The following is a 72,089-nucleotide window of genomic DNA, read 5'->3' on the forward strand; positions in this document are numbered from 1 at the left end:
GCAAATTACCTGGCAAGCAGTATAGTTCCCTATGACCTTTCCTCTGTGCAAAAGAAAAAGTTTTATCTTGACTGCCGCATGTATTACTAGGATGAACCGTATCTATTTAGAATATGTGTTGACAATATGATTCGGAGGTGTGTCCCCGAGATAGAACAATCTTTTGTTTTGCAGGCATGTCACGCATCAGCATATGGCGAACATTTGGAGGAGTCAGGACGGCAACAAAAGTTCTAGAAGCTGGGTTCTACTGGACAACAGTGTTTAAGGATGCACATCAATTGGTGAAGGGCTATGATGAATGTCAGCGAACCGGGAACATTTCCCGTCGCCATGAGATGCCCAAGAACCCAATTCAAGAGGTTGAAGTGTTCGATGTATGGGGGATAGACTTCATGGGCCCCTTCGTCAGCTCCTTTGGCAATAAGTACATACTTGTTGCTGTAGATTACGTGTCCAAATGGGTGGAAGCTGCAGCACTCCCCACCAATGATGCAAGAGTGGTGGTGGGGTTTTTGAAGAAGAATATATTCACCTATTTCGGGACCCCAAGAGCCATTATCAGTGACGGAGGAACTCACTTCTACAATCGAGCCTTCGAGAAATTGCTAGCAAAGTACGATGTGCACCACAAGGTGGCAACCCCATATCATCCTCAGAACACTGGACAGGTCGAAGTGCGAATAGAGAGATAAAGAGTGTGCTGACCAAGACTGTGAACGCCACAAGAACTAATTGGGCAAAAAATCTAGATGATGCACTCTGGGCCTACATAACCGCTTTCAAAACACCAATTGGTATGTCGCTATATAAGTTGGTGTTCAGGAAAGCGTGTCACTTGCCAGTGGAACTAGAACATAGAGCTTGGTGGGCAATGAAACGGCTAAATCTGGACATTGAGGCTGCGGGAACAAATAGAGTCACAGAATTGCATGAGCTAGACGAGTTCCGATTTCTTGCTTTCGAGAGCACGAGGTTATACAAGGAAAGAATGAAGAGGTTGCACGACAAGAACATTGTTGAGTGAAATTTCACTTCCGGAGACATGGTGTTGCTTTATAACTCACGACTAAGGCTATTTCCGGGTAAACTCAAGTCACGATGGTCTAGACCATATCGAGTGGTCGAAGTGCTCCCTTCAGGTGCCATAGAGATTGCCTCAGAGAAAGACTCTCATACATTTAGATTCAATGGGCAAAGATTGAAACAATATGTGGGCATTGATGAACCCAAGGAAGTGTCAGTGATCCATCTGACTGAACCTTAGAGGTCGAGCGAGCCTTAAATGCGCTCATCTGCGTCGTGCCGCGACGTTAAATCAGGCGCTGGTTGGGAGGCAACCCATGCGTAGTGACTTTAGTAAATTTAGTATTTGTTATTTTTGATTTTGCTAAGTATTAACCAATGCAGGTGAGCTTGGGCGAGTATAATTCCATCAGGCGCGGAAGGATCAGGTAAAAAAAGTGGAAAACTTTTGAGGCCCAGTAGCGTGCCCGCACTAGTGGCCGCGCATATGGCCAAACATTCTGCCTCAACTTTACGCGCATGAAGCGCGCCCGCGCTAGTGGCTGCGCATATGGCCAAACATTCTATCTTATTAGCGCGGCCGCGCTCGAACCGTGCTACGACCGCGCTAGTACCGTCCGTCTGCCACTTTGTTTAACTTAATATTTTTTTATTTTCTTATTTTGTATGTAATTATTTTAGTTGTGTATTCCCCCCCTACCCACCCACCCTAACTGTTCCCCTTCTCTCCTCCCAAATACACAACGCCTAAAAAAAACCCCAGCCTTAACTCCCATCTTCTCCTAATTTCCTTCTTCTCCAAATTCCCCTCTTTTCCATTCCCAAATTCCCCAAGGTTCAAGCCAAAACATCCACTGCTCTTCTTCACTTCTCACCATCTTCTCTCACTGCAGGTAAGGTTTTCTTTTTTTTTTTTATTTCAAGTTTTGTAGATTTTTGTTTGATTTCTTAATTGTGTAGTACTTTATCTTCTCTTTCCTTAGAAGTAATCTGTAGTGTATGTGTAGTGCGTGTGGGTGGTGATGTTTGTGGAGTTGTATCTCTTAACTTAGTGGGTGAATTTGGGAAATTGTGGTGGTCATGGGGTTACAACATGTTTAATTGGGGGTTTCGGTATATGGTGCCCACAAAGTGTTTGTTTAAATGCCACAGTGAGTGTAAATGGGTAATTGTGACCAATTGTGCGGGTGAGCCTGAGTAACTGTAGTTGAGTCACACCTTTTGTGCTGTGCTAATGCTATTCTTATTCCAGGTACTATGGCTCCCTCCAGGAAATGCCGAACCACCGGTGCTTCATCCAGTGATCAAGATGGATCTTCCAGGGTGCGCGGGTCAACTCCTACTCATCCTTTTGATAGCATCAGGTTCGTCTCCGCCAAGGCTCAGGACCGCTTTGCGGATAAGGCCCCTAAGAAACCAATACCGGAGAGGGGCATAGATATAGGGTCGCTCCAGCTGGGCTGCCCTAATTCGTATAATGAGCTAGTTAGGCGGGGGCTACAAATCTTCTTTGAAGATCCGGACGAGGGGAATTTGATGGTTGTCCGTGAATTCTACGCCAACGTAAAAGAACATGTGAGTAAATGTGCGCAGGAAGGTTGTGGATGCCTCTGTTAAGGCTATTCGGAGGATATACCAGCTGCCCGAACCTGTGGGGGAGTACGACGACTATTATGAAATGTATGGGAGGAAATACACTCAGTGGGAGATGTTCTTTGAAACCATTTGTGTACCCGGTAAGGAAATTGTATGGATGAAGTATGGGAAGAAGTTTTATTCCGCGACGCTCACTTTTGAAGGGAAGTGTTGGTTGTATGTCATCAACAACCGCCTGATCCCGTCTTCCAATACCACGGAGGTGAAGGCTCCTCGAGCTGCTTTAATTTGATGCTTTGTAAATGGTCACAACTTTGACGTGGCCAATCTCATTCACGAGGAGATGTTTACCCGTTGTCCGGTGAAAAGGTATGGGTTCTTCTTCCCTTCCTTAGTCACTAGGCTTTGCCGGGCAGCTCGGGTATCGGAAAATTTGAATGTGGATGGGATAGTGCCAAGAGACTCCAAGTTCCAAGCTGATAAGGTGACTACTGGGAAGGAGCCTGTGGCAGCTGGTGGTGATGATAGTGCTGAATCCGATGATTCTGAGGAAGGGGAGGATGAGCAAGAGGAAGTAAGGGCCGAGTCGTTGGCCCATGAGCGGATTGCAGAGGCTGCAAAACCATCTGGGGCTACTCGGGTTACCCGGTTCACAACTTTAGAGCGGGAGGTGGCAGGGTTGCGTACCTCGGTCGCCAACTTAGGTACACGTATTGATGCGATGTCCACCCAGCAGGTTAAATCGGAGAAGAAAATATTGGGCTGGCTGCAAGCTCTGGGTCGGGCATGCAATCTGAACCCGGACACGGTCTCCGATCAAGAGTGATCAATCAGGTAAGTTCCTTTACCTCACTATTCTTTATTTTGTATGCCATGAGGACATGTCTTCCTTTTAAGTGTGGGGTGGGGATACTTCAATGTATGTGTATATATGTAAGAACTTGACTGTTTTATGTTTTCGTTGTTTTTCTTGATTGTTTTTGTGGTTTTGAGTAGCAGTCAAATTAGGTAAGTCGACTTGTCTCAATGACGGATGTCTTTCGACGGGGTTCTTGAGGGTCTAAGTCGACGTGAAAATCTGAAGAAAAAAAATAGAAATATGTTGGACTCTTCCTGATGACGGATCTTCTAGACAATTTTCTTGAGGGAAGTAAGTCTAAAGAAAATACCAAAAAGATTTTGTTTGTTTTAGGTAGTGTAGTAACTCCCCCTTGGTTTCTCTTTGGGCCACGGTTCTTTTCCAACGGTTTTGCTTGAACCAGTGTAGTTAGTTTTTGTTTATTTTGTTTCTAGTTTTTAGTTGGTACTTATGGGCGATGAGCTGAAATAGGAAGAGAATCCCTTAGCGTTGATACACCTGAACACAGTAGGTACTAGAGTGTGACACTTAGTCTCAGTGGTTGGTTCTTGTTAGAGTGCCTTAAATTGTATGTTTGTAACTGACTTGAGTACTCAAACGAGAGTGTCTTGATAAGCCAATTTGGAGTGAGTCATATGACATGTGTGTGAGAGTTGTATTGTATTCTATGCTGTGCATTTGATGCCTAGAACTTGCCCAGTGTGTTTGCAAAGTAAAATAGTAGCTTTATTCAGTCTTAGAAGTGATATAGGCATTTCTTTGTTAAGCCAGATATATAAAGTAGACCCACATAAATGCGATACATCGTAGTTAACCCCGTTGAGCCCATAAGCCTGTTTCTTTGGCAACCACATTACAAACCTTACCCAATTGTTTGAACGGCCCATCTGTTTGAACCCATTTACCTCCCATGAGAACTTGAATGGTTATGAAATATGCAAAAGTTAAAGTGTGGGGTGGTGGTTTGGTTTTTGAGTGGAACCAATGAAATAGAGAAAAAGGTGCAGTATTTTGAAAAAATAAAAGAATAAGCGCCACTTAGAAAAAAAAGAGAATAAGTAAATATAGTACTTGATAAGTGGTGACTTGATACAATTGCACCTAATGGAGTTTGGGGTATTATAAATAGAAGTGTGGTAGAATGTCTGGTCTGACATAAGTATGGTTTCGAATGCGAATGTGATTGTATTAAAGTGCTTAGGGAGGTTAGTCACTATATCCAAATATAACCTACCCGTCCCTTAGCCTACATTACAACCAAATGAAGTCCTAATTAATCTTAGACTGAATGGGCTCGATTAGTAGAGTAGTACACTAAGGGCAAACCTATGGTGCATCTGTGTGGCATATGAATTTTCTTTCTGAGAGTAAGCGAATTTTATCTATCTAAGTTCCTAATTGTTCTTAATACTATTATTTGTGGAACTAATCTCTTGTGTGATGTGAGGGCATTTGATTCACGAAGGAAAGGTAAGTCTTGACCTCCGTATAGAGTAATTTGAGTAAGTATGAATATTGCACGGCACGTAAGAGTCGACTCTTGAGGCAAAGATGTTACACTACTAGACGCTACTTTGGTGATATGTTCTTGGTGTGATACGTTAGGGAAAAGCTTACTGAAGGAACCTTTATAGAGTATGGTGGATTGCTCGGGGACTAGCAATGATTTAAGTGTGGGGTGTTGATAATAGACTAGATTCATGTAGTTTGGCGACTGTTTATGCCCCAAGTTGACGATGCTTCACCGTTCTAGGAAGGTTAAATGACGATAAAATGGCTCTAATTTCATGTTTTGCAGGAGCAAGTTGTGCTTATGAGTACCTAGGACAGCGTTTGGAGCTAAATTAAAGCAAGGGAAGCCTCGCGGAGCTGAGTACGTGAGAAAGAAGGAAGAAAAGAAGAGAGAAAATGTTGACCCACTCTAGCACGGGCCAAGCGCGGCCTTAGTGCGACTGCGCTAGAGCAGGAAAATGGGACAATACACTATGCGATATGCGCGCCACTAGCGCGGTTTGAGCGCGGCCGCGCTAGTCAGGCTGGAGCGCAGAAATTTCAGGGGCAAATTTGGAAGTCCGAGGGTAATTCTACTTAACCTAGAAGAGGTCCAGCTCGCCCAAAAAGACATTATCAAGGGTTCTATAGATTTTGTGAAGGCAAGAAGAGGCAAGAGGCAAGGAGGATAATTCGACATCGAGTTCTACCTTTCTTCCTTTTGTATTTATCATTTATGATGAATTTTGCTGTTGTTAGTATGAATACGATTATGAGTAGCTAAGTATTTAGTCTAGGATTTTGATGGAACCTATTGAGGATGAACTTCTTGTTGTGTTAATATAGTTTACCCAGTTTAATCTCTATTTGTTCAACTACGTTCTTGTTGTAGTTAATTGATAGGATCGTCAATTAGCTGTGCCTATTTAGTATGTATTACTCGGGAGAGAGTGCATATTTAGGTAGTTGTTGAACAACACCACTCCCAAAGTATATAAGGAATCAATAATCCAGGGTTTAAAGGTGGGATTAGGGATAACGAAACCTTGGGTGTGATCTAAAGTGAGCTGTAATAAAAGTCAGCTAGCGTAACATGGGAGAGTGCGTCCAGTAAATTGTCGTAGTTACTCGGAGAGATTTACGATAGTAAGAGTGCTCATGATCGATAGAGACGATTAGGCAAATCTATGCGAAACATAACAGGAAGGGATTCCATCAATAGGGAAAATCACAACCTTAGATCCTTCTCTTAATTGTTTACAACTCAGTCATAGTTAGCTTTTAGTTTACTTAACTTTATTCAGTTATAGTTAGTAAGAATATCACCAATTGTTATTCAAAATATTTGGGAAGTTGATTACGAAGAATTCAGTGAGTCTGACAAAAGTAATTGGTAGGTTAATTCCCTGTGGAATTTGACTCTGGGCTAAATACTCAAATTATATTTGCAACGACCACTTGTCCTGTTTATAAGGCATAGTTGGGCGTGATCAGTCCCACATCAGAAAAGGTTGCAATCGAAAGTCAATCTTCATATTCTGATAAGCACATGAAAAAAAGGAAGCATAGATGTGAAACTCATCTTTCTACAAATTCATAAGAGTGTGGAGACCCTAATCACCACATTGCTCGCAAATAAGTCATCACAGCAAACCCAAGAATGCATCAGCGGAGAAACTTTCTAGTGCAAAGATACGTGTAGACAATAAATTGCGTCGAGAAAATAAAATCAGGACCGAAAATATCGCAACAATCATAGTATTTTATTTCGAATATTTGAGTGTTACAATCTCTATGATTCCTCTGATTCTTCTTTTCTAATATAAATTCAAGGGCCTTTGAGCTTGATCTTGAATCTATATTTGTTTCCACAAACGATGATCTTGTTCTTGAGCTTTAGCTTGATTGCTTGAACTTGACCTTGATTCGTTCTTCGTTCTTGAGCTTGAACTTGATTTGTTCTTCATTCTTGATCTTGAACTTGATTGTTTGAAGATTAACACTTGATTGCTTGAAGCTTGAAACTTATGGAGGAATTTGCAGTGTTTGATCCACGAGCTCTTTCCCGCTTCTTGTTAGAACTTCAGGTGTCTTTTCTGAGTTATGAAGACCCCTATTTATAGTTGTGGAAGGGAGGAGTTGTGATAAGAACAAACTCTTTCCGACCAATCAAATTGAAGTGTGACATGACCGCATTTGATTGGCCAGAACATGTCACTTGCACACGTGGCGCGTTTCATTGGCCTTTTAGTGTGACTTGGCATGCCTTGTCATTTTGACACGTGGCATGGTCCTATTGCCTCTTCCGCTTGACTTGGCGCGCCACGTCATTTGACACATGGCACCAAACTGTGCTTCTAGGAAGGTTACATCTTGGGCTTAATAAAGTGGGCTCATCACTTTAGCCCAATTAAATGGGCTAGCCCAATGGATTAACACTTATTTATTTAATTCTTATATGTTGGACTTATATAAATAATCCAATTATATTAGCCCAATAAATTTATTTGAACTAATATATCTTGAATTTAAAATATAGTCCAAATTATTTTACGGATTTAATTTCAATAAATTTCAAATGCCTACAAATGCCCCCTACTTCAAGACTACTTGTGTGAATTTAAAAGACTAGACTTGAAGTAAAAAGAACTTCGTATGTACATATGGTTATGAAAAACATCCCACGCAGAATGTCCATATTCAATGTATTTGACTTGATTAGTGGAATTAGGCTAAATCCACGTAGATGTCATTATTATATTCTTAAAATATTCATTCCCTAGTTCACTAGAAATAGAACTAATATTGTCCTCTTTTCAATTTGCATATATGCAAGCAAATTCCACCGCCGTAACCTTTCCTTCTAGTTGAATTAGGATATCAAATCCTTGTTGGACTCTAATGCTGTATGGTGGTCCGGGCCCGAGCCTAAATGGGCTAAACGGGCCTGGGCTTAGCGGTCCTGGGCTTCACGGTCCCGGGCTTCGTGGGCTCAATGGATGGAACCAGCACACGACGGGCCTAAGCCCATATGGTCCTGGGCTAAATGGGCCGGGCTCGCGGGCTTAGCGGGCCTAACGGGCTTTTTTATTTTCCGGCTTTTTTTTAAAAAATTTTTTGTTTAAGAAAATTTCTTGTAAACCATATATGTATGTATATATATAAATTGCTCTTATACATGGCTATATAAATATATGTAATATATATAATATAGAAATCTAATTATTAAAGTGCTTGACGAAAAAGTAAAATAACAAAACAAGTAAAACTAAATTGGCATGCATAATAAATTAATAACAAAGTACAACATGAAGCATAAATACGTCTAATAATTTTAAAATAACACAAATTGTTGTAAAATCTTAAAGACGAATTTGCGGATAAATACCCTCAACACAATACTTTATATGCCTCCTTAAAATGCCTGTGGTACACCCTGAACGAAAATTTAAGACTCTTCCACAGTTCTTGCACTTTAATATTTGGCCTTCTTCATTTTCTTCAAGCACATCATAGTATTGCGAAACAAATAAGCGCACTCTTTCCGAACGAGGCATGATTTAACTTGAAAATTGAGATTGAGACTTGAAGTCTTGAAAATTGGAGATTGAGAGATTGAGAGAAATTTAGATTGAGAAATGAGTATTGAGTATTGAAATGAAGAAGAGGGAGGGGGTATTTATAGTGTTAGAAAAGGTTAGTTTTGTAAATTAAAAAAAAAATGGCTATTTGTGCAATATGACCGTTGGTGGTCATTGGGGGTGGGGCCCTTGTCACGACCCATTTTCCATAATAGGTCATGATGGCGCCTAACACCGTTGTCAGGCCAGCCTATGCGGAATGTGATTAAGTACTCATTTTACTTTAGCCAAAGACAGTGATAGTAGATTATCGGATTTAAAGATAAGACCAGTAAAGTTCATAAAGTGCTAAAATAGCGATACAACCCCAAAATAAATGTCTACTACTGTGTGTCCCAGAACCTGGTGTCACAAGCTACGGGCGACTAGTAGAATATACACAAAAGAATAATACACTATCCTACTGTCTGAATCAGGATAGACAGAAACAAAAAAGTACAAGAAAGGACTTCTTCGGATGCGGATCGGCATGAGAGAGAAGCAGCTCACCGTAGAAGTTCCCAAGCGTGCTCACTGATGCGCACCAGGATGATGTCCAGATCCACCTGCCTCAAATCCTGTACATTTAAGTACAGAAGCGTAGTATGAGTACATAAACCACATGTACTCAGTAAGTATCCCGTCTAATCTCGAAGAAGTAGAGACGAGAGGTCGACTTGATACTTACTAAGGTCAAGATAATATAATAATAAAGTGAGATATACAGCATGAAGAATTTCTAATAACACAAGTTTAAGAGAAGAGTCATATTCATGTTCTTGACATAACTAAACTACCAGTTTTCCCTTTTCCATATTAAACAAGTGATCACGTCATATCTAAATGTAAGCATATAAATCATGCACAATCATGCCGAGGTCGACGGCCCGCTCCAACAGAAAATAAATTATGCACTGTCGAGGGTCGAGCGGCACGAACCATAGATGCATCTATTATCACCGAGGCGATCGGCCCGATCCATAATCATCAAGAAAATATCAGGAAAAGCACATAAGGCTCAATCACATACAAGGGAATTTCTACCAAGGCTCAACAAACTCATACGTCCACCTTTCATTTCCTCAAGTCTCTAGCAAATCAAAATGATCATATTGGCAATTTAAAATAAGAGATATTCCCCAATTAGACATGACGTGGGTCCTAAACTACCCAAACAATTATCATATAGTAGCTACACACGGACTCTCGTCACCTAGTACGTACGTAGCCCCCGCATTTAGCAACAATTACTCATTTAAAATTCTATGGGGACAATTCCCTCTTACAAGGTTAGAAAGGAGACTCACCTCGCTCCAAAGTGCACTTCCAATGTCCAAGAACGAGCCCAAGTCCTTAATTTGAAGCCGAACAAGCCCAAACTAATCAAACAAAGTAAGAACTAGTAAATAAAGGCTTACAAGGTCGAATTCTAGCTATTTAAGCAATTTCCTAACCATTAACACAAGTTTCCTAAATTCCGACCCCGGGCCCACGTGCCCGGATTCCGAGATTTTTCGAAGGAAGTTGTTCTCTATCACCTAAGGATCACAAATATATGATTTCTAGTTCACTACATGGCAAATTATGTGATAAAACCTTAGTTTTCATTAAACCCTAGGTCTAGCTCAAATCCCTTGATTTTACCTAATTATTAGTGTTAAATCTACCTAATGTTTATGTATTTGAACTAAAAATGAGTGGGGATTACTTACCTTGCAATGTTATGTTGAAACCTCCTCTTTGGAATCACCAAAATCGCCTAAGTGTTGAGAGTAATGTGGAAGAAATGAGTTTGGGTTCGTATTAATGAACCCTTCTGCCCCCAGTTATTTTCGCATCTGCGGAAGTATTTCCGTTTTTGCGGAATCCGCTTCTGCGGAATTTGGCCGCTTCTGCGGCTTTTCCAAATTCTAACTTCACTCGAGCCTCGCTCGTTTGACGCTCGGGGCTCCCGTGCCCCGTCCGAACATACCGACAAGTCTGAAATCACGAGGCGGACCTACTCGAACCCTCGAAACACTCAAAACAACGCTAAATCGAGGAATCAACCCCAAAACCAAATGAATCAAATCGTTGAACTTCAAGTTCTTAATTCTCCTCCAACGGGTCAAAACGCCCTTAAACTACTCGGATTGACACCAAATTTTAGGGTAAGTCTTAACTGATATTTCGGACTTGTACCAAGTTTCGGAATCGAAATCCGAACCCGATACCTAGGAAAACAATGATTTCTTAGTTTATTTAAACCTTTGAAACTTTAACTTAACAATTTCACATAAAAATTCATTACTCGGGCTAGGGACCTCGGAATTCGATTCCGGGCATACGCCCAGGTCCCATATTTTCCCACAGACCCTGAGGAATTGTCAAATCACGATTCTGGGTCCGTTTCCCCAAAATATTGATCGAAGTCAAACTTGGCCTTTTTAAAGAACCTTACAGAAGCAACTAGACTTATTCTTGCTCAAAACTCTTCTAAATTCCGAACCACCCGTCCCCGCAAGTCATAAATTAGCTAAAGCAAGTGCGGGAAGTCTTATTTAAGGGAACGGGGTTCAAAAATGCAAAACGACCGGTCGGGTCGTTACATTCTCCACCTCTTAAACAAACGTTCGTCCTCGAACGGACATAGAAAAGTACTTGGACTGCTGAATAAGTGGGGATATCTGCTCCGCATGTCCTCCTCGGACTCCCAGGTCGCCTCCTCGACCGGTTGGCCCCTCCACTGGACTCTTACCGCAGAAATCCTCTTGGACCTCAACTGGCGATCCTGTCTATCAACAATGGTGACTGGCTCCTCCTCGTAGCCTAAGCTCTCATCAAACTGAATGGTACTGAAATCCAACACGTGTGAATGGTCGGCATGATACTTCCGAAGCCGATACATGGAAGACTGGATGAACTCCCGATAAACATGGAGGTAAAGCAAGCTCATAGGCAACCTCTCCAACTCGCCTCAACACCTCAAAGGGGCCAATAAACCTTGGGCTTAGCTTGCCCTTCTTCCCAAACCTCATAATGCCCTTCATTGGCGAGACTTTCAAGAGAACCTTCTCGCCAATCGTGAATGATACATCACGTGCCTTCTCATCCGCGTAACTCTTCTGCCTGGACTGAGCTGTGCGGAGCCTCTCCTGAATCAACTTTACCTTATCTAAGGCATCCTGTACTAAATCTGTGCCAAGTAACTTAGCCTCACCGGGCTCAAACCACCCAATAGGAGAACGACAACGCCGACCATACAATGCCTCATAAGGGGCCATCCCTATGCTGGACTAATAGCTATTATTGTATGCAAACTCCGCCAAGGGCAAGAACTGATCCCACTGCCCTCCAAAGTCGATCACACATGCTCTAAGCATATCGTCTAAAATCTGAACAGTCCGCTCCGACTGCCCGTCGGTCTGAGGATGGAATGCCGTGCTGAGCTCTACGCGAGTCCCCAAATCACTCTGAACAACTCTCCAGAAATGGGAAGTGAACTGAGGGCCTCTGTTCGATATGATGGAAACCGGCACACCGTGCAACCTGACTATCTCCCGAACGTAAATCTGAGCATATCTCTCCGCCGTATAAGTAGTCGCCACCGGAATGAAGTGGGCCGACTTGGTCAACCTATCCACAATAACCCACACTGAATCAACCTTCCGCTGAGGCCGCGGCAACCCGACCACGAAATCCATGGTAATGCGCTGGCCTCTGGTGCTCATATTTGACCTGCTGGCAATTCAAACATCTAGCAACATACTCCACTATGTCCTTCTTCATCCTCCGACACCAGTAGTGCTGTCTCAAGTCACGATACATCTTCGTGGCACCCGGATGAATGGAATACCTCGAACTGTGGGCCTCCTCTAGAATCCTCTCTCTCAAGTCATCAACATTAGGAACACATACACGGCCCTGTAGCCGTAACACACCATCCTCGCCAATAGAAATCTCCTTGGCACCTCCCTGAAGTACCGTCTCTCTGAGAACTGCCAAATGTGGATCATCGAGCTGTCGGGCCTTAATCTCCCCCAACAACGAAGACTGAGCAACCACACATGCTAGGACCCGGTTGGGCTCTGAAATATCCAATCTCACAAGTCTTTTAGCTAAAGACTGAACGTCCAAAGCTAATGGTCTCATCTCAGCAGGAATGAATGCCAAGCTATCCATACTCTCTACCTTCCTACTCAAGGCATCCGCAACCACATTTGCTTTGCCTTGATGATAAAGAATGGTAATGTCATAATCCTTTAGTAGCTCAAGCCACCTGCGCTGCCTCAAATTAAGATCCCTCTGCTTTGAACAAATGCTGCAAGCTGCGATGGTCTGTGTAAACCTCACATGACACACCATACAAATAATGCCTCCATATCTTGAGAGCATGGACAATCGCCGCCAACTCTAGATCGTGCACCGGGTAATTCTTCTCATGAACCTTCAGCTAACATGAAGCATATGAAATAACTCGCCCCTCCTGCATCAATACACATCCCAAGCCAACGCGAGAAGCGTCACAATACACTGTATACATCCCTGAACCGGAAGGCAATACAAGAACTGGTGCCGTAGTCAAAGCCGTCTTGAGCTTCTGGAAGCTCTCCTCACAATCGTCGGACCAACAGAATGGAGCACCCTTTTGGGTCAATCTGGTCAGAGGTGATGCAATAGATGAGAAGCCCTGCACAAATCGCCGGTAATAACCTGCTAACCCCAAGAAACTCCTGATCTCGGTCACTGAAGTAGGACGTGGCCAACTCTGAACTGCCTCAATCTTCTTGGGGTCCACTTTAATACCCTCTCCTGACACTACATGCCCCAAGAATGCTACTGACTCTAGCCAAAACTCGCACTTGGAGAACTTAGCATAAAGCTTCTGCTCTCGCAAGGTCTGAAGCACTACTCTCAAATGCTGCTCGTGCTCCCCCAGGCTATGCGAGTATATCAAGATGTCGTCAATGAAGACGATAACAAAGGAATCAATATAGGGCCTGAACACCCTGTTCATCAAGTCCATAAATGCCGCTGGAGCATTAGTCAAGCCAAATGACATCACCAGGAACTCATAGTAGCCATATCTAGTCCTGAATGCGGTCTTCGGGACATCTGAATCCCGAATCTTCAGCTGATGATACCCTAACCTCAGGTCAATTTTAGAGAACACCCTAGCACCCTGCAGCTGGTCAAACAAATCGTTAATACGGGGCAATGGATACTTGTTCTTGATGGTGACTTTGTTCAACTGGCGGTAATCAATGCACATCCGCATAGTCCCATCCTTCTTCTTTACAAATAGCACTGGTGCACCCCAAGGCAATACACTGGGACTAACAAACCCCTTTGCTAGAAACTCCTCCAACTGCTCCTTCAGCTCCCTAGGAGCCATACGGTACGGCGGGATAGATATAGGCTGAGTGCCTGGAGCCAAATCAATACAGAAATCAATATCACGATCCGGAGGCATGCCAGGAAGATCAGAAGGAAAAACATCGGCGAACTCTCGGACTACTGGCACTGAATCAATCGTCGGAGACTCTGCGGTGGTGTCTCGAACATAAGCTAAGTAGGCCAAACACCCCTTCTCAACCATGCGTTGAGCCTTCAGGAAGGAAATGACCCTGCTAGGTGTATCCACAGTGGAACCCCTCCACTCCAATCTCGGCAACCCTGGCATCGCTAGAGAAACAGTCTTGGCATGGCAATCTAGAACGGCGTGATATGGAGATAACCAATCCATGCCCAGAATAACCTCGAAATCGATCATATCGAGCGACAAGAGATCTGCTCTAGTCTCAAGACCATAGGAAGTAACCACACAAGATTGGTAGACCCGGTTCACAACCACAGAATCGCCCACAGGAGTGGACACATGAACAGGAACACCCAAAGGCTCAGGAGAAATAGCCAGGAAACGAGCAAACAGAGATGATACATATGAATAAGTAGACCCTGGATCAAATAATACCGATGCATCTCTACCGCTCACGGAAATAATACCTGTGATGACGACATCCGAGGCCAATGCATCTGGCCTGGCTAGGAGGACATAAAATCTAGCTGGAGCACCGGCTGCCTGGCCTCCAACTGACTGAGTAGTAGCTGGCTGACCTCTCCCTGTCTGGCCTCTACCCCTGGAACGACCTCTACCAGTCTGCTCTCCACCTCTAGGAGGCTGGACCGCTGGTGCTGGAGTCATGGGCTGCTGCCCCTACTGTACTGCCTTGCCCCTAAGCATGGGGCAGTATCTCCTTATGTGGCCTGCGACCCCGCACTCAAAACAACGTGGTGCGACGGCCTGCTGTCCGGATGGCTGACCCTGAATACCAGAAGGCCCACTAGAAGAAGCCTGAGTAGCCGGCGGGTGGTAAGAACTCTCCGGCATAGCACTGAAATAAGGACCGAAAGACTCCGGAGGACCTGAATACCCACTGGATGAACCCTGAATAGCCGGCGGGCGATAAGAACTCTCTGGCATGGCGCTGAAATAGGAGCGCGCTGGAGCACCTCGAGCCGGTGGTGGTGCTGGAGCTGAGGACCTGCTGGGCTGACCCGTCCCAAAGTGACCTCTGCCTCTGGCTGGGGCACCTCTGAACTCTCCTGAGAATCTGGCCCTCTTGTCCTGCTACATCTGCTCTCTAACCCTCAAAAGGTAGCCCTCAATCCGGCGGGAAATCTCAAGTACTAGTTGATATCCAGTGCCCATCTCTACCTCACGAGCCATACCCGACCGGATAGTGGGATGTAACCCCGCAACAAACCTCCGTACCCTCTCTGCCTCTGTGGGTAGTATCATGAGTGCATGGCGAGACAACTCAGAGAACCTCGCCTCATAGTCGGTCACTGACATATGACCCTGCTCCAGATACTCAAACTGATGACGTAGCTCTTCCCTCTTAGAGGGTGGAATGTACCGATCAAGGAACAACTGAGTGAACTGACCCCAAGTGAGGGGAGGAGCGCCTGCTGGCCTGCTAAGAAAGTAAGACTGCCACCATCTACGGGCCCTGCCCTCCAGCTGAAAAGTAGTGAAGTCGACTCCATGTGACTCCAAGATCCTCATGTTGTGCAGTCTATCCCTGCACCTGTCAATGAAATCCTGGGCATCCTCATGACGCTCGCCCCCGAAGACTGGAGGGTGCAACCTGGTCCATCTGTCTAATAACATCTGCGGATCGCCGTCCACAGCTGTCCTGGGCTGGGGTCCCGCTGCAGCAACTGGCTGGACCCCCTCTGCGGGTAGTGTACCCGGAATACCATAAACTGCGACTGCATGACCTGGAGCCTGTGCGGTAGGGGTCTGTGCTCCCCCTCCTGCCTGTGAGGTAGCTGGATCTGCTGGAAATAAACCAGCCTGAGTCATGGTGTCCATGAACCGAAGCATACGGCCTATGACCTCCTGAAATCCCGGCGCAGTCATGAAATCCACCGGAGTAGGCACAGCTGCGGGCGCCTCGCCCTGCTCCTCAATAATGGGATCCCTCGCAGGATCTGCTGGTGGTGCATCTAGAATATCTCTGGGACGCCCTCGTCCCCTACCACGGGCCGGTGCCCTCCCCCGGCCTCTACCTCGGCGTCTAGCAACAGAGGGAGCAACTCCTCCCGGGTTGGGAACGTCGGCGGTACGAGTCCTCACCATCTGTGAGAGAATAGAAGAGGAAACTTAGTACACTGACCACTGCACGATGGAGAATGAATAAAGAGTAGTCTTTCCTAACACCCTATAGCCCCTCGAAGATAAATATAGACGTCTCCGTACCGATCTACAAGACTCTATCAGGTTTGCCCGTAACTTGTGAGACCTACGTGAACCTAGTGCTCTGATACCATGTTGTCACGACCCATTTTTTCCCATAATAGGTCATGATGGCGCCCAACACCATGGTCAGGCCAGCCGAATGCGGATGTGTGATTAAGTTCTCATTTTACTTTAGCCAAAGACAGTTATACTAGATTTTCGAATTTAAAGACAAGACCAGTAAAGATCATGAAGTGTAAAAATAGCGATACAACCCCAAAATAAATGTCTACTACTGTGTGTGCCAGAACCTGGTGTCACAAGCTACGGGCGACTAGTAGAATATACACAAAAGAATAATACACTATCCTACTGTCTGAATCAGAATAGACAGAAACAACAAAAAAAGTACAAGAAAGGACTTCTTCGGCTGCGGGTCGGCATGAAAGAGAAGCAACTCACCGTAGAAGTCCCCAAGCGTGCTCACTGATGCGCACCAGGATGATGTCCAGATCCACCCGCCTCAAATCCTGTACATTTAAGTACAGAAGCGTAGTATGAGTACATAAACCACATGTACTCAGTAAGTATCCCGTCTAATCTCGAAGAAGTAGAGACGAGAGGTCGACTTGATACTTACTAAGGTCAAGATAATATAATATAATAAAGTGAGATATACAGCATGAAGGATCTCCAATAACACACGTTTAATAGAAGAGTCATATTCATGTTCTTGTCATAATTAAATTACCAGTTTTCCCTTTTTCATATCAAATGAGTGATCATGTCATAACTAAATGTAAGCATATAAATCATGCACCAACATGCCGAGGTCGACGGCCCGCTCCAACAGAAAATAAATTGTGCACTGCCGAGGGTCGAGCGGCACGAACCATAGATGCATCTATTATCACCGAGGCGATCGGCCCGATCCATAATCATCAAGAAAATATCAAGAAAAGCACATAAGGCTCAATTACATACAAGGGAATTCCTACCAAGGCTCAACAAACTCATACGTTCACCTTTCATTTCCTCAAGTCTCTAGCAAATCAAGATGATCATATTGGCAATTTAAAATAAGAGATATTCCCCAATTAGACATGACGTGGGTCCTAAACTACCCGAACAATTATCATATAATGGCTACGCACGGACTCTCGTCACCTATTACGTACGTAGCCCCCGCATTTAGCAACAATTACTCATTTAAAATTCTATGGGGACAATTCCCTCTTACAAGGTTAGAAAGGAGACTCACCTCGCTCCAAAGTGCACTTCCAATGTCCAAGAACGAGCCCAAGTCTTTAATTCGAAGCCGAACAATCCCAAACTAATCAAACAAAGTAAGAACTAGTAAATAAAGGCTTACAAGGTCGAACTCTAACTATTTAGGCAATTTTCTAACCATTAACACAAGTTTCCTAAATTCCGACCCCGGGCCCACGTGCCCGGATTCCGAGATTTTTCGAAGGAAGTTATTCTCTATCACCTAAGGATCACAAATATATGATTTCTAGTTCACTACATGGCAAATTATGTGATAAAACCTTAGTTTTCATTAAACCCTAGGCTTAGCTCAAATCCCTTGATTTTACCTAATTTTTAGTGTTAAATCTACCTAATGTTTATGTATTTGAACTAAAAATGAGTGGGGATTACTTACCTTGCAATGTTATGTTGAAACCTCCTCTTTGGAATCACCAAAATCGCCTAAGTGTTGAGAGTAATGTGGAAGAAATGAGTTTGGGTTCGTATTAATGAACCCTTCTGCCCCAGTGATTTCCGCTTCTGCGGAAGAAATCCCGCTTCTGCGGACATGAGACGCTTTTGCGGAAATGGGCAAGGGGGCGTGGGCCGCTTCTGCGGTCATAACCTTGCTTCTGCGAGGCCGCTTAAGCGAAAAGCCCACCGCTTCTGCGGTTCTGGGCCTGGGCGGATGGACCGCTTCTGTGGTCAGGGGTCCGCTCCTGCGGTTTCCCCTGGGCCTGGCCCCTTCCGCTTCTGCGATAAAACGACTGCTTCTACGGTCTCGCTTCTGCGGTCCAAGAGCCGCAGAAGCGGTTATGGCAGAAGCAGCAGATAAGGTTTTTCCTAAGTTTTCAACTTCACTCGAACCTCGACCATTTGACGCTTGGGGCTCCCGAGCCCCGCCCGAACATACCGACAAGTCTAAAATCACGAGGCGGACCTACCCGAACCCTCGAAACACTCAAAAGGACGCTAAATCGAGGAATCAACCCCAAAACCAAATGAATCAAATCATTGAACTTCAAGTTCTCAATTCTCCTCCAACGGGTCAAAACGCCCTTAAACTACTCGGATTGACACCAAATTTTACGGGTAAGTCTTAACTGATATTTCGAACTTGTACCAAGTTTCGGAATCGAAATCCGAACCCGATACCTAGGAAAACAATGATTTCTTAGTTTATTTAAACCTTTGAAACTTTAACTTAACAATTTCACATAAAAATTCATTACTCGGGCTAGGGACCTCGGAATTCGATTCCGGGCATACGCCCAGGTCCCATATTTTCCCGCGGACCCTCAGAAATTGTCAAATTACGATTCCGGGTCCGTTTCCCCAAAATGTTGACCGAAGTCAAACTTGGGCTTTTTAAAGAAACTTAAAGAAGCAACTAGACTTATTCTTGCTCAAAAACTCTTCTAAATTCCGAACCACCCGTCCCCGCAAGTCATAAATTAGCTAAAGCAAGTGCGGGAAGTCTTATTTAAGGGAACGGGGTTCAAAAATGCAAAAACGACCGGTCGGGTCGTTACAATTTTTTTTAGTGTCAAGTTTTGTGTTGTTTTTGTTTTGCAGAGTAGGGGAAGTCTGAGTACCCAAAGTTGAAGCTGAGGAGCATGTTTGAGCTTAAGTGTGGGGTCGTCCCGACCCTTAGTATTGAGGATCATGTCCGAGCTAGGCCCGAGAAGGTCTCAGGGAGTATTTCTCACCCTTGTTTTAATATTTCTCTATGATCATGCATCGAGGACTATGCATAATATAAGTGTGGGGTGGGGAAACTACTTTCTGAAGTGTAATTGTATAAAACTATTTTTTTAGTTTTTCTTTTAGAACTCGTAGTAGACATAGTCTAGGTTTAAAAATAAAATAAAAAAAACAAAGATTGAAGAAAAAAATGTGAAAAAGTTCAGACTTTTCCCGACGATGGATCTTTTGGACAATTTTCTTGAGCGATAAAGTCCGATTAAAAACACCAAAAAGATTTTTGTTTTTATTTTATTTTATTTTTTTAGAATAGCTAGGTAGTATTCCTTGGTTTTTCTTTAGGCACCGGTTCTTTTCCAAGGATGTAGCTCGAACCGGGCACCTTATTTTTTTTAGGAGTAGTTTAGGAAGAAACTGAGTCGCTCCGAGATACTCATTGACATGGTTGATGCTGGCACATTAGGATATGACATACATTCTGTTTTCCCGTATATTTGGTGATTGTGAAGCCTAAGTAAACTAAATAGCCTATTTTGTGATGCTCTTTCTCAGTTGTTTGACTCGTATGCCACATAGTGCAATATTGCTTAAATTTCTCAATTATGTGTGCTTGCTTGACTTGAGAGTTGAACAGAACCGTCTTGATTGAGTCATGTGCAACATGTGTGTGAGGAATTGTTATTTTCTATGCTATCCTGTGTAGTCTAGAACTTGCCCCGTGTGTATTGAGCGATATTGTAAGTGTGCTAATCTAGGAGATGATGTAGGCATTTTTCTCGCTTGATCATGGATGTGCTTGTCACATAAAAATAAAATTTTCCGTTGCTAGCCCCTTTGAGCCTATAGACCTTTCTTTTGGCACCCATATTACAAGCCATACCCCTATTTTGTTCTTAATTTGATATTGATTGAACCTTTACCTCCTAAGGCACTTAGGCGCTAAAAGAAGTAAGGTGAGATATTGGGGAGTAGTTTTCGAGTGGAACCATGGAAGGGCCCGTTGGTGCACTAAAGTTGAAATTAAAGGTCACTACCCGATGAACTTTATTGTATGGAGTGTGTGAAAAAGAAAAAAAAAAGAGAAAGAAAATTTTTTTAAAAAAATGATAGGGAAAGTATGTAGAAACATAAAACACCTCCAATTCTTATTGATTTGTGCTAGTGAAAAGTAGAGAAGTGCTTAATTGAAAAGAGTGCTATGTTGTATGTGGCAAGTGAATTGGTTAAGAAAATATGTGCTTGAATTGTGAATGTAGTGTATTAAAGTGCTTAGGAGGGTTAATCACTATTTCTAAATGTATCATACCCGTCCCTTGGCCCACATTACAACCTAAAAGTCCTAATTGATCCTAGATTTGGCTAGCTTAAATTAGTAGAGATATACACTACGGGCAAGCTTATGGTACGACCACGGGATGCATATGAACTCTTTGTGAGAGTGAGCGAATTTTGTTCAAATTGTGAGATGTCCTTAATCTATATTCAAAAGTATATTTGAATGTGTGGACTATCTATATTCACTCTTTTGTTTGTTGGTAAGAGTACATGATCTCATGAATGATTGATGATGTTGTAAACTTTCTTGTTGGGTAAGTGCATGAGTTGAGGGTGCTTAGTGGTTGCAAGTCGGCTCTTGAGGTTGGGTGGTGACAAATAGGTTGTCGGAATTGATTGAATTGAAGGGTTATACTTGGGCTTGCTTAAACGGGAAGAATGTGAATTTTTGTGTGTTCATGCTTCTGTGCCGGTATTGATCGTAGTCAAGGGTATATTATGTGGTTAAAAGTTAAGGTGCTCCTCTATGATTGAACCTTGTACGTAGTTGGGGGTCTATTAGATAGTCCCATTGCTCGAGGACGAGCAAGAGTCTAAGTGTGGGGTGTTGATGTTTAGCTTAAAGTATATATATTTCTATGTATATCGCCTCATATTTTACTTTTGTTTCGTGAATTTGGGATGTTAAATGTGTTGATTTATGTTAATTTGATGTGTTTTTATGTGTAGGAATGATTCGGGAGCAATTGGGGGCGAAACGCGCGAGATTTGAGCCAAAACGAACGAAACCGGGCAATGTGCGAATTTGGGCGCCACAGGCAGCGCCTGGCGCCACCTGTGGCGCTGAAAACAGTGTGCACAAATAATGAGGCGCCGTGGAGGGCGCCTGGCGCCGGACTGGGCGCCGGTGACGTGAAATGTGTCATATTTCGCCCGGGACAAGGTTATTTCGGCCCTAGACCTACCCAACACGTATAAAAGCAAGACTAAACCTATTTTTGAAAGAGGAGATGCCACTTTGGAGTAAAAACACACACGGGATCGTGAGGAAGCGGAGAATTCTCAGTTTTCTTCATCTTTTTCTAGTATTTCCAATTGATTCAACACTTATGCAATTGTTTGATTACATCATGAGTGGCTAAACACCCATTGTTCTGGGGTTGTGATTTAGCCATGAATATTGTTGTTTGATATTAACTTAACCTTGATTATAATTCACCAACATATGGTTGTTTCTTCAATTCTGTGTTTAATTGCTTAATTGTCTGGCCAGCAGTTAGGTTCTATTTACTATCTATGCTATGCTTGGGAAAGCCGTGTTTAGATTAGAGAAGAATTGAAGAGAGCATGATCTTAACCCTTAGGGGGAGCCAATTTGTGGTTAGGATAGGAATATACCTAGTCACCGTGCTTAATTAAATATCGTGATCTTAATGCGTTCTTAATAGATTGATTTCATAGGAATATAGGCGTTAATCTATTGAGAATAGGTGAGTAGTACTTCGGGAGAAGGCTATGAGAGCATTTATCGATTAATTAGCAACCATGAGTGAATTATATGAAGGGGAGGGTTAATAAGAACACAATACGAATGGTGAATCGATCACAATCCTGGAATACTTGTCTCTACTGAATACACAACAATCAATTCGTTACTTGATAATTTAGTTATTATTTAGAATTGTAGTATAATATAATCATCTTATTGGACTTTGATTTTAGCTGGATTGAATAACAATTTTAGTGATTTAGTGAGTAGTTTATACAAGTCTCTGTGGGTTCGACACTCAACTTATCATTATATTACTTGTCGACCACGTATACTTGCGTGTGCGTTTGGGAGCAACAGTGCACCTGTGTATGAACTTCCAACATATTATGCTGGAACTCCAACATATAATTTTAAGCATATTATGTTGGACCGGTATATTATGTTGGAAGTCCAGTATATTATACTAGAGTTCCAGTATTTTATACTGGAATTCCAGTATATTATGCTGGAGTATTTTCTGGATTTTGAATGATGTTTTCGTTCATATTTATCTTTATATGAAAAGTGGATAAATCTTGATTATTTTTGAAACTGTGGCTATTTTTGAATGATCACGTGTAAATCTGGCTTTTTTTGAATTTTTCCCTTTAAGAAATAGGGAAAATATCAGATAGCCTAATTTACAACTGGCAATTGGAAAATAGCCACAGTTTCAAAAGTAATCGAAATTTAGCTACATTAAAATCTGAACTAAAGCACCTTAAAAATCCGGAAAAATTTCAGCATAATATTCTAGAGTTCGAATTCTTTACATATGAGATTCCAAAATAATGTGCTGGAATTTCATAATGTGCTGGAGTTCCAACACAATGTGTTAGAAGTTTATACGCAAGAGCTCCATAATGTATCATATTATGCTAGACTTTTCGTGTTTCAGGCACGGTATATTTGTCCATAATTTATCTCCTAATAAAATAGTGGCTATTTTTAAATGACTTTGCAAACGTTAGCTATTTTCGATTATCAGTTCAAAAATTGGCTAGCCCATGCTATTTTCACTAAGAAATAAGATCTTATACAAATATCTAGCCGGATTCACTATTTACTTTTTTTAGTCGGTATACATATATTATGCATTTTTCATACAAGATTATACATGTATTATACATCCTTCGAGTATTTTTTTTAGTCTAAGAGATTGAGTAAAAAGTTATTTAGGTTAATTCTTCTAAAAAATTGATTGGAATTTGCAAACTTGGCCTGGTACTTGTGTGAGTATGATATAATTATAGGGTAAATTTCACATATAGTCATAACTTTACTTTTTTTCTCCAAAGTCATATAACTTTGTTTTCTCACTCAAAAATCATATAACTATGATTATTTTTTTCACCAAAGTCGTATAACTTTGTTTTAAGACTCTCTTATTGTCTCAAGGCTTGTCACCTCTTGTATTTTCCTTCACTTGACTATGGACTCTGTCATCTTGTCATATTTTGATTTACCTTTATCACCTATTTATCGTACCTTACTCGTAATGCTTCATTTACGCTCTTCTTATTTTTGCTGCTAATATTGATGTCTATCATATTATTCTAAAAACTTCAATAAAACCTTGTTTCACTTTAGCTCCCTTGGCTCGTTCCACCATTTTGGGTTACTCTAACACCACCCGAATCCTGATATCCCATCATTCTCTTAAATAATATTTGTTAGCTCCCACGGGGCATTGATAGTAGCATATATTATATAATTTAGACGCGATTTACACTCTAATTTAACCGCACTTTATTGATGTTTGAATGTTAAAATATAACAAAATGCTCTAATTGAGAAATTTATGTTTTGCAGGAGCCACTACGAGCTAGGAGGGATATAAAGAGCGTTTTGGAGTCATTTATGAATGTACAAGGCCAATCAAGGTTAGCCCGGGCAAAACGGAGCGAGGAAATCAAGAAAAAATGCAAAAGGCAGGTCCGCGACCGCGGACCTAGGCGCGAACCACTCGCGGAGTGAAGGCAGTGCAGAGGCTAAAGTCCGGATCCGCGGTTGAATCCGCGGCCGCGGACGGTTTTTAAACGCGAAAGAACGCATGGGCTTTTGTGTAATTTCTTGGGCAACTGGCCTAAACCTATAAGAGCCCAAACTCGCCCAGAAGTCAGATTAGGCTTGTTTTAGACAATATTGGAGGCAAGAACTTGGGAGAGAAGATTAAGCAATTCTTTAGAGTTTCTATCTTATTCTTACTTCTGATTATGAATTATGAATCATATTAGTGCTATGTTTTGCATTAGTATGAGTAGCTAAACTTCTAATCTAGGGTTTTGATGGAACCTATTGAAGGATGAATTTCTTGTTATTTTAATATAATTTTGCCAGAGTTTTATCTCTATTTGTTCAACTATATGCTTGTTTTTGTTGATTTAAGGGCCCTTAATTAGCTGTTCCTTTTTAGTGTGTATTACCCGGGAGAGAGTGCATATTTAGGTAGTTGTTGGACAACATCACTCCTAACGTATAAGAGGGATCAATACGAAGGGTTTAAACGTGGAATTAGGGATAACGAAACATTGGGTGCAATCTAAGTAAGCTGTAATTAAATCTAGCTAGCGTAATTCGGGAGAATATGTCTAGTATATTGTTGTAATTACTCGGCAGAGAGTTACGACAGTCAGAGTGATCATGATCGATAGAGAAGACTTAGGTAAATTTATAACAAACATAGCGGAAAGGATTCTGACAATAGGAGAAATCATAACCATAGATCATTCTCATTATTGTTTACAACCCGTTCTTATTTAGTTCTTATTTACTGCATTCTCATTAAGTAATAGTTAGTTAGAAAACAACCATTCTGTTATCTAAATATCTTGGGGAGTTGATTACGTGTAATTGTGTGGGTCTGATAGGTGTAATTAATAGGTTAATTCCCTGTGGGACTCGACTCCGGACTTGTTAATCGAAATATAATTGCAGCGACCGCTTTGTCCTTTTTATAAGGAATAGTTGGGCGTGATCAAATTTTGGCGCCGTTACCAGGGAATTAACGGTGTTATCAATTGCAGTTAAAATAAGTGCAAAAATTCTTAGAGTGATCAATTTTTCTTTAACTCAAACTGAATACATTGAAATTCTAACGTTTGTAGTCTTGGGTGTTACATGTGCATGCCTAGAAACTCCTCGAGAACTGGTGAAGTGTTCGAAGCATTATCAGATCCTGAGAAAGTTTTCAAGGCATTGAATCGTGCAAACAGGAAAAGCAAACAACAACAAAACTTGACTGAACAAATTGAACCAGACATGGCGGACCAAGTAAACAACATGGACAATGGGGATAACGTGAATGACCCGGATGAGCAGGTGGTGGTGCCTCTTGTGCCAGAGGCTGCTTCGTATGATTGGGCACAACCCACAACGGACAACTTAGCAACCACAATTGTAGTCCTGCAGATACAAGCTGACTCATTCCAGATTACAAATAACATGTTGCATTTGTTGCAAAACAAGGGACTATTCTCAAGGTCATACATCTAAGATCCTCAACATCATCTAAAGAACTTCCTGTCAATCTGTGCCACACAAAGACAGCATAATGTGACACCGGAAGCAATAAGGGTATTGTTGTTTCCATTCTCTATGACGGAAGCAGCACAAACTTGGCTTAATTCACTCCCCATAAATTCCATCACTACTTGGAAGGAATTAGTCAAGCAATTTGTGAACAAATTTCAACCACCCAACAAGACTGCTCAGCAAATTAATGAGATCTTGAGCTTCAGGTAGAAACAAACAGAAACATTGCAAGAGACTTGGGAAAGGTTCAAAAGGCTGCTGGTTTTATGTCCACACCATGGGATTCCGGAGCAGATGTTGGGGCAAAGGTTCTACATGAGTCTGGTAGATAGCTTGAAAGCTAATGTTGATGCTTCAGCAGGTGGAACATTCTTGAGTAAAACATTCAGGGAGAGCAAAATCTTACTTGACAAGATGGCACAAAACTTGGGATGGACGACCAAGAACGCTCTAATCACTCATGTGGTTCACTCGGTGGCCTTAGAGCCAGCTAACTCCCTAGCTGAAAATATGGCCACGCTAATGACACAAATGAGCATCCTCACCAAAAAGGTTGATGAATTAGGCCAGAAACAGCAGGTACTCATTGTTGATGCAACTAATGGGGGTTTATGTACATCTTGCATTAATCAGCCATATGGTTCCTCGTGGAGTGCGGATGGTGATCACCAACAATATCAGGAAAATATGAATTATGTGTCCAACTATGGGGGACAGAGACCATGTGGTCAGAACTGGGGTCAGCAGAATCAACAATACAGGCCAGCCCCGTAGCAGCACAACAATAGCAACAATATTGGGGCCATGCGACCTCAAGGTCAAGTGGCGCCTTACCAAAGGCAACAGGCTACAACCATCAGAATCAGCAGTAGGCTTATCATCCACCTCAACAACAACACACTGGGAGACACGAAGATGGGTTTTCTAGACTCGAGGGAATGATGCAACAATTGATTGGGTCCATTAGGAAAGTAACTGAGAGAGTAGACTCACATAAGTCAGCTATAAAGAATATTGAGATCCAATTGGGTCAGATTTCGATGGCTTTGAATAATTGTCCTCAGGGGACGTTACCTGCAGACACACAGATTAATCCAACGGAGCAGGGCCTAAAACAACTAATGGAAGTGAGTCTACAAAATGGTAGAGACCTAGAGCAAGAGATTGCTCGCGAAAGCAGACCTACCGAGACACTTGTGCTTGTGCCCATTGAGGTAGATGATTCAGCAGGGGTTGACTGAGGTGACGGTAAAACATGCTCAAGAAGATTCTAACAAAGAAAAAAAGGTTGTGAAAGAGACTGAGGGAGCACAGGAACCGATAGTGGAGGCAGTACTTGAACAAGAAAATATTTAGATCACAGGGAAGAAACGACCTCCAGCACCATTCCCACATAGACTGGCCAAATATCAGAAAGATGAGCAATACAAAAAATTCTTGGAGATGTTGAAGCAAATTCAGGTAAACATTCCATCGATTGATGCTTTAAAGAAGATGCCTGGATATGCGAAAATGATGAAGGACTTGATGCCCTGCAATTTTGACTTCTAAGAATTGGCCACAGTTACACTAACTCAGACTTGCAGTGTTGTTGTGACGAGACCCATTGCTGAAAAGCTGTTTGACCCAAGGAGTTTCACAATTCCTTGCACTATAGGTAACTTTGTATTTGCTAAGACAATGTGTGCTTTCGGGGCAAACATAAATCTTATGCCCCTAGCTATCTATAAAAGGCTCGGGATTGGGAGAGCTAGACCCACGTCCATGTTATTGCAGCTGGCTGATAGGACAGTAAAGAGACCCTCTGATATTCTAGATGATGTGTTGGTGCATGTTGGGAAGTTTGTATTCCCAGCAGATTTTGTCATTCTTGATTGTCGGGTTGATGAGGAAATTCCCATAATTTTGGGAAGACCATTCTTAGCCACTGGGAGATCTCTAATTGACTGTGAAACAGGAGAGCTCAAGATGAGATTAATGATGAAGAGATAACATTCAACGTGCAGAAATCTATGAGGCGACCAAGTGAATTCGCCAATTGCTCTCTAATAGATGTCGTGGATGTAATTTTGGAAGAGGATGATGAGACATTGAACATTCAAGATCCTCTAGCAGCTTGTCTCATGAACCTAGATGAAGCTAATGGAGAAGAATTGGCAGAGTGGGTACTTGCTCATGAAGGCAAAGGTTTTTGGAAGAGGGAGCTCGAATTTGAGCCCTTGCACTTCGAAGAAAGAAAAACTCCTCCGGCTAATCCATCCATAGAAGACCCCCAAAGTTGGAGCTGAAGCCACTGCCCGCCCATCTCAGGTATCTTAGGTCCTAACTTAACATTACCTGTTATTATCTTATCTAGTTTGTTAGATGTGCAGGCAGAACAGCTTTTGCAGGTACTGATAGAGTGCAAGACTGCAATTGGGTGGACCATTGCAGACATCTAGGGGATCATCCCGGCCTTTTGTATGCATAAGATTCTACTGGAAGATGGGCACAAACCTTCTAGAGAACACCAAAGAAGGCTGAACTCCAACATGAATGAAGTGGTGAAGAAAGAAGTTATTAAGTGGTTAGATGCGGGAATCATATTCCCCATCTCTGACAGCAACTAGGTTAGACCAGTTCAGTGTGTACCAAAGAAGGTTGGAATGACGGTAGTGATAAATGAGAAAAATGAATTAATCTTAACACAAACCGTCACAGGTTGGCGAATCTGTATGGATTATAGGAAGTTGAACTTGGCTACTCGGAAAGACCACTTCCCACTTCTATTCATTGATTAGATGTTAGAGAGACTGGCAGGGAGGTCCCATTTTTGTTTTCTGCACGGGTACTCAGGGTACAATCAGATCTCTATTGCACCAGAAGACAGAGAAAAGACCCCGTTCACCTGCCCTTATGGGATTTATGCTTTTCGGAGAATGCCGTTTGGCCTATGCAATGCACCTGCCACATTCTAAAGGTGCATGATGGTCGTCTTCATGAATATGGTAGAGGAAATAATGGAGGTTTTCATGGATGATTTCTCAGTGGTGGGGAATTCATTCGATGATTGCCTTAAGAACTTGAGTAGAGTATTGAAGAGGTGTATAAAGACTAATATGGTGCTGGGAGAAGTGCCATTTCATGGTACAAGAAGGTATAGTCTTGGGACATTTGGTGTCAAGTAAGGGCATTGAGGTGGATCGCGCAAAGGTCGACGTGATAGCAATGCTTCCACCACTCACTTCCGTAAAAGCAATCAGAAGTTTCCTCGGGCATGCCGGTTTCTATAGGAGATTTATAAAAGACTTTTCCAAAATTGCTAACCCCTTGTGTAAATTTCTTGAAAAAGATCACTCTTTTGTGTTTCTAATGATTGCAGGGTAGCATTTGAGGAATTGAAGAAGAGACTGGTCACAACACCTATCATTGTTTCCCCCCACTAGGAGCAACCCTTTGAGCTAATGTGTGATGCAAGTGACTATGCTGTGGGAGCAGTGCTTGGGCAGCGGAAAGATAAAATCATGCACCCAATATACTATGCAAGTAGAATATTGAGTGGAGCCCACCTGAACTACACTGTGACTGAGAAGGAGATGCTGGTAATAGTGTTCGCATTTGACAAGTTCAGATCATACCTGATAGGCTCGAAGGTAATTGTCTATACTAATCGTGCTGCTATCAGGTACCTAATCGAGAAGAAAGAGTCAAAACCGCACCTGATTCGTTGGGTGCTACTGCTACAAGAGTTTGACTTGGAAATTCGTGACCGAAAGGGAACGAAAAACCAAGTAGCTGACCACTTGTTGAGACTGGAAGGAGCTGAAAAAGAGGTTCTGGTAGAAGAGATTCTGGAAACCTTTCCAGATGAGCAACTACTAGCCACAAGTCTTAAGGAAGTGCCATGGTATGCAAACATTGGAAACTACCTAGCGACCAGTATAATTTCTTATGACCTTTCCCCTGTGCAAAAGAAAAAGTTCTTCCGTGATTGCTGCATCTATTATTGGGATGAACCATATCTGTTTAGGATTTGTGTTGACAACATGATCCAGAGATGTATCCCCGAGATAGACCAGTCTTCTGTTTTGCAGGCATGTCACACATTAGCATATGGTGGATATTTCGGAGGAGTCAGGACAGCCGCAAAAGTTCTGGAAGCAGGATTCTTACTGGTCAACAGTGTTCAAAGATGCACATTTATGTGTAAAGGGCTGTGATGAATGCTAGCGAATCGGGAATATTTCCCGTCTCCATGAGATGCCCATGAACCCAATTCAGGAGGTCGAAGTGTTCGATGTATGGGGAATCGACTTCATGGGGCCCTTCGTCAGTTCATATGGCAACAAGTACATACTTGTCGCTGTAGACTACATGTACAAATGGGTGGAAGCTGTAGCACTCCCCACCAATGATGCAAATGTGGTGATTGGGTTTTTGAAAAAGAACATATTCACCCGGTTTGGCACCCCAAGGGCCATAATCAGTGACGGAGGCAATCATTTATATAATCGAGCCTTCGAGAAGTTGCTAGAGAAGTATGATGTATGCCACAAGGTGGCCACTCCATATCATCCGCACACAAGTGAGCAAGTGGAAGTGTCAAATAGAGAAATAAAGAGCGTGTTAACTAAGACCGTGAATGCCACAAGAACAGACTGGGCGAGAAAGTTAGATGATGCACTCTGGGCTTATAGAACCGCTTTCAAAACACCAATTGGCATGTCGCCATACAAGTTGGTGTTTTGGAAGGCGTGCCATTTGCTGGTGGAGTTGGAGCATAGAGCTTGGTGGGCACTGAAATTGTTGAATCTCGACATGGATGCTGCGGGAACAAGTAGAGTCACGGAGTTGCATGAACTTGATGAGTTCTGCTATCTTGCTTTTGAGAGCACAAGATTGTACAAAGAGTGAATGAAGATGTTACATGATAAGAACATTATTGAGCGGAATTTTAAACCCGGAGATACGGTATTGCTTTAAAACTCAAGACTAAGGCTATTTCTGGGTAAACTAAAGTCACAATGGTCAGGGCCATTTTGTGTGGTTGAAGTACACCCCACTGGTGCTGTAGAGATTGCCGCTGAGAATGACTCTTGCGCGTTTAGGGTCAATGGGCACAGGTTAAAACATTATGTGGGCATGGATGAAGCAAAGGAAGTGTCAGTTACCCATTTGACCGAGCCTCAGAGGTCGAGCGAACCTTAAATGCGCTTATCTGCATCGTGCCGCGACGTTAAATCAGGCGCTGCATGGAGGCAACCCATTCAATTATTGTAAACGTCGTGCCGCGACGTTAAATCAGGCGCTGCATGGAGGCAACCCATTCAATTGTTGTAAACGTCGTGCCGCAATATTAACTAAGCCGCTTCTTTGGAGGCAACCCATGATTTTCTTCTTTTGTTTTTTTTGTTTTTGTATTTGAGGAGAACGATACTTACCAAACTACTAGTGGGCATGGAAACATTTTTTCACATCGGAAGGAGGCGGTGTCAAAAGTTAACCCCAGAAGAGGTAAAATTGAATAAAAGGTAAAAATTGTTCGGAACGGTGATTTGCGGCCGCACACTGGAATGCAGAGATTGGACGAAACACTGTTGTGGATCCGCAGCCGCAGAATGGACCGCAGACTTGACCGTGGACTTTGGCACGTCTTCTGCCTCAGGTCCATGACCGCGGATTTGACCACGGACTGCGGCGCGGAGTTTAAGAGGTTTTCTGCCCAGCATCTGCGAACGCGACTGCGGAGTTGGGCGCGGATGGGGGCAGACTCAGGTAAGATTTTACGTTTAATTTTTTTATTCTTTTCTAATTTACCCTAAAACCTAAATCCCCTTACATGCCCACCCTTCCTAATTTCCCTCCCCACTTTCCCCCATTCTTCTTTCCCCTCTTCAACTCCAATTCTTCCCCTTCCCCACAACTAAACACAGCGATCCCCCCTTCCTTTCCCCCCTCCAACACTAAAATCTCTCCTCCTTTTATCCTCTCTCCATTAATAACGATCCAACATCCATCCTTTTCAAGAATCTCAAGTAAGTACATGATTTTTCTCTTCCTTCTTAGTTTTTTTTCTCTTTTTAGTTTTATTTTCATATTTTTGTAATGATTTTCTCTTTAATTTTTCTTCTATTTATTTGCTAGTGTATATAATGGGTAGGAAAAATTATGACTTTCTTGTATTAGAGGTGGATTGTGGTGTAGATGGGTGTGTGAGGCCATTAGATTTGATTTGGGAGGCTAGGTAACTCCATGGGGTTATTTTGTCTACTTTGTAGACATATGCACACTAGGTGTTTGTTAAATTGACTCAATGAGCTTTAAATGCAAATTGTGACCATGGTGCGGGTGAAGTCTGAGTAACCGCCCCAAGTTCACATAATTTGCCCCCTACTAATAGTGGCACTTGTTTTGTCAGGTATCATGCATCCCTCACATAAGAGACGTGCTACAGGATCCTCTTCCAGTGGACATGGAGGTTCATCTAGAGCTCTGGAACTGGCTAGCACAAACCAATTTGATAGTCGCAATTTTGTTTAAAGAGCAGCTCAAGACCGGTTTAGTGAGAAGGCGACGAAAAAGCCTGTGCCCAAGAGAGCCATTGACAGGGCAGACCTCCAGGTTGAATGCCCAAACATGTATCAGGAATTGATGAGGCGCCGGTTCGACATCTTCTTTGAAGAGACGGAGGAAGGCAACATGATGCTTGTGCGGGAATTTTATGTCAATTGTCCTGAACATGAGGATCGGATTTACATAGTGCGACAAACAAGGGTGGATGCTTCACTCGATGCCATCAGACGAGTGTACCGGTTGCCGGTTTTCAATGGGTTTGAGGATTTTTATGAGACATACAAGCAAAAGCCCGTCACTTGGAATTTATTCTTCCAAACCATTTGTGTGTCGGGCAAGGAGGTAGTATGGGTTACGCCTGGGAGCGTATTGAATTCATCATCCCTCACTTTTGAGGCTAAGTGCTGGATTTACATAATCAACAGTCGTTTGCTGCCATCTCACAACACCACGGATGTAAATGGACCTCAGGCGACATCGATTTGGTGCTTTGTGAATTCCCGAGATTTTGATGTGGACCAGCTTATCCAGGCGGAGATGTTCATCCGCTCACTCGAGAAGAGATATGGATTTTACTTTCCATCTATTGTCCAGATTGTGCAGAGTGGAGAGGGTTCTCGAGAACCCCAATACAGATGGGACGTGCCAAAGGTGGCCATGTTCCGGGCAAGCAAAGTCGGGAAGGACCCGGTGGCAGCTGGAGCTGATCACAATGATGCCTTGGATGAGTCTGAGGATGATGATGACGGTCAGGAGGAGGCTATGCATGCCTCACCCCCACAGGTGCAGGTCCCAGATGAGGCAGGTCCATCTCAAGCCCGCCGGAGTACTCGCCTGACATCTCTGGAGCAGGAAATGGCAGGGCTGTGCACTTCGGTCATAGACCTGGGTACTAGAGTTGATGCTCTAGATACTCTAAGTGAGAAGTCCAAAAAAAATATCATGGGTTGGCTGCGAGCGCTAGGACGAGCTTGCCACCTTGACCTTGGCACTGTCTCCGACCAGGACTGAGTCACCAGGGAAGTCACCTTACCTTACCTTGCTTTAATTTATTTGACATGGGGACATGCCAATTTTTTAAGTGTGTGGTGGGGGATGTTGTTGTATGTTGTTGTATATGTATATAGTTGGTTTTGTAGTTTCTTTTGATAAATTAACTTCGACTTGGCCCAACAATGGATACCACTCGAGTGGTTTCTTGAGGGACTAAAGTCGAACAAGAAAAAACCAAAAAGATTTTTCTTTTGTAGTAGTGTATCAACTCCCCCTTGGTTTTTCTTTAAACCATGGTTCTTTTCCAAGGGTTTTATTTGAACTAGATGTAGTTAGTTTTTTCATTTTTTAGTGAGGATCTTATGGGCGAGGGGCAGAGTTGAAATAGAATCCCTTAACTCCATGATGATGGTGGAATGGGGATGATCATCGATATGATGACTATCCTCTATGACATAATCAGAGGGTGAGAATTGGTCTGGGATGGATTAACCTGTCGTAGTGTCATATTCAAGAAGCAACAATTGGGGAAATGATTTGCATTTATGGTTGGTCGTATACTTCTCGTCACAATGATATCACAATCCTTTCTCTCGGCGTTGTTGCAGTTCCGCCGTTGAGAGACACTTAAAGGGAATTTTGGTCGGGAATGGAGAGTTCGAAGTTACTGGTGAAGAATATTTCAAATTGGGTCTAGGGTTAGGTAGTAGTGTTTGGGTTCGGGCAAAAGATGGTTTAATTGGGCCAGAGTGCAGCCCAAGTTTTTCTTCATACAAACGGGCCAACCTCATAGCTTCATCTAGTGTTTTGGGTTCCCGAGCCAAATACAAAGGATTTTTCTTATGACTCAACCTAATCAATGCTTCTAAGAAAGCTGGATAGGAGTTAAAATGAAGAACAAATTACAAAGACTCTACAAACCTAAGGACTTAAAATATCTTCGATCTTGGATCAGGTCCTTGAGGTTGCAACAGCTTTTTTCTTGAGAGAGGTTCTTGAACACTTGAGAGAATATTTTACTTTTTTGAGTTTGCAAGCGTTGGAACCTGAAACTTGTGTCTTGCATAAGGTTTATACTACACAAGATATCCTTAGTGATGTCCAATCTCAATGGGAAGTGACTCTTGCACTGTCTGCTGCACTGTCTGTTGCAGTCAGTCACTTTCTGCAATTGCTTTCTAGCAGTAGTTGACTTGTACTTCTGTTAGAGAACCCTAAGGGACCAGGTCCCTGTTGTGTTCCTCTTTGTACTGTTGCGATCAGTCACTCAGTTGTGTTCTAGCTGTATAGTTGACTTGGACTTCTGTCAGAGAAGTACCAAGGGATCAGGTTCCTGATCTGGTTCTTGTGCAACCGCCCAGATTGTCTTGAGTTGAGTAACTTGAATGATGCTTTGTATAGACTCATTGTTGGTACACCTTGAGTATGATCACTTGAAGTGATGTGAGCACTTGAGTTGGTCAGAGAATGAGTGGGCACTGGAAACAGTGCAGTGCGGCATAATCTTCGTTTCCAGCTGTGTCCAATTGACTTTGTACTGCCGTGAGGAACCCATAAGAGTATCAGGTCCTTGTCTGGGTTCCTACCTCCTGAAACTGTAGCAAGTTCACATTTGGCTGGAATCCGTTAGATGTAGTGTAATCCAAGTGAGTCAGGTTCCCTATTTGGTTCTTTACATTAAGTTTGTTAGATCATCAAAACACAAGGCAAAGATATTGAAAACCTATCGATCCTATCAATTTCCCCCTTTTTGATGATGACAAACTTAGCATTGAAAACAAGGAGTTAGAGTTCAGAGAACCAGATTGAATATCAGGAGACCACAGGTTCCCCCTGACTTTATGCCCTTACTTACACATGTTTCCCATATGTTCCCCCTGACACTTTACTATCATTCTTGGTCTTTTATCTGGTTCCATACAGAAAGTTTGTTAGATCATCAAAACATAGCTTAAAAGACCTTAAGCTCATCAATTTCAATTTTCCCCTTTTTGATGATGACAAACTTTGAACATTGATGACTATTTGACTTAACCAGATAAGGTACCTGCAACTGCATATGATCCCCTTGACTCTATTCTTCCCCCTGACATATGTTCCCCTGATTCTATTCTTCCCCCTTTTGGCATCAACAAAAAGACACAATCAGACAAAAAGGCATAAAAAAGTCCAACAAGGCTAACTCATGCCACATATGTGCACATAATCATGATAGAAAAGAGAAGCAAAAGGGAAAACAAGCATTGTACAAGCAAAAGAAGAGCTGTTTTATTGATAGAAAATTTGACTATTTCAACAGGAGCAACAACGATGAAATTCAACATGCCATCACAAAAAGACAAACAAAAAGAGAAACAACAGCCACAAAATTATTAGAGCAAAAGATAACTGGCCACTAAGGGGATCCTAGGGGGGAACTGGAAGAGGGAGGCTTGGAAGAGGAGGCAGCAATGGTTTTGAGAGCTAGGTCCATGCGGTTAGTTGCAGACAATTGTTAGTCAAGCAGTTTCTCCCGTAGTTTCTCCACTAGTTGCCTAAGTCCAGACATCTCCTAGATTGTCGGGCAAGCGTGCGACCCCACAAGACTTTTCTGAGTTAACTCTCCTGCCTAAGGCCACTGTCACTTAGAATGGTCTTCATTGAACCAGGTCCTCCCACAATTTCCCACTTTTGTTTTCTAGATATTTCAATAAACTTCCCATTCTTTCTTGCAACAACCACAATATCACCCTCAAACAAATCTTTCTCAGCCACAACCTTTTGTAGATCTTTTCACTAAGGAACTAGGTTTCTCCGCAACATCTTTATCAACCTCAACCATTGGAATGTGTTTATCAGCCACAACTTCCCCCTATTTCATCAACTTCTTCTTTCTTTTTTTTTAAATACTTTGCTTACTCTTCTGCTAGGCAGACTCAAAAGCTTCTTTTTTTTCTATAACTACCTAGTTTGTTTCAGCTAAAAGAGAATCAGGTGCTTCAATAGGTTCTTCTGTGACGGTGTCATGAAGTGGAGACTCAAAAAGCACCAGAGTCCTTTCATCCCCTAAGGATGGAGTTTCTTCCCCCTGAGATTCAGGAACAGAGGAGAAGTAGGTTTTGCAACACATGGAAGTGAGACAGGGTTTGATGGATGAGTAGAGGTGACTGGAGATGAGGAGGAAACCGGTATGGGTACAGTAATATCAGGGATCGTGAAGAAATGGGTTTCTGGTGATGGTGTTAAGGGAGGAGGAGATGTGAGAGTGATGTTCATGGCAATAGAGAAAGTCGATTATTCGTTGGCCATGGTAAGAGAGGTGGTAAAAGGTGCAAAGAGAGACAATGGTTTAGAACTGCTGGTCTGAAAAGTCGGATGATGTGGCAGTTGAATTAATTTTGCTATCTTTTTCTTTGAAAAAGCATGCAAAAAACACATTACTACTAACCTGTGGTGCAGGAACCAGGTTCCTGACATGTTTTTGTAAAAGGGTTTTTGCAGCTCTCCTCCGAAGTTCAACACTGTACCTTTAGCTTCTATGATCATCATGCGTGTTTACCTGCAACGATATAGGTGTGAGTTAGACCTAGTCAGAAAACACTTTAGCCAATTTACCTTAGTGTGACTATCACAGTCATGTCAGCAGAAACAGGTTCTTGATTAGGTTCAAGTAATCCCAATGCCATCTTGTTTCTCAAAGTGTTCCCTTCTTAGAGCTTTGTGAAGATATCTTCAATTTGATCTTCCGTGCAACAAAAACTTATACAAATAAGACCCTTTTCCACATAGTCGCTTGTTCCATAGTGAATGAGCACATCACTTGGCAGCTGCAACATATTCTGCTTCAGCTGTTGAGAAAGCTACTGAGTTTTGTTTCCTTATACCCCATGCGATAAAGCATGATATAGGGAAATGAGCCATTCCAGATGTGCTTTTCCTGTCCACGAGATAACCTGGATAATCAGCGTTAGCATAACCAATAAGGTTGAAAACTGTCCCTTGAAGGATAGTAAAGAACCAGGTTCTGTGTGCCCAAATATCTCAGAATTCTCTTAGCCTTCAGATGAGATTCCTCAGGATTTGATTGGAACCTTGCATGTAATCCCACACTGAATACAATGTCTAGCCTGCTGGCAGTAAGGTAGATTAGAGATCCAATGATTCTCATGCTTCCATATCAATCCTTTTCAAGAGTTTGCATTTCTAACTGATACACGTTCCCTTTATGGACTGCTTCACTTGAAGACCCAAGAAGACATTCATTTCCCTCATCGTACTCATCTCAAACTCACTTCCCATGAGTTTAGCAAATTCTTCACATAATGAGTTAGTTGTAGCTCCAAACATGATGTCATCCACATAAATCTGATCAATGAGCAGGTTCCTTCCCTGTTTCTTTAAAGATAATGTATAGTCAATCTTTCCTCTTGTGAAGCCATTTTCCAAGAGAAACTTGGATAATCTCTCGTACCAGGTTCTAGGGGCCTTCTTCAATACGTACAGTGCCTTATCCAATTTGAATACATGTTAAGGATATACATGACGTTCAAAAACTTGGAGGTAGCTTGATATGGACTTCTTCCTTGAGAAAATCATTCAGGAAGGCACTTTTCACATCCATTTGGAATAAGGTGAATTCCATATGTGAAGCAAAGGCAATGTGGATCCTAATAGCTTCCATGCGAGCTGCTGGGCCAAAAAGTCTCATCATAATTGATCCATTCCTCCTGATTGAATCCTTGAACAACAAGCCTTGCTTTGTTCCTTGTAGCATTTCCATGCTCATCCAGCTCATTCCTGAATACCCACTTGGTCCCTATGATGGTTCTGTTTGAGGGTTTAGGTACCAGGTGCCATACCTTGTTTCTTTTAAATTGATGCAGTTCCTCTTGCATTTCAGTAATCCAGTCTGCATCCTACAAGGCTTCCTTGATATTTTTTGGGTTCTATTTGGAATAGAAATGCCGAGAAGGCTTGGGTTAGTAATGGAAATACCAGGTTCCTCTTGAGAAGAAGAAGAGGATGTTGCATTGTCTCTCACCTGTCTCCTTCATCTTACTCATCAAATCAGCCTTCCCATTTGAAACTCCAGATATTTCCCAGGGACCAAAAGTGGTTCATTATCTTAATCATCACCGTTTCCTCCTTTTTAGAGGAGGATGTCTCGTTGAATAGCACATGAATACTTCCTTCCACATAGTGTGCTATTTTGTTGTAGACTTTGTGGGCTTTGCTTTGAGGGGAGTATCCAGAAGGTTTCCTTCATCGCTTTTTGCATCACACTTCCCAAGCTGGTCCTTCCCGTTGTTGAGAACATAGCATTTTCATCCAAAGATTCTCAGATGAGTTATCTTTGGTTTTCTTCCATTGAGCAACTCATAGGAGGTTTTGTTCAAGAGAGGTTTGATCATGCACCTCTTTTCACTCCTGCTCAGTATTACCATAGGAATTGCATGCTCCGTGTTCTTTGAACTTTGAATTTGACAGACCATGGACCAGGTCCTTCTTCATCAATATATCCAGAAGTGAGACACTTATATCCCCCCAATCCGTTATGCCAGGTCTTCGAATCATTGTCAACTACATTCAAGCAGCTCATATCACCAGTTTAGTCACAAACTTCTACCTTGTTTTCTTCCCCATACCTAGAATGTACCCCTTATTCCATTTTCCAAAGGGTACATCCCTTCCTTGCAGGGCTTTCAGTGAGAGAAAATCTATGGTATTTCTAGTCATGTGCTTTGAGCATCTAAATTATGTCCATGATCCATTGCAGTCCGCTTCCTCCCACTGTTCCTTGCACATCTAAATTATGGGTTAGATTTAGGAACCCAAACTAGTTCGGGTCCCTTGTTATGATAGAAGGGATGGATAAGGGTTTTTCTAGTCCATGCAGGCAACATTGGTTTCTTGCTAGCGGTACCTGGTCCCCTGTTAGTAGTCACGTTATTGGAAAACACTTTGTTTTTCTGAACAGATTGAGCCCTGGCCTAGCAATTTTCTTTGAAGTGCCCATTGTTCCCACAGTGGGTACACAACCAGTTATCAGGAACTGTGACGTACTTGCTGTGAGGGTTGTAAGGAGTTTTCTCCTTTTGGAACCCAAATCCTTGCCTGTTTCCACTATTGTTGAAGTACATGGTAGTGACAACATCTAAGGACAAGGTCCACTTGAGAGATTTCTCAAGATCACTTTTTACTCTCTTCAATTCAGCTTGAAGCTGCTTATTTTTCTCGAGTTCACCACATATCCTAGTTCTAGCAGCTTTCAACTCATTTTCAAGCCTAATGTGTTCCTCATTGGCTCTCTCCTTTCCTTTTCCAGAATTTTCAGGTTTTGACTTAATCTTAGGTTTCACTATTGATTTCCTTAGGTCTGTAATTTCTGCCAAACGATCATTCTTTTCTTTTCCGAAAGTTTCAATAGTTCTCTTATGGTCAGTAACTACAGCTACTAAGTCGTCTCTAGTTTGTTCAGATTCTGCTAATTCTAAGGTCAAAGAATCCCTATCCTCCACAAAACTATGAAGGCATTGATTAATACGTTAGCTAAAGACATGAGTTTTCTTGGAGAATAGGATTTCAAATTTCTCTGAACATCCCTGAAATTTACCTCTTTGTTGTCTTCTTCTTCATCATCATCTGGTTGTGCCATCAACGAAAAGGTTGAGTCATATTCAGCTGGTTTTTTTCTCTTGAAGTTCTTGGAGAATTCTTTCTTCAAGAGAGGACAATTTTTCATGAAGTGTCCAGCCTTTCCGCACTTGTAACAAAGATCATTGTTCTTTGATCTGTTAGAGCTGTCCCTTTCTAGCACTTCTCCATCTCTTTTGACCATCTTCTGAAACCTTTTGGTTAAGTAAGCCATGTAACTGTCTTCCTCACTCGAATCATTGTTAGCAGCTTTAAGTACCCGGTACTTTTCCTTCTTTGGTTTTCTCCTTTTAAGAGTTGGTGGAGCAGCCATGAGAATCCTTCCTAGGTGTTAGCCTGATAAGAAGAACCCGATCTGATACCACTTGTTATGAACTGTGCGTCCACCAAACTGTATAGAGAATCAGGTTCTCTATGTGTTTCCTCTGAAAGTACTGATGAACCAAGCTGTATAGGGATCTGGTCCTATATCAGTTTGATACAGTGCTAAGTTTGTGTGAGTCCACCAAATAGCAGAGTACTTGGTCCTTATCGGGTTCTGTTGTGAATGCTAGTAAAGCTGAATGTAAATAAGGCCGTGGATTTTAACGTGGAAAACCCCACACAGGGGGATCAAAAAACCCACGACCTACACCTGTAGGCTTTTAACTTCACTAACTTGCAATCTCCCTATTAAAGCCACTTTACAATAACTCTATTGCAAAGACTTCAACTACCTTGTGATGCTCTCATCACAAGCCGCTCTATAACTATCCTAGTTACAAAGAATTTGACTAACTTGTGGTATTTCCACCACAAGCCACTTTATCACACTATGGTTACAAAGGCTTTGACTAACTTGTGATGTTTCCACCACAAGCCACTTTGTCACCCTACGGTTACAAAGGATTTTTCATATGACTCAACCTAATCAATGCTTCTAAGAAAGCTGGATATGAGTTACAATGAAGAAAAAATTACAAAGACTCTACAAACCTAAGGACTTAAAATATCTTCGATCTTGGATCGGGTCCTTGAGGTTGCAGCAGCTTTGTTCTTGAGAGAGGTTCTTGAACACTTGAGAGAATATTTTACTTTTTTGAGTTTGCAAGTGTTGGAACCTGAAACTTGTGTCTTGCATAAGGTTTATACTACACAAGACATCCTTAGTGATGTCCAATCTCAATGGGAAGTGACTGATGTACTATCTGCTACACTGTCTGTTGCACTGTTGCAGTCAGTCACTTTCTGCAATTGCTTTCTAGCTGTAGTTGACTTGTACTTATGTTAGAGAACCCTAAGGGACCAGGTCCCTGTTGTGTTCCTCTTTGTACTGTTGCGCTCAGTCACTCAGTTGCGTTCCGGCTGTATAGTTGACTTGGACTTCTATCAGAGAAGTACCAAGGGATCAGGTTCCTGATCTGGTTCTTGTGCAACCGCCCAGATTGTCTTGAGTTGAGTAACTTGAATGATGCTTTGTATAGACTCATTGTAGGTACACCTTGAGAATGATCACTTGAAGTGATGTGAGCACTTGAGTTGGTCAGAGAATGAGTGGGCGCTGGAAACAGTGCAGTGCGGCATAATCTTCGTTTCCAGCTGTGTCCAATTGACTTTGTACTGCCGTTAGGAACCCACAAGAGTATCAGGTCCTTGTCTGGGTTCCTACCTCCTGAAACTGTAGCAAGTTCACATTTGGCTGGAATCCGTTAGATGTAGTGTAATCCAAGTGAGTGAGGTTCCCTATCTGGTTCTTGACATTAAGTTTGTTAGATCATCAAAACACAAGGCAAAGATATTGAAAACCTATCAATCCTATCAATATTCCACCCACCTAATTGCTATATACCATAGTTAACCCCTTTGAGCCTGTAATCCTGTTTCTTTGGCAACCACATTACAAGTCGTACCCAATTTTGAATGATTCATCTATTTGAACCTTGTCACTTCTCATGAGCACTTGAACTGTGATGACGTATGTAAAAGTTAAAGTGCGGGGTGGTTAGCTTGGCTTTTGAGTGGAACTGATGAAATAAGGAGAAAAGTGCACTGTGTTGAAAAGTAATACTAAAAGCCACATGAATTAAAAAAATAGTTGTATTGTGTGAAGAATAGTCTTTGATGGTGGTGGCTTTTGATATAATTGTCCTTAAAGAAGTATGGGGTAATACATATTGATGTGAAGGCAGAGTTGTGGTTTGACATAAGTATGGGCTTGAACGTTAAAATATATGTGTTAAAAGTGCTTAGGGAGGTGTAGTCACTATTATATCAAAATGTATCCTACCCGGCCTGCAGCCTACATTACATCCAAATCAAGTCTTAATTGATCCTAGACTAAACGAGATCGATTAGTAGAGTAGTACACTACGGGCAAGCTTATGGTGCATTTTCTGTGGCACAAGAATGTTCTTTCTGAGGGTGAGGTGTGCGTGAATTGTATTGATTACGAAATAAGTCTCTTTTTTAGTGAGTGGGCACTTGATTCATGAAAGGAAGATAAGTCTGCACCTCTGACTTAGAGTAAGTAAGCTGGTTAGGAACATTGCGTGGCTAGGGAGAGTCCACTTTTGAGGTGTGGATGTTACACTAATGTAGTTGACCATTGTAAAATATTCTTGGTATGATGAGTAGGGAAGTTGCTTAGTGAAGTTGGGCCTGTAGAGTGTGGTTTTATTGCTCGAGGACGAGCAATGGTTTAAGTGTGGGGTGTTGATAGTAGCCTATATTATATAATTTAGACGCTATTTGCACTCTGATTTAACCGTACTTTATTGTTGTTTGAATGTTAAAAGATAACAAAATGCTCTAATAGAGAAGTTTATGTTTGGCAGGAGCAACTTCGAGCTAGGAGGGAGATAAAGAGAGTTTTGGAGTCATTTATGAATGTACAAGGCCAATCAAAGGTTAGCCCGGGCAAAACGGAGCGAGAAAAGCAAGAAAAAATGCAAAAGGTAGGTCCGCGACCAAGGCGCGAACCACTCGCGGAGTGAAGGCAGTGCAGAGGCTAAAGTCCGCGGCCGGATCCGCGGTTGAATCCGCGACCGCAGACGGGTTTTTAAACGCGAAAGAACGCATGGGCTTTTGTGTAATTTCTTGGGGAACTAACCTAAACCTATAAGAGCCCAAAATTGCCCAGAAGTCAGATTAGGCTTGTTTTAGACAATATTGGAGGCAAGAACTTGGGAGAGAAGATCAAGCAATTCTTTAGAGTTTTTATCTTCTTCTTACTTCTAATTGAATTATGAATCATATTAGTGCTATGTTTTGCATTAGTATGAGTAGCTAAACTTCTAATCTAGGGTTTTGATGGAACCTATTGAAGGATGAATTTCTTGTTATGTTAATATAATTTTGCCATAGTTTTATCTCTATTTGTTCAACTATATGCTTGTTGTTGTTGTTGATTTAAGGGCCCTCAATTAGCTGTTCCTTTTAGTGTGTATTACTCGGGAGAGAGTGCATATTTAGGTAGTTGTCGAACAACATCACTCCTAACGTATATGAGGGATCAATACGAATGGTTTAAAGGTGAGATTACGGATAACGAAACCTTGGGTGCGATCTAAGTGAGCCGTAATTAAAGCTAGCTAGCGTAATTTTGGAGAATATGTCTAGTATATTATTGTAATTACCCGGGAGAGAGTTACGATAGTCAGAGTGCTCATGATCGATAGAGAAGACTTAGGCAAATTTATGACAAACATAGCGGAAAGGATTCCGACAATAAGGGGAAATCATAACCTTAGATCATTCCCATTATTGTTTACAACTCGTTCTTAATTAGTTCTTATTTACTGCATTCATGTTAAGTAATAGTTAGTTAGAAAACAACCATTCTGTTATCTAAATATCTTGGGAAGTTGATTACATGGAATTGTGTGGGTCTGATAGCTGTAATTAATAGGTTAATTCCATATGGGATTCGACTTTGAACCTGTTAACTGGAATATATTTGCAGCGATCGCTTTATCCTTTTTATAAGGCATAGTTGGGCGTGATCAGACATAACTAAGATGGGTGTGGCCAATTGTACATGCCTCTGTTATTGTTGACGGTAACTCAAATACATATATTTCTCTGCCTGAATTTTAGATAATGATAACCTTCACTAACTGGTACCTCGTACCCTTCTCCACCTTGCTTCTTTTACTTATTGAAACTTGTATCTACTTTCTGATTCTCTAGTTTCTTTTTACCATATGGGTGGATAAATATTCACGCCTTAGGGCTCCTTACCAAAAAGCTCCCAGATTTACATGAGTCAGAGAGTCTTCCCAAATTTCTACAACGAAAGACTAGTTGAGGAAATAAGGAAGAAGGCTTCAAGATAATCATAGTGACCTAAAAAGGAAATGATCTTGCAACAACAGTCTCACTACAATATTGTATGCACTCTAAAACAAAGTGGCACCTGTCGTGAGTAAGGAACGAAAAGTAAAATCAAAAGTAATATTCGAGATCATATGAGTTACACGAAATTCAAATAGGTGTGGGCACTAACATAAGCCAAGTATTTATGCAACAATTGGCAGAACAACCAGGAAAAGTAACTACTTACTTTTAAAGAAAGTTGAGAGGTCACGAAAGGAATTATTTGATCAATGACCCAGAGTTAGTAACATTATGAACGCACTTAAGATTTTGGACTATTATCCATGTAACATATATGTTGACATTCCTACAGCTATATGAAACCCTCGTGTAAGTTAAAAAAAGAATTGAGTGTATCTCACAGACAAATGCTTGAATGGTTAGAAAGTTTATATTATGTATGTTCCATAGCGCCCACGAAAGATGAAAGAAATAACTAATACCTTGATCCGCAGATCGGAAGATAGCTTAGGCCTACTTAAAGGCTGAGAGAGAAGAGAAAGAGTTACATCAGCTAAGTAAATGAAGAGTTTGATTATTAGATCCAGATAATTATGGAAATCATGTTTCAGAACATTGCAGAATCACTCTTAATATCGGAGGTATGATAGGAAAAGTACAATGTCCATATTCTATAATGGCTCTACAAGAAAGCCAGTTGGAAACGTTTTAGCCTCATAATGAGTAAGTATGAAGCTCTCACCTGATTGTTTATGCACTAGAGGTGCAAGTATTAAGCAGAGCTTCATGTTGTGGGCGTGAATTCCACCTATGTGGAAGGGAAGTTATGAAAGCGACAAAAGATACAAAGCAAGATTTAAAGATAAGAAAGGTAAAGGTAAAGAAGGTAGAGATACTAAACTGCAGAAGGTTGTGAGTAGTCCATACTTCAAATAGAGGGCTAGAAACATCGTGATTCAGTATCCACAAATAATAGTGGTGTCGTCAGTGATATATATTCTAGCTTACAGTTTCCAAGTACTGAGAGGTCTAGTTAAGAGAGTTAAGAAGAGTTAGAGGCGATGTGATGCCTCGCTTGAAGTTCCAAAATAACATTAGGAAATCTATGGTGCTAGCAAGTTAAAGGAAGGTTGTGAGTAGTGTAAATAGATATATGTAGGTCGCAAGCTAAAGTATGGTAGAAAGACAAGGTTTTAGGTAGACAGAAGGAAGGATAAGAAAGGCTGGGTGAAAAGTTGAGGAGAATAAGAAAGTCCTCAGAATTAAACTCATCAAAACAAGAGAGCTAATGGTTTCTGTAAGTTATAAAAAGCTCATTATAGCTTGGATGAACTCAGAGGAGTTTTACACTTGGGGAATTTAGAAAAGATGGAATGTTGCACTGGTAGTAGGATGAGAGTGTAATTGTGATAAATGTTAAGAGGATGCCAATTGAGACTTTGATTGAGTAATAATACAAAGAGGAGTCATTTCATGAATTGCATAGGATTAGAATACCTCTATAAAATGAATCACATTGGGATGCTATAACATATGGTGATTGAAGTTTAGTATCATTAGATCAGGCAAATAATTGCAGATGTTCCCTATGAGACATGAGCCCTAGTGAAACTGTAGTACGTAAGAGGTTTCAAGTTATCAGTGGTAGATTATAGATCGACATTAAGGTGAATCAACAATAGATAGATAAAGTTTACGAAGTATGATATGAGATTAGATTGTCATTCTTAAGATGAATAGTAGTGAGGAAGCATTAAATGGCTTAAATTTATATATATAGGATAAGCATCGAGAGAGTAACCTGGAGTTGGTTAGCAGACCTTGGTAATAATAAATCAAAGTAATTGTTGTGGTATAGAATAAGCTACGTAGATATAGTAAAGCCATAAGCATAGCTAACCGAGGCTATGAAACAAGATATAGCAATAGTCATAAGTTCGACAAGTACCGAGCGAAGCACTTTAGTACACCTATAGCTGCCTAGAGGGACAGCTTGTCATAGTTCTATATATGTTCACAAAGTGAGGCTAGAGATTGGATAAAAGTTGGAGGACAAATGAGAGAAGAGTCACATAAGCGCACATATAAGGACAGAGTCGTATAGGCTACATGACATAAAGTAGCAATAGTTGAGAAATTGGAAGAATTCCGACCACAAGTCATGGTGTGAGAGAGAGGCCTAACGGGCGGAATGCCCTAGCCTATAGATTTATTCACAGAACAGTTGCATAGATAGAAAGGAAAAAAATAAAGTATTTGTAAGAGCTATAGGTTATGATACCGATAAGCGCATCAGTCACGAATGTTCCAAAGGGGGGAATGATGTTACACACCACGTTTTCGTAAGTAAGAATACGTCGTAAGTCAATTGATGTAAGCTTAGAATGAAATCATCTTTGAAAAGGTTACAAAGTGAGTTAATCATGTTAATGTGAAGGTTACAAATATTTAAGATCATGAATACCAAGTACCAATAGGGTTTGAAGGCTTAGAAGCTAAACGAATTGAAGAAAATAAGTTTCGTCGAAAGTCGACAAATTGGAAATGTTATAACATGTACTTTTGAGGTGGTACTAGGGTGCTTAAAATTATAAGGAGATTATGTTAAGAGTTATTTTAGTTTTATGATAGTCGTGTGTTATTTTTTGAAGTCAAGCGAGTTGTGGAACAAAAGTTGGAAAAGGTCATCACAAGTTGCATTCATAAATATATTGAAACGCAGGTCAAATGTAGTTGATCTTTTCTCCCAATACTTGGAATTAAGGGAAGACCTATCATCCAAATTGAAGATCTACGAGTCTAATCTCTAGCACATTAAATTTTTCATCAATACGGCATCGGAGTAGAGAGATATTCGCGTTTTTGCGAGACTGCGCAAGAAGCTCTCAATGGGACCCACTTTGGTGGTGGACGACCCTTGAACATTTTAAAGGGCTTGGTCGGCTTTTTGTTGGTCATTTTGGACCAAGTACAGTTCCCAAACTCTCTCAACATCTATCCAATAGTTCTCAAGGGTTCCAAGTCGAATCCAATGGTGTTTTACCTAAACCTAACATCAAAAGTTAGCCTAAGTGAAGAAGAGAGTCTCTATGGTATTGTGATGTGATTAAGGGTGCTTATAAGCTAAAGGAAGCTTTGGTTCGAGACTTTTTAGATTATTTAAGGTATGTATAACACCCTATTTCTTGGGATTAATCTTATCTATGTGTTGGTTAAGTTAATCTGATGAAGAATTATAAGATAGAACTTGAAGTTGTATAAGAAATTGTTATCTCTTATTGGACTATTTTGGAGTTGTATATATGACTTCATAGGGCTGGAAATCGTGGGGAATAGCTTGGTTATAGTACTCCTATTATTTTTATGTTGTCAATATGTTGAGTATGTTGTTGATATTGTAAATAAGAGAAGAAGCAACCACACAATACCTAGAAGTTGTTCATGTCGTTGTTTTATCTTGTGGGGCTATTTGATGTTACTTTTATGATGAATATAAGGTTGGAATGTCATGTCAATATATATGTTTATATGATGGACCTATTGTTGGTGTTGTAAGTACATGGGGGATGGGAAAAAGAGTAGGGGTTTGGTTCCAATCCAAGCATGCCACTTGTCGTGTTAAATAATAGTTTTGTGTGTGATGTTTGCGCACTTGTTGTTGTGCAGATTGATTGGTATTGTTGGGATGTTGGTATATGGTATTGGAGAATACCCTTTTTATAGGGGATTTGCTTTTCAAATTTACATAAACGAGCTACTAGCTTAAGTTACAGACTTAGCCTTTACTCAACATCGATTTTGAATCTCCTTATGCTATGGTAGACTGGGTTAAGTTGTTAGAAGAGTTGCTTGGAAGCTACTAAGGACTCAACGAGGTTAAGGTATGTTAAGTCCAAGCCTTTTCTTCATTTTGACATGATCCAGTAACTACATGTGTTTTATAACGAGACATAAAGAGAAGTTCATATTGCTGAATTTATGTTTATTTTCTTAGTCTCATAAGTTACAGTGTTCTCCCTTATAGGGACTACATATTCAGTTTAGTTTTGTTTTCTTTCAGCCAAGAGAGCAGGGTGTACATACATACATACATACATACATACATACATACATATATACATACATACATATACACACACACATACACACACACACACACACACACACACACACACACACACACACATATATATATATATATATATATATATATATATATATATATATATATATATATATATAAGCTTTTGGGTATGTTTACCCCTCAGATGAGAGGGACGATATTTTTAGATGATTCGGAATATGGCCTCATCGGCCTAAGGTGAGTATTACCCCTCCAGAGTTCACAGTTATATGGTGGTACGCTCGGGCCAACTATGGCACCGGGTACCATCCACGCATCCCCAAGTTTGGAGTGTGATATTATAAGGATATTATGTTATGAGTTATTTTAGTCGTATGATAGTTGCGTGTTATGTTTTGAAGTCAAGCGAGTTGTGGAACAAAAGATGAAAAAGATCATCACAAGTTGCATTCATAAATGTGTTGAAACTTAGGTTAAGTGTGTGAGCACGTGATTTTTGCCTCGCATGAATTACTCCTACCGAATCCCAAAGAATTAGATTTTTCTTTTAATTATTTGTTATTTTAGGAATTATTGTAGAATTTTCTGATTATTTGCATGTTTAATTTTATTTAATTCATAAAAAATACAAAAAATACATTGCATTTGCATTTAGAATTTAATTTTATATTTTTTAGATTAATTAGTAATTTAGTTGTTTTACAAAATATGAAAAATCACAAAAATAGTTCATGTTGCATTTTAACTCTTTAATTTTGAATTTTGTAGCTTTTCTTTTAATTTAGGAATTATTTAATTTTTTTAAATATTATGTTGAGTTTTAATATAATTTGGTAGGTTAATTTAATTTTTAAGAGTTAATTTAGATTTATTTCAATTCGAAAAGAAAAAAAATGGAAAATAAAAAGAAAAGGAAAAGAAATAAAGAGGTCTGATTTTTTTGGGCTCTTTTAATTAAGCTTCCCCCAAGCCCAATTAATTCCACCCATTACCCGTCCAAACCAGGCCCAAAAAGCCCCAAACCCGTGTCTTTACCTGGCCCAAACTCTCAGCCTGATCCAAACGACCTTGTTTCAATTACCCCCAATTAGGACCGTCGATCTCACTTGATCGAACGGTCTGGAACTGGCTTGTCTAGGTGTATATGACTGTCTGAAGGGCTACACCCCCCCCGTGCCATCTCTCTCATTCTCCTCCTCTTCAGAGACCACCTCAAGAACCCTAGCGCCGAACCCTAAATCTCCAACGTTTCTGGTGGCGGCGCCATATCTAATCAGCCCCAAATCCACACCCCAAAACCCCTATGGCCTCCTCATACCAAATCCAGTACCTCTTTCCTTCGAATCATCACAGAACCCTTCGAATCTTGAATCAAAGTTTGAAACCCTAAAATACCAAAAGCCCCAAATCGTCAACTTTCACCGAAGGATTGCGGTCGAAGTTGATGTTATTCGTGTGTTTCCAACGGGAACACATGATTAATATCAATATCGGCTAAAATTGAAGGCGTTGAAGATCTTTTCAGATTTTTTACTGTCCAACCGTCTCATAGATTTCTTTTTTTGTTTGTTTGTTTGTCTTTTCTTCACTTTTTATTCTTGATCTCATATTCTTCTGCTTCCTTCTTTTATTTCTTATTTTTCTATTTCTTCAAATCATTTTTGTATGCATGTTAGTCTTAGATTTATTTTAGTTAGCATGTTTCTGGTTTTGAGTTTTTTTTAAGTTGTTTGATTTTCTATTTCTACTCTTTCTTTGGGGCTTAGGGCTTCATGAGTCCTTATGACTCCACAGGCTTACGATTGTGTGAGTTTTTGACCCTTGATTGAACTTGGGTTCTGAAAATCAGAAGCCCAAAAAAGGGATTCAATCCGTGTGGCAAGCCCATGGTTTGGGGCTGAACCTTTGGGTCAACTTGACCCATACCTGGTAGGCTGGGGTAATTGAAAGGGGTTTAAGGGGTAGTTTAGGTAATTTAGGTAAGAGAATCTTCAGTAACTAATTTAGGAAGCTGCTAGGAAGGTGGGTTTGGGACCTGTTTAGAAAACTGATTTTTGAATTAAGGACCAAGTAGCAAAAACAAAAATTTGAAAAGGATTAATGGGCAAAGTCTGAATCATTTTATGCTGCCCTAAAGCTTCTCTATAAAAGGGTAATTGCTTCACTCTCAAGTCAGATTTTGGAGAGATTTTTAGAGACTAAAAAATACTGAAAAATTGAAAACGGCTAAGCATTGAAAAACTTTAAAAGAACACTGAAATCCCGGCATTTCTTTGGCCAAAACTGGTTCAATTCTGCCTTGAAACTTCTTAGCTAATTAGAGTTTCGAGACTCCATAGATTGTTGTTCATCTGGGTTCTCTACCGGTTTGAAGAAGTTGATTTCGTTTGGTGTTGCTGGGTTTTTAAAGCTCTGTTTGCTGTTGATACTCCCTCACTCACTTTGCTTTTCTCTTGGTTTCCAGGAACTTTTGGACTATGGATATCACCTGAAATATAATATGGAATTTGGATTTGGAAATATGGTTAAACATCAGTGTTGTTGGTTGTTGAATTTCACTTTATTTTTTTTCAATCTCAATTATGGTTGTAATATTCAGCTCTAGGAATATTTTGTTAGCTTATTTCATGATTATGAATGTGGTGTCTTAGCATTAATTTGAAGTTTAAGCTGTCTGATTTTCTTGCTTAGTTGTTAGCTTGGCTGAAACTTGCTATAGGTGAAGGAAAATTCCCTGTGTGTTTGAATTAACAGTTAAGCATGTGTTGAATCGATTGGTTTGTACTTGAATTTTATTGGACTTGGTGTTTAAGCGCAGGGCTGTCTGATGTCAATTTCAAGTCTCTGTTAATGTGGTGTGTGTCAAGCACGTTTAATTGACATTTTTGATTTTTCTACCATTGTTAGTTTGGGACTGAAATTAAAGCTGAATGATGTGTAGTTTTTTTTGTGTGCTTGTATGTCCTTAATACAATTGAACTCAAACAATGCTTTTCTTTAAAATATAATATGGTTAGTAATGCCCCAATCCCTTTTAGCCTGTTGCTGTATATTGATGAAGTTCAATTAAGTTAGCTGGTATTTCTAAGTTCAAATACATACTGCTTTTCTCTGAAGGGAATCGATCTTGAGTCCCGGATCTTCAACATTTGCCTGTCATCAGACTTGGGTTCTCTTTGGGCTCAGACCTTGAGGACTCTTGAAATTAGGAGTTCCAGGCCTTATGATGTTTGTGCCGGCTCTTTCGAACCTATTTCCCTGTTTAATTGTTGCTGAAAGTTTTGTCCATAACAGGCCTATTTCAAAAATATGAAAACCCAACGTTTCTCTATGAATAGTAGCTGTGCAAACAATAGCCTTAAATTACGTTGTTATAGAATAATTCTTTTACTAAGCTGAGGCGTGCCATAATAAATAACATCAATAGTCTATGGCCCTCAAAAGTAGTTCGAACATCTTTTGAAATTAGAATCGAGGTGTGCCATAGTGCAAAAATTAGATAACCCATAGCCCTCGGATAATTAATATGAACTCTTTTATGATTAAGGTGTGCCATTAGTTGAATTTTCCATGGCCCTCGCAAACTTGAAAGTGCGTAGTTGGTTTAGGCGCGCTATTTAAATTAATTTCCTTAAACTCGGGTGTGCATTTCATGTGAACCAACTCTAATTCTCAACAACGTTAAATAAAATATTTCGTGGATCGCGGGTGCATTTCATGTAACGTGGTTCAAGGCATGTTTTAAATAACGTTGAATCTTCCTAAAAATAATTAAAAGCGGTTTAATAAGTTAAATGTACTATAGGCCTAAAACATGTACTAAAATCATATAATAAGCCAATTACAATGGTTTAAGTGACCGTGCTAGAACCACGGAACCCGGGAATGCCTAACACCTTCTCCCGGGTTAACAGAATTCCTTATTCAGAATTTCTGGTTCGCAGACTTCAAAAAGGAAAGTCGAATTTCCTCGATTTGGGATTTTAAAATAAACCGGTGACTTGGGACACCAAATAAACTATCCCAAGTAGAGACTCTGAATTAAAAATAATCCCATTTCGAATAATGTCACTTTAAGTGGAAAAACTCCCTTATATACCCTCGGGGGTGTAAAAAAGGAGGTGTGACAAAGTGTATATGATATTTTCTCCTAATATACGTGGACAACCCTTGAACATTTTAGTGTGACCGCGCAAGCAGCTCTGAATGGGACCCACTTAGTCGGTGGACAACCCTTGAACATTTTAAAGGGCTTGGATGGCTTATATTTTTTCATTTTTGACCAAGGACAGTTCCCAAACTCTTTCAACACCTCTCAAACAGTTCTCAAGAGTTCCAAGTCTAATCCAATGGTGTTTTACCTAAACCTAACCTCAAAAGTTAGCTTAAGTGAAGAAAAGAGTCTCTATGGTATTGTGATGTGATTAAGGGTGCTTATAAGCTAAGGGAAGCTTTGGTTCGCATTTTTTCAGATTATTTAAAGTATGTACAACACCCTATTTCTTTGGATTAATATTATTTGTGTGTTGGTTAAGTTATTTGGAAGAAGAATTACAAGATAGAACTTGAAGTTGTATAAGAAATTGTTGTCTCTTATTGGACTATTTTGGAGTTTTGTATATGACTTCATATGGATGGAAATCGTGGGGAATAGCTTGGTTATGTTCTTATTGTTTTTATGCTTGTCAATATTTTGAGTATGTTGATGATGTTGTAAATAGGAGAAGAAGCAATCACATAATACCTAGAAGTTGTTCATGTCGTTGTTTTATCTTGTTGGGCTGTTTGATGTTACTTTTATAATGGATATAAGATTGGAATGTCATATCAATATATATGTTTATATGCGGGACCTATTGATGGTGTTGTAAGAATAAGGGAGATAGGAAAAAGAGTTGGGGTTTGGTCCTATCCAAGCTTGCCGCTCGTCGTGTTAAATAGCAGCTTTGTGTGTGACGTTGTGCACTAGTTGTTGTGTAGATTGATTGGCATTGTTGGGCTGTTGGTATATGGTATTGAAAATTCCCTTTTTATGAGGGAGATGCTGCCCAAATGTACATAAACGAGCTACTAGCTTAAGTTACGGACTTAGCCTTTACTCAACACCGATTTTGAATCTCCTTATGATATGGTAGACTGAGTTGAGTTGTTTAAGAGTTGCTTGGAAGCTATTAAGGACTCAACGAGGTTAATGTATGTTAATGCTAAACCTTTCATTTTTTGCAAAGCCGTTTTTTTTAAATGATTCTTTTTTAAAAAATATTTGATAGCTTTTCCTTGAGTCAAAATGAATCATGATCTTTTTAACGAATCACCCTAATAAATGTGCAGGATGAGCACAAATGAAATTGAACCCTTCGCAGCTCTTGAGGAAATCCCCTTACAGCTCCATATGTGGTGGAACGACTTAGGAACAGTCAGCAGAGGGACTGTGGTAAAGGTTTTGGGTGGTCTCGTGGGACTTCTGAAAATCAAGCCGAGGTTGGATGTGATTGAGGCCTTGATACCTTTTTGGGACCCGACTCACAATGTGTTTCATTTTTCTGATTTTGAGCTCACTCCCACACTAGAGGAAATTGCGGGCTATGCTGGTCTTAGCGGGAACCTCAGAAGTCGATACCTGGTGTCGCCAAGAACGGTGTCTCCTCACAAGTTTCTAGATCTGTTGAGCATCAGTCGGGAGGTTCAAGATAGGAATTTATCCGAAGGGTTTTGCACTTTCCAATTCTTGTACCAGCGCTATGGCAATCCCCACGGTTTTGAAGCACCTGATACTGGTCTGACCCATGCGCGAAACAAAGATAAACGGGAGGCACGACGGGGTTTGACCTTTATAGTAGCATTCTTAGGAGTCATAATCTGTCCGAGAAAAGACGGCAACATAGAATTGGGTCTCGTGGGAATGGTTGATATCATGATTAAGAAAGCTAATAGCACCCTTGTTCCAATGATCTTAGCTGAGATTTACTGAGCCTTAACCATCTGCCGAGAAGGGGGAAGATTCTTCCAGGGTTGTAACCTGCTACTACAACTGTGGATACAAGAACATCTTTGTCACCGTGTCGGGTATATGAACTACAACATGACTGGTTTGAATTGCATCGAAGAGTATGAAAATCGAGTGGCGAGTGTTGAATTTCCAAAAGGTACGGAGGCTTGGAATGCGCACTTGAGTTCTTTAACTTCGGATAAAATTAAGTGGACTTTCGGATGGCTCCCAATCACTGAAGTCATCTACATGTCAGCCGAAGTGTGCTATCTTCTCCTAATGGGTCTCCGGAGCATTTAGCCATATGCTCCTCACAAGGTGTTGCGCCAACTGGTCAGGTTTCAAACTATTCCCCATGACGAAGATCTGAGCCGACAAGTCGTCGAATTGGGTCCAAAAGCTATATTCCCAGAAGGAAAAGTTCGTAAAATTTGGAATGAGTGCAGATTTCTGGAACCTAAGACTCTGGTGCGGGATTTACCTAAAGGTGAGGTAGACCCTAATTACATGAATTGGTTCGGAAAAAGGTTTCAAATCCATCAAGAGCTCGAAAGGCCTGCTAAAAGGCCCCACGTCCAGCAATTCACTGACGACTCACGGGAGCAACAGGACTGGTTGACGAAAGAGGAAAGCTATAGGGCCAAGATAAGTAAACTGGAGGGACAAATTAGGGACCTCAAATTTGACAATGGTGTCCAAGATGCTGCCGATGAAGGGGAAAAGAAGAAGCTGGCTCAAGAAAACGAAGCCCTTAAAGCTCAGATCCAAAAGATGAAAATAGCTGCTAAAAACCAGGAAAGAAGCCGAGCAGATGAAAGGCTTATAAGTGGTCTTAGAAAGAAAGTAATTGAGTGTCAAGATGACTTAGAAAAATCTGAGGCTAGTCTAGCAAAAGCCCGAGCACAGCTAACAAAGAATGCAGAAGGACGGACGGAGTATGTGCGGCAGTTGAAAAGAAAATACGAGGGAACGGTCACCAATTTGAAGAGAAAGCTCACTACCCTCGAAAATGAGATAGCCAAACAAGCTAGGAGCTTCAAAGCTGAAAGGGAACATTGTTATGCCCTAATGTCCCAGATGGAGGAAGATATGCAACAGTTACAGAGTCAAAATCATCATGACACTCAGGTGCTAGAAACTAGGACTCAGCAAATCGGGCGTTTGCTCCAAGAAAAAGGTATCGTTCGAGAGAGGGTTAGAGCCATTGCCGACTATATCATCGTGAAGTGTCAAGAATGTGAAGACATGACTAGAACCACTTTCTTTGCTACGGTTATGACATTTGCTTACCAAATAATGAGTGATCTGGAGCATCTTCAAGGGGATCTTGCACAAAGGCCCCTGGCAAGAACGAATGATGTCCAAGGGCCCAGGAGTCGAAGCACTTATGTACTCATGATTTTCATTTATCGAGTCTGTACTTCAGTTGTTGTTTTGAGTCTGCTTGTAGTTGTTAAAATTCCAAAAAATGAGTATGTTAGAGTCTTTTGTAATAGAAAAGTTTAGGAGTTTTATAATAAAAATTGTAAATTCCTAAAAAACTGTTTCCTTATTTTTCGTATTTATTTTTCTTGAACTACGTGGTGATCTGATTCACGCGACGTTGTGATACATAGGCAATCGTCATCGGATCCGGTCATGATTTTGTAAATAACTCAAATAAAAGAGGGATGTGGAAGGAAAGAACCGAAAGAAAAACCAAAAAAAAAAACAGAGCCAAAGAAAAACCAAAAGAAAAACGAAAAAAGCAAGGAAAGAAAAGAGGAAAATAGGAATAAGAGGAGAAGCATTAAAGAGCCAAAGTGGAAAGAAAGAAAATTGGAGAAATAAAGAAAGCCGGGCTGAAACACGCAACCGTTGCAAAACATGTAGAAACACATTTAACTGTATAGGTGCATCACACCCCAATGTGCGATTCCCTATGAGTTAATTGTCTCGCACTAACCGGTTTGTTGTGTTTGTACTCAGTCAGGCTCTATAGTAAGGTGGTTGGTTTTATGGTACTCTTGCTTCACATCCTTACTTCACAAGGTCAAAGGGAAGCATTGAAATGTCATCTGAGGGTCATCTACCAACGGTTCCTATCCCCGAGGATAGCCCAATCTCGGCCATCCCAACTTCAAAATTGGCCGCTGCTGAGGAAAATAGAATTCTGCATCTCCGCATGATGGAAATGTGGGACGCCTGGTCCAATGGTAAGGAACCACCGAGTGCTATCCTTGGATTCCTCGAGCTACTTCCCAGGGCAAGTGGCACCTCCAACGTCCCCATAAGCTACCCGAATACTTCGCTTGGATATCCTACCATTTCGGCTCACTTTGCTGGAACACCTTCTGAGGTTCGCCCCCAGGTGTTCATGTCAGGCACAACCTCCAATATATTCAGTGTGCCACCTTTTTCAGCCACGTCACAATCCACTCTGCCAAGGCCAAACTTTGATCCCTCATCCTTTACCTTTCAAGTACCATCCTTCCCACTGGAACCTACCCAGTTCACTACTAATTCCTACCCTCAGCAACCCCGGTACGAGTTTACCGTGGGATAGGAGAAAACCTCAAAGAACCCTGAACAGGAAGAAATTACTCAGTAAATGAGGAGCCTGGAGCAGAGTCTAAAAAATATACAAGGTTTGAGCGGGCAAAAGAGCATATCCTACGCTGACCTGTGTATGTTCCCACACATGCATCTACCCTTGGGTTTCAAAACCCCGAAGTTTGAAAATTATGACGGGCATGGGGATCCCATAGCCCACCTCAAGAGATACTGCAACCAGTTGCGGGGAGCTGGTGGAAAAGAGGAGCTCCTCATGGCTTATTTTGGAGAGAGCTTGGTCGGTATTGCTTCTGAATGGTACATGGACCGGGATATATCTCAATGGCATATCTGGGACGACCTAGCTCGGGATTTTGTCAGGTAGTTTCAGTATAACATCGACATTGCCCCTGATAGAACTCATTGTCAAATCTAAAGAAAAAGTCCTCGGAAAGCTTTCGAGAGTATGCTGTCAAATGGCGCGAGCAAGCCGCCAGAGTCAAGCCTCCAATGGTTGAAACAAAGATGGTCAGTGTCTTTCTTCAAGCCCAAGAGGCCGATTATTTTCAGAATATGATGTCTGCGATGGGAAAACCATTTGCCGAGGCCATCAAAATTGGCGAAATGGTTGAGAATGGGTTAAAAACAGGGCGCATATTAAGTCAGTTTGCTATAAGGGCTACCTCCCAAGCAATTCAAGGCGGGTCTGGAGGTGTAGCAAACCGAAAGAATAAGGAAGAAGCAGCAATGACAACTTCAAGTGTAAGAAAACCCCGTCCACCCAGACCTTACTTCGCTACAAGTACCCCACAACATTACTATCCTCATCAAGATGCGGCCTATGCTATGGCTCCTCAGCCATACGCAGTGATGAATGCACAACCATGCGTTAGACCACAACAACAATTCAATTAAAACCGAGCTCTATTTCCCAAAAATCAACCTCCTCACCAAGCTCAGTACAATGACCGACCTCCACAGAACAACTTCCCTTACAATGCCCGTACCCGGGAACCACCCAAGATGGTGAACTTCACACCCATTGGTGATTCATATTCCAGTATTTTCCCTAAACTTGTCCGGATGGGTTTGTTGCAGCCTGTACCCTAAACCAGGCAGAACCCAGCATCGCCCACTTACAGAGCCGGTACTCGATGTGCTTACCACTCAGGGGCGGAAGGGCATGATACAGATGATTGTTGAACCCTGAAAAGGGCTGTGGAAAACATCATAGAACAAAAGCGAATAGTGCTAAAGGATGAAGACGTTCCTAATGTAACCAACAATCCATTACCGACTCATAACAATGGGCCAGTTACTGGAATGATCTGTGAAGATAGAGAGTTTGACCCAGCTTTAAAAGCCATCATTGCCATAGCCGATGTGGAAAAGAAACCAAGGGCTACCGCAACACAGGGAGAAGAAGAGTAAACTCGCCCCTCAGAATACAAAAAAGAAAGAGGAAACCGAAACTGGGGCAACGCCCTCAAAATATGTTGTTCTCTTTGTTCCCCGAGGCTGCAAGAAAGAACAGATGTCATTGAGCCCTCCAAGAAGGTTTGAGTTAAACAAGGGATCCAAAATGTATGTGCCTAAAGGGACCTACGTGGTGCGGGGGCCAGTAATTTCACCAAGGTTGAATGAGCCCGTGGTTATTAGCCGCGCACCGTAGAGGCCCATGACAGACCCCACTGCCGTCCCATGGAATTACAACAAGGCGGTAGTGACCTATAAAGGAAAAGAATTCTCGGGAGAAGCAAAGGAAATTAACCTGGCTGAGAAATACCTCAATCTGGAGGAAGTGAATAATGCCACAAAGAAGTGTTTCCCACTCAAGAAGCCAGGGTGTGCTGAAGAAGTAGAAGAGTTCTTCCGAAAAATGAAAATGGCGGACTACGAGATAATTGACCAACTCCGGAAGTCCCCTGCTCAGGTCTCTTTGTTGTCTTTGCTAATGAATTCAACTGAACATCAAAAAGTATTGATCAAAACCCTCAATGAAGCGTATGTACCCATTGAAACCACTGTGGAACAGTTGGAGAGGATGGCGGAAAGGTTTTTTGTAATTAATCAGATCTCTTTCAGCAAGAATGATTTGCCCCCGGAAGGGGCCGCCCACAACAAAGCCCTTTATCTGACAGTTAAAAGTGAGGGATATTATGTGAAAAAGGGTCATGCTGGATGGTGGTTCTGGAGTAGATATTTGCCCTCTCTCAACTCTGCAAAGAATGGAGATCGGTACTGAGAGAATCAGGCCCAACAACGTCTGTGTGCGTGCCTTTGATGGCACCAAGAGAGATACCATAGGTGAGATTGATCTGATTCTGACTATTGGTCCGGTGGATTTCGAGGTGACCTTTCAGGTCCTAGACATGGATACTTCCTATAATTTCCTCTTGGGAAGACCTTGGATTCACGCAGCAGGGGTTGTACCTTCCACTCTCCACCAGATGGTGAAATTTGAACATGAGGATCAAGAGATTGTAGTCCATGGGGAGGACGAGCAGTCGATTTATCGGGACCCATCAGTCCTATGTCTCGAAGCCAGAGAAGGTAGTGAGCATATAGTTTATCAAGCTTTTGAAGTGGTGGTCGCAGACCACTGTGAAGAAGGAAACCCTTGTCCTAAACCCTTTCTTTCAAATGCGTCAATTATGGTTGCCAAGGAAATGATCAAGCATGGTTATAAACCCGGGAAGGGGCTCGGGACGTCACTGCAAGGAATCACCGAACCTATCACTCCGGCTGCTATCGAGAGGTTCTTTGGGGTAGGTTTCCAACCCACGCTAGCTGATGAAAAATGGGCAGATAAATGAAAGAATAATGGTTGGGTTTTGCCTCAGCCGATTCCGCATCTTTATAGGACATTTGTCAGGCCCAAGTACAATGAGGAAGAGGAAGATGAGGCCTTCACGGCCGAGGAAATTGAAGAAATCTGTGGGGCTATGAGGCAGATGCTGTATGAAACCCACATGGTTCAGCCGGGAGAAGGCTCGAGCATCGCTGAGGTGCTATACATGGGACCCATGCCAAGTTGACAAAACGTGGAAGGCTACTCCGTTCCCAATCGAGGCGGGAACTCCCNAAAAGGGTCATGCTGGATGGTGGTTCTGGAGTAGATATTTGCCCTCTCTCAACTCTGCAAAGAATGGAGATCGGTACTGAGAGAATCAGGCCCAACAACGTCTGTGTGCGTGCCTTTGATGGCATCAAGAGAGATGCCATAGGTGAGATTGATCTGATTTTGACTATTGGCCGGTGGATTTCGAGGTGACCTTTCAGGTCCTGGATATGGATACTTCCTACAATTTCCTCTTGGGAAGACCTTGGATTCACGCAGAAGGGTCTGTACCTTCCACTCTCCACCAGATGGTAAAATTTTAACATGAGGATCAAGAGATTGTAGTCCATGGAGAGGACGAGCAGTCGATCTATCGGGACCCATCAGTCCCATGTCTCGAAGCCAGAGAAGGTAGTGAGCATATAGTTTATCAAGCTTTTGAAGTGGTGGTCGCAGACCAATGTGAAGAAGGAAACCCTTGTCCTCAACCCTTTCTCTCAAATGCGTCAATTATGGTTGCCAAGGAAATGATCAGGCATGGTTACAAACTCGGGAAGGGGCTCAGGACATCATTGCAAGGGATCACAGAAACTGTCACTCTAGCTGCTAGCGAGAAGTTCTTTGAGGTAGGTTTTCAACCCACACTAGCCGATGAAAAAAGACAAGAGGGGTTGCTCTGTTGGTAAGCAACCTCCACTTCCAACCAAGAGGTTGTGAGTTCGAGTCTCCCCAAGAGCAGGGTGGGAAGTTCTTGGAGGGAAGGATGCCGAGGGTCTATTTGGAAACAGCCTCTCTACCCCAGGGTAGTGGTAAGGTCTGCGTACAGACTACCCTCCCCAGACCCCACTAAGTGGGATTATACTGGGTTGTCGTTGTGCCAGCTGATGAAAAATGGGCAGATAAACGAAAGAACAATGGTTGGGTCTTGCCTCAGTCGATTCTGCATCTTTATAGATCATTTGTCAGGCCCAAGTACAATGAGGAAGAGGAAGATGAGGCCTTCACGGCCGAGGAAATTGAAGAAATCTGTGGGGCTATGTGGCAGATGCTGTATGAAACCCACATGGTTCAGCCGTGAGAAGGCTCGAGCACCGCTGAGGTGCTATACATGGGACTCAATGCCAAGTTGCAAAACTGGAAGGCTACTCCATTCCCAATCAGGCAGGAATCCCGGTAGTCCAGTCCTTCCACCTTTTCTACATCACGAGTTATTTCAGGGTGTAACTCGGATATTTCTTTTAGTTTCCTGTCTTTAATTTCCAATGTAAACCCTGTTATCTTCAAAATTCAATGAAATGAAATCAATATTTCATCGTTCATCTCTCTTTATTCTTTCTGATTTTGTTATTTTTCTCTCTTATTTCTTCTTTCAGTTCTAATAATGCGGCTTTAAATAACATGACATGCTTGCAGACTTCATGCCCAGATCCAAACACGCTGTCTAATTGTGAAATAATGAACCAAGAACCGGAATATGATGAAGAAGAGGCTTTTAGGGAAATAAATCAAGAATCGGAACAACTTGAGAATAAACCTAAGCCGAACTTAAATGATACCGAGCCGGTTAATTTGGTTAGTACTGAAGAAGTCAAAGAAACCAAGATAAGCATTCACACAGATGAAAAAACCCGAGATGCGTTGATCCAACTGTTTTTTGAATTCAAAGATGTGTTTGCTTGGTCATATGACGACATGCCGGGACTAAGTGTCGATTTGGTGGTTCACAAGTTGCCAACATACCCCGACTATCCCCTGTCCAGCAAAAGTAGAGGTCACAAAACAGTTGAAAGCGGGGGTGATACGAGTGGTCCGATACACCACATGGTTAGCCAATGTAGTTCCAGTGTTAAAGAAAGACGGGAAAACTCGAGTATGTGTGGACTACATAGATCTGAACAAAGCAAGTCCCAATGATAACTTCCCTTTACCGAACATCCACATCCTTGTTGATAACTGTGCCAAACATGAGATACAGTCTTTCGTGGATTGTTATGTAGGATATCACCAAGTGTTGATGGATGAAGAGGATGCGGAAAAGACAGCTTTCACCACACCCTGGGGCACCTACTATTACAGGGTCATGCCTTTTGGTCTGAAGAACGCCGGGGCAACCTATATGAGGGCCATGACTGCCATTTTTCATGACATGATGCACCAAGAGATAGAGGTGTATGTGGACGATATGATCATCAAATCCAGGACCCAAGACGACCATGTTTGGGACCTGAGGAAATTCTTTGAGCGGCTGCGCAAATATGATTTGAAGCTAAATCCGGCCAAATGTGCATTTGGGGTTCCGTCTGGAAAGCTCTTGGGATTTATAGTCAGTCGAAAGGGCATCGAGTTAGACCCAACAAAGATAAAGTCTATTCGAGATTTTCCCCCTTCAAGAAAGAGGTTATGAGCCTGCTGGGAAGGTTGAATTATATTAGCTGATTCATAGCTCAGTTGACATCCACATGTGAACCCATCTTCAAGCTGTTAAAGAAAGATGTAGTAGTCAAATGGATGGATGAGTGTCAAGAAGCCTTTGACAAAATCAAAGAATACCTGTCGAACCCGCCAGTCTTGGTCCCACCTAAATCGGGGAGGCCTTTGTTCTTGTACCTAACAGTCTTGGAAAACTCTTTCGGCTGTGTCCTCGGGCAACATGACGTGACCGGGAAAAAAGAGCAGGCAATCTACTATCTGAGCAAGAAGTTTACCAGTTATGAAGCCAAGTACACTTTGTTGGAAAGAACTTGTTGCGCTTTAACTTGGGTTGCTCAGAAGCTTAGGCATTATTTGTTTCCTTACACCACTTACCTCATTACCAGGTTGGACCCTCTGAAGTACATATTCCAGAAGCCGATGCCCACAAGGAGGTTAGCAAAATGGCAGATCTTGCTCACTGAATTTGACATAGTCTATGTCACCCGCACGGCAATGAAAGCCCAGGCTTTAGCGGATCACCTGGCTGAAAACCCTGTCGATGATGAATACCAGCCCTTAAGCACTTACTTCCCAAATGAAGAGGTAAACTCAGTTGAGATAACATCAGAAGACACCAATGCTTGGAAAATGTTCTTCGATGGAGCTGTGAACGCAAAAGGCGTTGGACTCGGGGCAATTTTAATCTCACCCACCGGTCAGCATTATCCAGCCACAACCCGACTTCGATTTTTCTGCACAAACAATATTGCCTAGTACGAAGCTTGCATTATAGGTATGAATATGGAAATCGACCAAGATGTCAAAGAATTATTGATCATGGGAGATTCGGATTTGATTATCCGACAAGCTCAGGGAGAATGGGAAACTCGAGATGTCAAGCTTATTCCCTACAGGCAACATGTGGAAGATCTTAGCGGGCAGTTCAAGTCAGTTGAGTTCAGGTACATTCCTCATTTTCACAATGAGTTAGCCGATGCGCTCGCTACTTTGGCCTCGATGCTGCCATACCCAAGCAATGCCCACATTGACCCGTTGGAAATCCAAATCCGTGAAAGGCACGATTACTGCAATACGGTTGAGGTAGAACCAAATATTCAGCCATGGTATCATGATATCAAGAGATTTCTGAAAACTAAAGAATATCCTGAGCAAGCCAGCGGAGATCAAAAGAGGACCATTAGACGGCTCGCAAGTGGTTTCTTCTTGAGCGGTGATGTCTTGTACAAAAGGACTACGGATCTCAACTTGTTAAGATGTGTTGATGCCGAAGAGGCCGGAAGAGTTATGTATGAAGTGCACGCAGGAGTGTGTGGACCCCACATGAATGGGTATGTTTTGGCAAAGAAAATCCTCCGAGCAGGCTATTACTAGATGACTATGGGAAAAGACTGCTTCAGTTTCGTCCGGAAATGTCATCAATGTCAGGTGTACGGTGATTTGATTCATGCACCACCTACAAAACTGTATCCCATGTCAGCACCCTGGCCATTTGTTGCCTGGGGCATGGACGTCATTGGGCCGATCGAGCCAAAATCTTCAAATGGGCATAGATTCATATTGGTCGCTATTGACTACTTCACGAAGTGGGTTGAAGCAATTACTCTTAAATCAGTCACCAAGAAAGCTGTGGTAGACTTTGTGCATTCTAATCTCATCTGCCGTTTCGATATCCCTGCAACTATCATTACAGTTAATGCTGCAAACTTGAATAGTCACTTGATGAGGGAGATATGTGAGCAGTTTAAGATCACGCATCGAAATTCTACTCCTTATCGGCCCAAAGCCAATGGTGCCGTCGAAGCAGCAAACAAGAACATCAAAAAGATTTTGAGAAAGATGATTCAACGTTCCAGACAGTGGCATGAAAAGTTGCCGTTTGCATTGTTGGGATACCGCACTACTATGCGCACATCAGTTGGAGCAACCCCATATCTATTGGTTTATGGCACTGAAGTCGTGATACCCGCAGAAGTTGAAACCCTTCTCTTCGGGTCATTGTTGAAGCTAAAATTGAAGACAGTGAGTGGGTCAAAAACCGTCTAGAACTGCTAACCCCGATTGATGCAAAGCGAATGGCTGTAGTCTGCCACGGGCAGTTGTATCAACAAAGAATGGCCCGTGCCTACAACAAGAAAGTGCGGCCTAGGAATTTTGAAGTGGGGCAACTCGTTTTAAGGTGTATTCTTCCCCATCATCAGGAAGCAAAATGAAAGTTTGCTCCTAACTGGAAAGGCCCATACATTATAAAAAAATTATTTCCAAGAGGGGCGTCATACCTGGGATACATCGAAGGGAATGACCCCGAAACAGTTGTAAATGCAGACACAGTCAAAAGGTACTATGTCTAATCCTTCTGCAGTAATAACATTATCTAATTGGGATGACGAAGGCTTTCATTCTCGCTACCCCAAACACTTCAATCCTTTGCTAACCCTTTGAGCCGGTTACCTTTCTTTCATTACCCTCTTTGGAACTTGAAAACGTTTGTAAAAAAAGAGCATCAAAACAAAAGAAAAAGAAAAAGAAAAAGAAAAAGAAAAAGAAAAAGAAAAACAACAAAAACAAAAGCAAAACAAAATGTTTCCCTGAACTACGTTTGACTTGATTCCGAAAAGATACGTAGGCAGCCTCTCTCTGGGGTTCAGCCACACCAAAACAAAAATCCAATTTCCCCTAAAAAAATGAAACTGGCGCAGATATTATAATGGCTCGGCGATGATCCTGCCTGAACGGTTCCAAAGTTGTAATTTGATCCAAATTCTTTTTACCCAAACCTTGTTCAAGTCCTTCCGATCAATCGGTGAAAGGTGTTCGAAATTGGAGAACGCAGTTGTTTGGTCCGATGCAATCAAGATGAGAGAAATGAAATGAGAGAGTCTTATCGATGAAAACCCAGGGCACCATAAGTGGACCGTGAGCAGAGAAATTGAAAATGAGAGAGTCTTGTTAGTGAAAACTCATAAAGAGCACTATAAGGCGACGATGAGGACAAATGAGAGAGGTCGATTGGCGAAAACCCGCAAAGGGCGCCGTTGATCGAAAAGAAGAAATCCCTCACCGCCATTGGCACTGAAAGAGTCCCGGCAAGGTTTCTCGATTTTAAAACATGGGTCGCAATGGGTTTATGAGAAGTTGGATAGTTGTGCAGATCGGGCATCTAGTCCAAGAAGCATGTCATGTCTATTGAAGTCTGCATGCACTCTAGATAAGTCCTTCTTTCCTCCCCGAAAGGGACACTTCTCCTTAAATTCACTTTCTTGTACTTTGTTTCTGTTCTTTGAATCCCTTTCGATCTAACTCTGTTCCGAAACTAATACAAAGAAAAGGTGACAAGATTGGTTTTATAGGGTTCTGCTTTAATAAAAGCCAAGTCCAAAGAAAAGTACCCAGCTTCAGCAGGTGCATCAACTCGATCCCGACTTGCCATGATGGCCGATGCTCTGAAATCAAAGTTATTGAAAATGAAAATAAATCCAAAGTAAAAAGCCCCTAGAGGCAAAATAAGGCGATAGGATCAAATCCCCACAGGGGTGAACCGTCATCTGAAAAGTTGAGTTCCTCGGTTTTAGAAAAGAGATCAATCTTCAGAAAAACTAGCAAGTAGCAGAGGTTCTCACCAAAAGAGTTGGGCCGAGATCAAGTGATTGAAATAATCAAGGCCACAAAACCAACCACCGTTTCAAACTAACAATTGTTCTTTGTTTGAAAATTTGAAACAGGTGCAATTCAAATCAACCGTGCAAGAAGCAGGTGCAACCAAAAAGAAATACGCAAGTGCTAGAAACAGCTTTGCAGCAACAATCCATAAAAAGGGATGTCCCCTCCAAATTTTTCCCGCATTTACTCATTCCATGAAATAAGTAAAAATAGAGAAAACAAAACAAGATGAAAAAAAAGAGATAAGAAGAAAATTCAAAAAAAAATTGTAGTATAGGACCCCAAATCTCAGTCTTTTACGCTTTTCCAACATAGGGTCTCCACTCCCTAGTTGAGATGAGATTTTTTAGACATAGGGTCTCCATCCCCTAGTCGCCTTTTGCCAACATAGGGTCTCCAACCCTAGTTGAGATTTTAGACATAGGGTCTCCATCCCCTAGTCGCCTTTTGCCAACATAGGGCTCTAATCCCTAGTTGAGATTTTAGACATAGGGCCTCCATTCCCTAGTCGCTTCTTGCCAACATAGGGCTCCAATCCCTAGTTGAGATTTTATACATAGGGCTTCCATCCCCTAGTCGCCTTTTGACAACATAGGGCTCCAATCCCCAGTTGAGATTTTTAGAGATAGGGCATCCATCCCCTAGTCTCCTTTTAGTAACATAGGGCTCAAATCCCTAGTTGAGATTTTAGACATAGGGCCTCCATTCCCTAGTCGCCTTTTGCCAACATAGGGCTCCAATCCCTAGTTGAGATTTTAGACATAGGGCCTCCATTCCCTAGTCGCCTTTTGCCAACATAGGGCTCCAATCCCTAGTTGAGATTTTAGACATAGGGCCTCCATCCCCTAGTCGCCTTTTGCCAACATAGGGCTCCAATCCCTAGTTGAGATTTTAGACATAGGGTCTCCATCCCCTAGTCGCCTTTTGCCAACATAGGGCTCCAATCCCTAGTTGAGATTTTAGACATAGGGCCTCTATCCCCTAGTCGCCTTTTGCCAACATAGGGCTCCAATCCCTAGTTGAGATTTTAGACATAGGGCCTCCATCCCCTAGTCGCCTTTTGCCAACATAGGGCTCCAATCCCTAGTTGAGATTTTATACATAGGGCCTCCAATCCCTAGTCGCCTTTTGCCAACATAGGGCTCCAATCCCTAGTTGAAATTTTAGACACAGGGCCTCCATTCCCTAGTCGCCTTTCGCCAACATAGGGCTCCAATCCCTAGTTGAGATTTTAGACATAGGGTCTCCATCCCCTAGTCGCCTTTTGCCAACATACGGCTCCAATCTCCATCCCCTAGTCGCCTTTTGCCAACATAGGGCTCTAATCCCTAGTTGAGATTATAGACGTAGGGTCTCCATCCCCTAGTCGCCTTTTGACAACATAGGGCTCCAATCCCTAGTTGAGATTTTCGACGTAGGGCCTCCATCCCCTATCGCCTTTTGCCAACATAGGACTCCAATCCCTAGTTGAGATTTTAGACATAGGGTCTCCATCCCCTAGTCGCCTTTTGCCAACATAGGGCTCCATTCCCTAGTTGAGATTTTAGACATAGGGCCTCCATTCCCTAATCTCTTCCTCCTAAAGACACACAATCCTTATTTTATCGCTTTCAAAATAAAAAAAAGAAGTTTAGATCTTAGTTACAAATAACTCACGGAATTTTCCTAGTGAAAACTGGGGAAGAAAAATTTCGTTCGTTTATTTGTTTTGGTGTCTGAGCAGGTTTGACCTCGAGGCACAGGGTTCGAGACGACCAAAAGAATGAGTCTCAATCCGAAATAAAGAAAAGAAAAGATAAGGACAAAATAAAGTGAACTTAGAGTGCTGAAGTGGAGAAGGATGCGGACTGCTCAAGATATGATTGAAGTCACAAGCTTCGCGTGTCCCGCCTTGATCCAAAGTTGAAGAATGAACCAGCGGTTACAGCTGACGAGCATCAAGATTCAGATCGGAGTCTGCAGCAAGAACCAGCCAAGACTCAAGATCAAGTTTTAAAAGATTTATAGATAGGAATCTTGTAACTCGTAGTTGATAGGCTTAGCTAGTTTAGCTTTTTATTTTTTATTTTGGTGTAATAAGGAGCTCAGCAAGCAGAAACAACAGCAACAGCAGTGAAATCACAGCTTCCCGGTAGTCCCACCTATCAAAACTTCAAGAACTACACTGACCTGATTCCTTTATAGCCAAGGATATGTAGGCAACCTCCGAAGCAAGGTTCAGTCAGGCTCTTTTCAAAATTGCTTCTCATGGAGTTTCAAACAGGCAAAAATCCCTCATAATTGCTCATTTTATCTTTGCCCGAAAATCCTTCGTGTCTCCGAGCAAAGAGGGACACATGTGAGCACGTGATTTTTGCCTCACATGAATTACTCCTATAGAATCCCAAAGAATTAGATTTTTCTTTTAATTATTTGTTATTTTAGGAATTATTGTTAAATTTTTCTGATTATTTGCATGTTTAATTTTATTTAATTCATGAAAAATACAAAAATACATTGCATTTGCATTTAGGATTTAATTTTACATTTTTTTAGATTAATTAGTAATTTAGTTGTTTTACAAAATATGAAAAATCACAAAATAGTTCATGTTGCATTTTAACTCTTTAATTTTGAATTTTGTAGCTTTTCTTTTAATTTAGGAGTTATTTAATTTTTTTTAAATATTATGTTGAGTTTTAATATAATTTGGCAGGTTAATTTAATTTTTAAGAGTTAATTTATATTTATTTCAATTTGAAAAAGAAAAAAATTAGAAAATGAAAAGAAAAGGAAAAGAAATAAAGAGGTCTGATTTTTTGGGGCTCTTTTAATTAAGCTTCCCCAAGCCCAATTAATTCCACCCATTACCCGTCCAAACCAGGCCCAAATAGCTCCAAACCCGTGTTTTTACCCGGTCCAAACTCCCAGCCTGATCCAAACGACCCCGTTTCAATTCCCCCCAATCAGGACCGTCGATCTCACTTGATCGAACGGTCCGGAACTGGCTTGTCTAGGTGTATATGACTGTTTGAAGGGCTACACCCCCCGTTCCATCTCTCTCATTCTCCTCCTCTTCAGAGACCACCTCAAGAACCCTAGCGCCGCCCCAATATTTCCAACGTTTCCGGTGGCGGCGCCACCTCTAATCAGCCCCAAATCCATACCCCAAAACCCTCATGGCCTCCTCATACCAAATCCAGTACCTCTTTCCTTCGAATCATCACAGAACCCTTCGAATCTTGAATCAAAATTTGAAACCCTTAAATCCCAAAACCCTCAAATCGTCAATTTTCACTGAAGGATTGGGGTCGAAGTTGATGTTATTCGTGTGTTTCCAACGGGAACACATGATTAATGTCAATATCGGCTAAAATCGAAGGCGTTGAAGATCTTTTCAAATTTTTTACTGTCCAACCGTCTCTTAGGTACTTTATTTTCCTGTTTGTTTGTCTTTTCTTCACTTTTTATTCCTGATCTCATATTCTTCTGCTTCCTTCTTTTATTTCTTATTTTTCTATTTCTTCAAATCATTTTTGTATGCATGTTAGTCTTAGATTTATTTTAGTTAGCATGTTTCTGGTTTTGAGTTTTTTTTTAAGTTGTTTGATTTTCTGTTTCTACTCATTCTTCGGGGCTCAGGGCTTCATGAGTTCTTATGACTCCACATGCTTACGATTGTGTGGGTTTTTGACCCTTGATTGAACTTGGGTTCTGAAAATCAGAAGCCCAAAAAAGGGATTCAATCCAGGTGGCAAGCCCATGGTTTGGGGCTGAACCTTTGGATCAACTTGACCCATACATGGTAGGTTGGGGTAATTGACAGGGGTATAAGGGGTAGTTTAGGGAAATTAGGTTAGAGAATCTTCTATAACTAATTTAGGGAGCTGCTAGGAAGGTGGGTTTGGGACCTGTTTAGAAAACTAATTTTTAAATTAAGGACCAAGTAGCAAAAACGAAAATTTGAAAAGGATTAATGGGCAAAGTCTGAATTATTTTATGCTGCCTTAAAGCTTCTCTATAAAAAGGGTAATTGCTTCACCCTCAAGTCAGATTTTGGAGAGATTTTTAGAGACTAAAAAATACTGAAAAATTGAAAACGACTGAGCATTGAAAAACTTTAAAAGAACACTGAAATCCCGGCATTTCTTTGGCCAGAACTGGTTCAATTCTTCCTTGAAACTTCTTAGCTAATCAGAGTTTTGAGACTCCATAGATTGTTGTTCATCTGGGTTTTCTACTAGTTTGAAGAAGCTGATTTTGTTTGGTGTTGCTGGGTTTTTAAAGCTGATTCTGTTTGCTGCTGATACTCCCTCACTCTCTTTGCTTTTCTCTTGGTTTCCAGGTACTTTTGGACTATGGATATCACTTGAAATATAATATGGAATTATGATTTGGAAATATGGTTAAACATCAGTGTTGTTGGTTGTTGAATTTCACTTTATTTTTTTTTTCAATCTCAATTATGTTTGTAATATTCAGCTCTAGGAATATTTTGTTAGCTTATTTCATGATTATGAATGGGGTGTCTTAGCATTACTTTGAAGTTTAAGATGTCTGATTCTCTTGATTAGTTGTTAGCTTGGTTGAAACTCGCTATAGGTGAAGGAAAATTCCCTAGGTGTTTGGATTAATATTTAAGCATGTGTTCAATCGATTGGTTTGTACTTGAATTTTATTGGACCTGGTGTTTAAGCTCAGGGCTGTCATTTCAAGTGTCTGTTAATGTGATGTGTGTCAAGCAGGTTTAATTGAGATTTTTGTTTTTTCATATCATTGTTTAGTTTGGGACTAAAATTAAAGTTGAATGCTGTGTAGTTTTTTTTTGTGTGCTTGTATGTCCTTAATACAATTGAACTCAAACAATGCTTTTCTTTAAAATGTAATATGGTTAGTAATGCCCCGATCCCTTTTAGCCTGTTGCTGTGTATTGATGAAGTTTAATTAAGTTAGCTGGTATTTCTAAGTTCAAATACATACTGCTTTTCTCTGAAGGGATTCGATCTTAAGTCCCGGATCTTCAACATTTGCCTGTTATCAGACTTGGGTTCTCTTTGGGCTCAGACCTTGAGGCCTCTTGAAATTAGGAGTTCCAGGCCTTATGGTGTTTGGGGCGGCTCTTTCAAACCCATTTCCTTGTTTAATTGTTGCTGAAAGTTTTGTCCATAACAGGTCTGTTTCAAAAATATTAAAACCCAACATTTCTCTATGAATAGTAGTTGTGCAAACAATAGCCTTAAATTACGTTGTTTTAGAATAATTCTTTTACTAAGCTGAGGCGTGCCATAATAAATAAAATCAATAGTCTATGGCCCACAAAAGTAGTTCGAACATCCTTTGAAATTAGAATCGAGGTGCGCCATAGTGCAAAAATTAGATAACCCATGGCCCTCGGATAATTAATATGAACTCTTTTAAGATTGAGGTGTGCCATTAGTTGAATTTTCCATGGCCCTCGCAAACTTGAAAGTGCGTAGTTGGTTTAGGCGCGCTATTTAAATTAATTTCCTTAAACTCGGGTGTGCATTTCATGTGACCAAACTCCAATTCTCAACAACGTTAAATAAAATGTGTTGTGGATCGCGGGTGCATTTCATGTGACGTGGTTCAAGGCGTGTTTTAAATAACGTTGAATCTTCCTAAAAATAATTAAAAGTGGTTTAATAAGTTAAATGTACTATAGGCTAATACGCGTATTAAAATCAGATAATAGGCCAATTACAATGGTTTAAGCGACCGTGCTAGAACCACGGAACCCGGGAATGCCTAACACCTTCTCCCGGGTTAACAGAATTCCTTATTCAGAATTTCTGGTTCGCAGACTTCAAAAAGGAAAGTCGAATTTCCTTGATTTGGGATTTTAAAATAAACCGGTGACTTGGGATACCAAATAAACTATCCCCAGTGGCGACTCTGAATTAAAAATAATCCCATTTCGAATATTATCACTTTAAGTGGAAAAACTCCCTTATATACCCTCGGAGGTGTAAAAAAGGAGGTGTGACAAAGTGTATATGAAATTTTCTCCTAATATACGTAGAATTAGGGGATGATTTATCTACCAAATTGAAGACATACGAGTTTAGTTTCTAACGCATTAAAAAGTTCATTCGTATGACATCAGAGTAGAGAGATATTTGTATTTTAGCGAGACCGCGCAAGCAGCTCTCAATGGGACCCACTTAGTCGGTGGACGACCCTTGAACATTTTAAAGGGCTTGGATGGCTTACATTTTTTCATTTTTTACCAAG

At 41.5% G+C, this 72,089-nt stretch overlaps 1 protein-coding gene across 1 annotated transcript; it reads left to right on the plus strand.

The window, feature by feature from the left end:
• The first annotated feature begins 30,311 nt into the window (after positions 1-30,311).
• LOC109210136 lies at positions 30,312-30,797 on the plus strand. The gene is made up of 2 exons (XM_019373506.1): positions 30,312-30,499; positions 30,581-30,797. The coding sequence occupies exons 1-2, from the start codon at positions 30,312-30,314 to the stop codon at positions 30,795-30,797; spliced, it is 405 nt and encodes a 134-aa protein (XP_019229051.1).
• Positions 30,798-72,089: the final 41,292 nt, after the last annotated feature.

This window comes from Nicotiana attenuata, unplaced genomic scaffold (assembly GCF_001879085.1).
Source record: "Nicotiana attenuata strain UT unplaced genomic scaffold, NIATTr2, whole genome shotgun sequence".
NCBI lineage: Eukaryota > Viridiplantae > Streptophyta > Magnoliopsida > Solanales > Solanaceae > Nicotiana > Nicotiana attenuata.

Excerpts from the sequence above, each read along its gene's own strand:
- LOC109210136 (XM_019373506.1), top strand. The coding sequence starts at position 30,312 with ATGTCGCCATACAAGTTGGTGTTTTGGAAGGCGTGCCATTTGCTGGTG. Across the intron at positions 30,500-30,580 it reads AGCACAAGATTGTACAAAGA|ACTAAGGCTATTTCTGGGTA; the intron begins GTGAATGAAGAT and ends TTAAAACTCAAG.